Consider the following 72,089-nt stretch of genomic DNA (forward strand, 5'->3'; position numbering starts at 1 on the left):
TTTTTTAAAAAGAACAAAAGATGCAAATCCTTGTTTTTTTGTTCTTCTCTTCCACATGCAGAGAGACAGAAACCAACAAATAGATAAGGATCTAGTCTGTTAAAGGTGTTGAGTATTTTGGACAAATATAAAGGAGTAAGGTGGGTGGGCATACTGCCCTGTGTGCAAGACTGGTGAACCTCATGGAGAAAGTGAGGTCTGAGCAAATGCTGGAAGGAGTGGAGTGAGCAGCAGTGTGGGCATCAGGCGAAGATTATGCATGGCAGAGTCCCATGGGAGCTTGAGGCATGGATAGGGGTAGAGAGCAGGGAGCATGGAGGATGATAACCTACTACTAACACTTGATCTGACGTGGGCCAGAGATCCTGAGGCAGCTTCCCTTGGCATAGCCCTGAGTGCTGCTTCTTGCTCTAGGTCTCCACTTGCCTGAGAGTATTTTATTTCCTGTCATGTCCCAGGTTAAAGATGACACTAAGAGACAACACCCATGTCTGGTGGAGTTAGTTCCCCAAGCTGCCTGAACAGGCACACAATTATAACTTCAAAAAGTTGAGTGCCTCAACTTTTTCATTTTCCAATCTTTCTCACCTAAAAAAAGCCAGAAAGAAATGTTTTACTTGAACTCAGTTATGAAGTTAGCTGAATTCCAGCTAGAACTTTCCATTAATGTGTAGGTGTATTGGATGAGTTTTTGTTGGGAATTTGACTCTAACCCTGTTGTGTTGTGTCTTTTTGCTCTAGGTCAGCATTTTCCAAAAGGTATCCTACAGGTATTGATGGATGTTACAGAACATGGGAATTTTGTGATCCAATGCAGTGCTACTCAGACCAGGAACCAGACCAGTCAAAAGCGATGACTGGTCTGGGACAAAATGAGTTAAGATATTAAGACTAATGGATTAAACATTTTATATCTATTTAAGGGAGAAATTTAATGCCTGTTAAGCTAATAACTTGAAATTGTGGGTATGTATCCTTTATGTATTCATTTTGAAATGTTAGTTACTCTAGAAGTTTTATTGTATTTATTAGAGATGCAGACCGTGATGGAACTGGAAATTTAAAACTAGTCCCTTGTCATGGGTGGTTTGAGAAGTACTGATCTGACCTGTATAAAGGGTGCTGAGTTAAAAGGGTTAAACAAGTGTCATTTTACTTCACACTTTTCACATCTGGGTACTGTCAGTAGCTAGAAATGGTGGATTCAGCCTTTCCTGTGTCTAGGCATACTGAGTCAGAGCACCCTATTTCAGAGAGTCCTCTGAGACTGCCTGTCTGAACAGTAGTCTTTTCTTTTGGGAAAACTCTGATGGGCTGTGTTTTTTGTTTGTTTGTTTGTTTGTTTTTAATCATCTCACAAAGGTGACTTTGCTCTTCACTGGCTCTCTACCCGTTGATCTCTTGAATTTGCCATCTCCCTTTACCAAGCTAAAACTGGTGCTGGGTAGAATAAATGAACACATTTTCAAATTTATGTAAAAAGTTCAGAAAATGATTTTGAAAACTCTGTAACTTTTCTCTTGGCCCCTTTCATCCTTGATGACTTGTAGAACTGGTTTTGTTCAAATAGGTCACTTACCTAGTACATTGTTGTCTGTTCTTTTGGTTTCTGTTTTGCTAAGGATAAGGAGTTATTTTCATTGGAGCCATTTTACCCAGGACACAGAACATAAAACTTAAACAGTGTTTCAGATTCTAGAATTTGGGAATAAACTAGGCATAGACTGTGTCTCTGTTCTAGTAGTTTGTTTGTATTTGTTTTGTTTTGTTTTGGGTTCTGGGGGTTTTATCCAGCACTCTTGCATTGAGCTACTCCCTCAACCCTTTTAATTTTTTGAGACAAATTGTCTTTAAAGTTGGTAGGATCAGTGAAGCTGAGTTACTTCAGGAAGATCACCTTGGTGGAGCAAGTCTTTGACCCTAAGCTGCCCAGTGCCAGAGACTGTTCTCTCATTTACTCTGCTGAGGCCCTTGCCATCTCAGTACATGAATAATAGAAAAACAGAAAACATCTTGTTCAGTGTGATAATAGTGTATCTATTTCCTGTCATTGATGTGGGGGCTCAGTGACAGTATTATGTTGAAGCCTTCGGCACCACCTATGTACAGCAGAGCAAGCACCATCCAGGTTTCTGCTTGCTAGATTTATAGTGTATCTCAGAGGGATTAACAACTTTTTTCATTGAATCCTGAGAATTGACAAACCCTCATTTTAGATGAAGGGGGAATTTAATGTAAATATAATATGGTACTCTTTCAGTGGCTTTCTCCCATGTAAATCATTAGCAGATGACTTACTTTACACCCAAACAGTCATTTGCATATTGTAGAAGAAGATGAAGTTCTAACATCTACTTGGGAATAGCACAGGTCACTAGAGTGTGCAACCAGGTGTCCCCGAGTGGACAACCTGGCTCAAATTCTAGTATCTGGTGTCATGTTCGATTAATACAATATTGTTCCAATTCCAGGCCTTAATTTCTGAATAAATAAGTCATGGTTCAGAAATTCGTATTATAATGGTGTTTAACCCACACACAACATACTTTTGTAGAATACTTTCTTGGGAAGTTAACACATAGATAGATGTCAGTGATTTTCTCCTGGCTATATATTTTTCCTTGAATGCCATTTGTAGGATTGGTACATATGTAGGCATAGGAGAGGGAGGAATGAGGGAAATAGGACAGTGGAGAAGAGCAATGCAGACGGTGAGAGACAGTAGGTAAGGGAAAGTCATCATTGCTGTCTAAAGGAGCAGGTGGTCCTCCCTCTGCTCTCTCTTCTGTATCTTTTTTATTTTATTATTTTTTTGGTCTCTTCCTGGCAGCAATCTTCCCAGTCCTGAATATTGTGAGTCTTTATGTTTAAACTGGGGCCTTTGTTCTTCTTGAGCTAAACTCTCTGTGGGTGTTCTAGTCATGCCATGAGGAGAGTTTCTCAAAGTGCCCCAGTGTTGATTCTTAACACACACCTGCTGTGAGAAGAGGAGGTGTCCATCCCAGCCTGCAGGTGACATGTTCCTCAGTGTATGATGAAGCAGTGTCACTGAAGTCTCTTCATCAACTGAGCTCCTGAGTCAGTTATCTGGCTGCACAGCCAGGAACCCTGAGTCATTCTGGACACCTCCTTTGTCTTAACCTTGAGTCCAGCCCATCATTAATCGCTCTAAGCATAGCTGCAATCGTTTCCCCTCTCCCAACTACCCCCATGTAAGCTGTCACTGACTGTCATCCAGACTACCCAGAGTCTCCTAACTGGTCCTCCCACCCTCTCTCTACATTCTGCATGTGGAATCTCACATTTACATATGCACATATGTGCCCCCACACACAGGTTGCTTAAAGCCCTTCATTGGATTCTCATTACTCTTGAACCCCATATTGTCACAGGAGCTGCAGGGCCTTACCCTCCCTTGTTCCTTGTCTTCCAGACCCCTTGACGTCCTCCAGTAAGTTCACATCTTGCTGCCTTGTCTGTTCTCTTTACCTTCACTGGAAAGTTCTCTGCCTAATGTTCAAACAGCCTTTTCCCTGCGTACACTGTCTTTACTTATGTCATTTTTTTGGTAGGGATTTTCCCACCGCAACTTGTCCCCTCTTAGAGCATCTTACAGAATTTTTATAGCTTTAATTTCAATACATAATCTTTCTTGTCAAAGTTATTTAATATTTGCCTTGAAGATCTTGAAGATTTCTCTGCAAGAGAAGTTACAGTTAAAGAAGAAAATCTGAAGCTAAAACCAGAAAATCAAGTTCTTGAACAATATATAGAAAACCTCATGTATGCTTCTAGTGTTTCTCAAACAAGTGACACAAAAAGAAAAAAAAATAAGAGATTGGTTTCCCTTCTGTTTTATGGAATTTCTGTTGCTCATTTTTTCCCTTTAAAGTTTGGAGAAATTCCTAAAATTATAGTACTTTTGCTTGTGGCTTTATTGAATATTTATGAAGATAATTGCAGATCTAGGCAAAATTAACTGCATAGCAAGAGACTTCCATGAGTTTGTGTATTATGTTAGTCTATTAAAATGTGCAAATGTATCATAGAAACTTTATAATTAGAACTTCATATATTTATGAGACTTGAAAATGAATGTTTTATCAAATTTGCTTTCATATATAGGTTTAGCACTATCTTTTATTATATAGGCTTAGTAAAATATATAAGAAAATAACCACCATGTTGTGAAAAAGTGAACAAAGTCATGTACTGAGTGCACAGCTTTATGTACTCTGTCTCTCACTTGTGCCTAAAATTTCCCCTCCTCTAAGAAAAAAAAAAAAAGATTTCACATTTGGAAAAGTAATTTAAATAGTTAATCACTTTTGAGAGTAACCTGACTCTAGTTGTTGAAACTCAACCAAAATAAAATACTCTCTTAGCTAGGGCTTGTCCTGTGTGATATTTAATAATGAGAGAGGATTGCTGGCTTGTCTTTAGGCAATTGGAAGATGGAATAAAACTATAAAAATGGACTCATACTGGGAAGATTTGTTTAAAACTTTATTTTGCATGAAATAACCCACTTATTACCTGGAAGGATAGGAGTTCTGATCATGTGTGTGTTCAAGATAGAAAATCTTGAGAAAAAATAGAAATGGGGCAGGACTTGCAAGTACTAGTAAGTAACTCCAAATGCTTTCACTCCAGATTTTTGTTTCCTCTGACAGAACAGACTTTTGGTGAATGAAAGATAAATATGAACGTACATTAAGTTTGAATAACTTTATGTAAGCCACATATTAGGGAGATCAATTAGATCAAGTCTTGCAAAATTCCTTAAGAGACTTTATTAATAACAAAATCATGAACACATGTTAGAATATACATGTACAATAATGGTAATTTTAATCTTAGTACTTTAGGACTTTATTTTCCCAGAAATTTTTGTAATTCAACCATGTAGTTTGCAGAGGTTAAGTCATTTAGCAATTTTTTTAGATTTATTTTTTAGATTCCATTTGGCAAGGGAATCCATATTGGAAATAATATTAAGATAAGAGGAAAAGAGATTACTAACATAGCTTAAGTTTATTAGATTTGGGCTACTTTTAATCATGGAATAATCTTGTGTATTAGTGTAAGATTTGATATGTCACTTTAGCTGTATGAATTTATATTTAAACCACAAACATTTTGCATCTTTTTTGTCACCTAATTTACAAATATTTAACATTGTGCTACAGTTCTGCTTTGCTGTTTAATAAAATGCTCTTACATAGGAAAGAAAAGCATTTTGACATTTCCACCTTATGGAATACTTCAGGGAGGTTAAAAAACAAACCAGCTTTATGTGAAAGGATAGTAATCTTAAGGTTGTATTTTCAAGTCAAAAGAGGAAGTTATAGAGAAATAACTTGTATACCCTTGTTTGTGGGAAAGGCAAACCATCAATGGCATACATGTGCACATGCATACACACACACACAGACAGACACAAACACACACACACACACACACACACACATTTTTATTTAGTATGTGTCAACTCCAGGCAGATGGTGATAAACCAATCCTAATTCCCTTTTAAGTTTGGGAGCCAGCTCATCAAAAATTATAAAAAGTACATTTCTATTTTCTGTAAATACTAGATTTTGTATTTGGCCTGGCCATATTTTGAGGTTTTAAACTTGCTTGGAATGCCTGTACTTGCATTGAACTCACCCATGCCTGGATTTTCCTGAGAAGTTAACAACTCTCTCTGAAAATTTAGTGGTGCCTTTTAAATTCTGATGTTGGGATCTGAATTAATTTTCTATCTTGAAATGTTGAGCCATTTAGATCATTAACTTACTATCTGCTTTTGTGTTATGCTTGTCAAAATCCTGTTAGCTGTTAGTTCTCAACACACCCCTTGTTGCACCTTTTTGTGCTATAAAATCTCTTTCCATAAATCTGGGGTACTGATCTCTAGCCCATGTTGGGAGAGACAGCCACTGATCAGTTCTCTTTGTGTACACAAATAGAAGATTTCTTTAATTTGATTTTAAAATGGAGTTTTTAGTCTTTTCTTTGCATCAGGTTTCAACAATGTACAAGAACCAGCAGCAGTCAGTGCCTCTGTAGAAGGAAAAGGCACTAAACAGAAAGACCTGGGGGGAGATTTATGTTTGCAGTTATTCCTTTTTGTGCCATTTCAATATATAGGGTCCTGCACTTTATTCAAAAGTAAAAAAATTGAAAATAAAAAAAAATTGTTTAGCTTTAAAACAACTGACTTATGCTGTGTTTTGAGGTTGGAGTACTATCTCCTTCACAGCCATTAGGTTGGGTTTTCTGGACCCATGGAAGACAACTGTAGCTCATGTTTGCTTTTATTTTGCAGGACTTTGTTGGCACTAGGATGTCATGTGAGTATATTGGATGAATATACTGAAGAAAGGTGAAAAAAAATGAAGCCTCCAAAGAAGTAAGTTGAGTGACAGGCTGTATCCACCCTTCAGGGTGCTGTTAGTGCAGCCTATGCAGATTGAGGGAGACCTGGGTGCCTTGCTTGTACTTGGCCATCCACTGCAGATTCAAAAATTCATATGAGCTGAATTACATATGCTTCTTCATGTCTGTGGTGGACAGTAGACTCTCAGGTTTCTGAGAGGAGAAACTAAGCTCAGGGTGTGTTTGACAGTGTTTTATAAAAAGAGTCATTTCTATTGTTTGTGTGTGAGAGCACTTATATCTGAATTTATGACTTTATGTGACTTTCCATTTCTTATCAATTGTTTATAATTTTATTTGCTTTATTCAGAAAACATGTTTGAGGAATAATAAGAAAGCAAGTTTTGTTATCCCTATTTGAAGATGAGAAAGCCAAGCAGACACATGCTGAGTGGCTCTGCCTGCAGTGCTGTGACCTATACCTGTGGCAATGCTTAGCCTTGTAAACTCTGCATCCTCACTGCTAAAGGTCATTGAAGTAACCTGCTTCATAGGGAAGTGTTAGGTACTAAATGATCAGGTATATGATGAATGGTAGCTACTTTGTGATATTATTATTTCCTCATTTATTCTTACTTAAATATTTAAGCCACTATTTGCAGGCCACACATTATTTTCCCCACACTTTTTATTGGTACATTATAATTGTATATAACAATGGGATTTGTTGTAACATATTTGCACATGCACACAATATAACAATATCATTTGGCCAATAGCACTCCCCAGCACTTTCCTCATACCTCCACACTTCCCTAACCTTGGTCTCTTTCCTTTATAGATATCACTTTGATTTTCATGAGGTCTACTCCCATCTTTCTTTTCTTTTTTTCCTCTCTAGCTTCTGCATATCAGAGAAAACACATGACCTTTGACCTTCTGAGTTTGACGCAAATTTGTGGAATTTTTAAGAACAAAATAATTGGAAACTACCTAACTTGCAAGAGAATTCATTATCCTCTCATTAGAGCCATTTATATTTTTCAGGTTTTTGGAATGTATATGAAAAAGGCATTATTAGTGCTAAAAAGATTTAAAAAATAAAAATCCCAACAAAACAAATAAGTATTCCTGCTTTTCTTTCACCTGGGCAAGAAAATGGAATTATTAATTTCATGTAATTTTGCAAGCATAACAGTTAATTTTTATACTGTTCTCTGTGTGTATAATGTGTGTTATGTGTATGTTTGTGTTTCACTAAAATCTTGGGGTCAATTTACCTTGATCCATTAGTGTATTTTTACCCATGTAACCTAGTTGGTAAAAGTTGGCTTTCACTTTCAAAATAAATAGTCAAAATAATTATCTTTTGTCATAAAAATCTGACTTTCTTTTCTGTTTAATCAAATGCATTAATTTATGTCCATGTAACAATTATTTGAGTTCTGACTTCTAAATTTAAGAGAGTGTTTGCCATATGTCTTCTAGAGAAGCCCAGTCCTCTCCCTGTGGAATTAAATAAGAACTCCTCTCATCTGCAGTCTGTGCTATTTCCTAATTCACCATGAAACACCATTTAATTTTTACTCCTTTTGCCACAGTTAGGGAATAGATAGTAACTGGCATCAACATGGATGCAGGTCAGCATATCTGAAATGTTGGAGAGTTTCAGAACCATTTTAAAGAACTTTGGCATCATCACACCAAGTTGTGTATTCACACACCTTCTCAGCCAGTGGCTCCACCCTTGGAGAGGTGCACTTGAGAAAGGGTGTGCCAAAAGACTTGCACGTATTGCCTTAGTGATATCATTTGCAATAGAAAAAAATAAATAAAGGCAGTATTGGGGTGGGTGGAATATTCTTCAGTAGGAAAATGAATGATTTTCCATATATTCTTAATATAATGAATGAATTATAGTTATGAATGTCAATGTAGGCAAACATAAAATATAGTGTTGAGGATAGAAAAAACATCTCACCAGGTGACATAAAGTCAAGACACCATACAAAGGCAGTCACAATCTACATATGTACACATGTGGAATTTGTTATACACTGAAGGTTCTCTCGCAGGTAAGTAGAAAAATGATGGACTAATCAGTCCATGGAGATCAGATCATTGATTTCAAAATGGGAAAAGTACTAGATTTCTCCCTTGCATCATATACAGACATTTGCAGGAAGAGATCCAATTGCATAAGACAGAAGTTTTTGAAGTCAACAGCGTAGGCTATCTTCATGACCTTGGAAAGGGGAAGACTTTTCTGAAAGCAATGAAGCACTCATTCACACTTCATTTAAAACATTAATTCAATAAAATATTCTTGGAGAGGACTTTTCATCATATCCTGTGTAATGTGTGTCATTCCCTTTGCCTTGCTTTATCTTTCCAATCATACTTGTGATATAGTATCATTATTTGCCTATTTTCCATCCTGGCTTCCTTCTGTGTAAAACCCTATGCTTGTGATTAATTGTTCCATAGATACTATTGAATAAACAGAAAAATCTAATAAATTTGACTATATTGAAAAACTTATGTACATCAAAAGAGATGATAAACTAAGTGAAAAGACTTACAGAACAACACCAAGACTCCTAAACCTAATTAGATGTTCTGATAGAATAATTAGCAGAGGGTACAGATAATTTACATCTAATAAACATGAAAGATACTCAGCATAACTAATATCAAGACAATATATGTTAAAATCACAATGAAAACCTGTTATGGCCCCACCAGTTTGGCAAAAACTAAGTAAATTCGTGGGACTATTAATTAGTACAACTACTGTGAGGACCAATGTAGCCTGATCTCATAAGGCTGGAGAGGACCTTGTTATTTCTTAACCAGACATGAGCCTTATAGAGGCTTTTGCATACAAAACAAACCTGAAAAGACAATTCATTGGAGCATAAATTGTAGTGGCAGGAAATTGGAAAGAACTTAAAGGTCTTCTGACTTGAGAATCTAAAACTAATTTTCAGACGTGTATATTGGAATACTGTAGAGTAGTTAAAACAAATTCACTATATCTAACTGAAGCTGCAGAAGCAATCTTGAATACATTGCCTTGAGAAAAACACAATGCTAGTGGTGGGCACAGTATAATGTTGTTTAAATTTTAGAAACATGACATGTAGCTTAGATCTGTTTCTCAGAACCCAGTATCCCTAAGAAAATTGCATCTACCGTTGAACCCTGACAAAAAGAAAAGACGACCAACTCCAATTTTAAATCAAATTAAAGCAAGCTTGCATTGTATACACACACAAAAAAAGAGCTGATCAGCGGCTGTCTCTCCCAACCCAGGCTAGAGATCAGCATCCCAGCTGTCCAGAAACAAGGATTTATAGCACAAAAAGTTGCAAAGGGGGTTGTCTTGAGAACTCATAGATAACAGGATTTTGACAACCATAATACAAAGGCAGGTAGTAAGTTAAAGATCTACATGGCTTACTATTTAATGGTAGGAAAAATATTTAGATCCAAACATTAGAATTTATGAGGTGCTGCTGATGTTTCAGAGAGGGTTGCTATTTGGTCAGTGGGAGCCACGATATATGAGGTGCCACTAAGGTTTTAGAGAGGGTTGTTATCTGCTCAGGGAAAACAAGGCATGGGTGAATTCAAGGCACAGGCAGGAATTCCACACAAGTTTAGAAATCACAGTAAGTTTTAGTAAAACAGAAATTAACTTTTCATGACTTCATGATGAGATGGCTCCCAATCTTAAGATGGAATTAGACTGAATTCATCACTAGGATTATTCAATTTCAAATTCAGGGCATTGTAGACATGTATGGAAATGTCATGAGGTACTCCATAAACCATTTTTTTATGTGTCAGTTAAAAAATAAATTTAACTGTGAACACGAGCTACCAGCACATTATTCTGCTTCGTAGCCTTGACAATGAAAACCATCCTCAAACCAGTTGTTTTTGGGCTGGGATTGGCACTCAGTGGTAGAGCACATGCCTTGTACACGTGAGGCATTTGGTTCAATCCTCAGCACCACATAAAAATAAACAAAGGTATTTTGTTCATCTACAACTTTAAAAAAAATGATTGGTTTCCCTGTTCTCAGAGGTGAAGTTTCCTACTACTATATCTTTATACCAGTTCCACATGAAATATCCCTCAGTTGGAATTTTCTCACAAACCCAAAGGTGTCATCAGGCAGCCAATTTAGCCAGTCATTCTCGAAAATACTGTGTGATTTTTCCCTATAGGTTAAATTTGTATAAGACCTGATTTGTGTAGTGAATATCTATGTTTTCAGTGCCAGTTAATCTGTTTATTATTATATGGTAGCTACAGTGATGCCAACACAAAGCCACTAGATGAGGGACTGGGAGTGTAGCATAGTGGTAGAGCACTGTCTACCATGTATAGTGACTGCAACTGCTTCTATCTGAGGAGACTGGATGGAAAATTCTGGGTGTTTTCCTATACCTCACAGCTTAATATGGCCATTGTGCTTATTTTTAGTTCTGTTTTATTCTCTGATTAAAAATATTGATAAATCTTTCCTCAAGCAGGATTTCGGTACATGTTTCTTAGTAATATTTTATTGAATTTGTTCAAGTAATTTGTACGATTTTGTCTTTTTATTTACTGAGATACATTAAAATATCCCATTGCTATTGTGGATCAGACCAACTTTATAATTTTGCCAAGTTATTCATTAAATTTTATGCATGTGCTACCTTGTTAAAAAATTAGTGGCCTCAAGAATGCTGAATATGTTCTTATTTATTATCACAGTTTTTATATTCAACATTTTTTTATTAGTTGCTCAAGACAATACAATGATCTTGACATATCATACATTTGATTCCAATAGGGTATAAATTTTTATTTTAAGAGATCTGACAAAATAATTAATGCAAGTGATTGTGTACCTCAAAATCAATGGAATATGTTCATAGATCCAAAATTGAAAACTGTTTACAATGCATTTGTTAGATTTCACTTTTATATATAAAAGTTTGATATCTGTATTTAATTTTTGTCTTCTTATTTTTGCAGATATATTAAGAATTTGTAGGAGCCCAGCGGCTGCTGCTCAATGGCGGAAAAGCCACCGGTGTTCTGACCGCCTGGTCCCCCTTCCAGTTGTGGGGGAGTTTCCTGCCGGCGCGGCTGGAGTCTCTGTTTCTCAGGGTTCGGTGGCTGGAAGATGCTCCAGAGAGACGAGGCTGCGGCGGAGGAGGTGGCGGCGGCGGAGGAGGTGGCGGCGGCCGAATCGGCAGCGGCTGTAGGGTGGAGAGAAGGTGGTGGCGGCGGCGTGAGGGGCCGGGCGGTGTAAACAGCCCCTGAGGCAGCGGAGGCGGTGGCAGAGACCCGAGGGCAAAGCGGCGGCTGAGGCAGGGTCGCGCCTCCGGTGGAAGCCTGGGCTGAGTGCAGCGGGGGCTCTGCGGCGGGCGCCAGAGAGACGCCCTAGACCTCGCCTCCCTCGCCCCAGATTTCATTACTAAACATGGGTGCGTTTTTGGATAAACCCAAAACTGAAAAACATAATGCTCATGGTGCTGGGAATGGTTTACGTTATGGCTTGAGCAGCATGCAAGGATGGAGAGTGGAAATGGAAGATGCACACACAGCTGTCGTAGGTATTCCTCATGGCTTAGAAGACTGGTCATTTTTTGCAGTCTATGATGGTCATGCTGGATCCCGAGTGGCAAATTACTGTTCAACACATTTATTAGAACACCTCACTACTAATGAAGACTTCAGGGCAGCTGGCAAATCAGGATCAGCTGTTGCGCCTTCAGTGGAAAATGTCAAAAATGGTATCAGAACTGGCTTTTTGAAAATAGATGAATATATGCGTAACTTTTCAGACCTCAGAAACGGGATGGACAGGAGCGGTTCAACTGCAGTGGGAGTTATGATCTCACCTACACATGTCTACTTTATCAACTGTGGTGATTCGCGTGCTGTTCTGTATAGGAATGGACAAGTCTGCTTTTCTACCCAGGATCACAAACCTTGTAATCCAAGGGAAAAGGAGCGAATCCAAAATGCAGGAGGCAGCGTGATGATACAGCATGTCAACGGTTCATTAGCAGTGTCTCGTGCTCTGGGGGACTATGATTACAAGTGTGTTGATGGCAAAGGCCCTACAGAACAACTTGTTTCTCCAGAGCCCGAGGTTTATGAAATTTTAAGAGCAGAAGAGGATGAATTTATCATCTTGGCTTGTGATGGGATCTGGGATGTTATGAGTAATGAGGAGCTCTGTGAATTTGTTAAATCTAGGCTTGAGGTGTCTGATGACCTGGAAAATGTGTGCAATTGGGTAGTGGACACTTGTTTACATAAGGGAAGTCGAGATAACATGAGTATTGTATTAGTTTGCTTTTCAAATGCCCCCAAGGTCTCAGAGGAAGCAGTGAAAAAAGATTCAGAGTTGGATAAGCACTTGGAATCACGTGTTGAAGAAATTATGGAAAAGTCTGGTGAGGAAGGGATGCCTGATCTTGCCCATGTCATGCGCATTTTGTCCGCCGAAAATATCCCAAATTTACCTCCTGGAGGAGGTCTTGCTGGCAAGCGCAATATTATTGAAGCTGTTTATAGTAGACTGAATCCACATAGAGAAAGTGATGGGGGTGCTGGAGATCTAGAAGACTCATGGTAGCCTTATAAACCTTCTAAAATGCTTTTGATTCTGAAAATTGGGGGAAAAAACATTTTAATCACAATTTTCTTCAATACAAGGGGAAAATATTCTTGTGGATTCCCAACGTTTTGTGATATGAGCAGAAAATCATAAGCATTTCCCATCATTTGTTCTTATTTGTGTTTTCTGATATTTGCCACTCGTAGCATTGCCTGTACTACAGTATTTTTTGCCAACCTCGGGCATACTGGTCACATCTGTATTGAACTTTTGGCCCTAGAAACCAATGGAATTATTTTACCACAGCAAACAAATGTGCCTGAGGTGCATGAGAATATAGTTAGCTGTACTTAGAAGATACATTATGTTTTATTTTAAACAAAACACACAACATACAAGCATGTAAGAGTAAAGAATTGTATGAGATGTTCCTTTTTTAGTTAACCAAGTTGGAAAGCCTTTTTGGAGTTCTATGGCTTGGAATTTTATTTGAGTAATTTACTATAGGATATGTATTTATTATTAATTGTTATTTAATTTTTTCCAATTTTACCTGTATTACCAAACTGGATTCTCCAATAATGTCCAAATTCTAATGTTGCCTTGCTTCAAGATAAAGTATATTTGGCAATAATATTATAAACCCTTACAAATTTTATGCATGTATCCTACTACATACTTCAGCTCTTTACTAGAAAATCTTTTGAAACCAAATGGATTAATTTATGGCTATTTATAATTTGCTTTGACATCTCACTGCTGCAAATTCTTTTAAATGATGAGATTTGCCTTTATAATGTAAATTGTGATTTTTGTTTTACATGTGGGTTTCTATAGTTTTAATTTTTCAGCTTTTAAGGTTCAAGTTTTGTGTAATTTGGTATAATTTTTAACTGTTTATGTTATTTTAAAAGCTCAGAATATCACATTGAAATTACTATAAATACATTTAAAATTATCTATTTTAGATCTAAGGAAATATTACAGAGATATTTTCATGGGTTCAGTAACCTTTCATTTTATAACATTGGGCACGGTACAGAGTGGCTATCACAAGGTACTTGAAGATTAGTTTAATTCTATTTTTACAATAACCTTGAATTCTTTGAGTTTTGCATGTATTAAATCTAATTAATGCTGAACATGAAGAGTAAAGTATTTATCTAAAAGAAGTTACTGGGGTAGGAGAAGTAATGAATGTATCCATGTGTACATGGTTTACATGTTGTGGATGCTTTGTAAACATTTTTCTATATGTTTAAATTGTGTTTCAGCAGGTTGTAATTGCCCTTGCGTGTAGTTAAAATGAGTCATCATCTGGTCCTGTGTGAAATGGAATTCATGGTATTTTCTGTAACATTTTCCTGAAGCTGTTTTTGGAGAGCCACACACATTTGAATACAGACAGCTTTCCTGATCACTTGATTTATTGTGCACCTGATTTTTGGTCTAAAAGGAATTACTGCCACAATATATTTTATTTATTCTTTAGATATTAGCCTTGTAAGTTAAAGTGCTTTGCATGATGGTGTTAAAAGCTCTTTGTCCCTTTACTGGGTTTGGGGGGTTGTTAAAAGATAGGGAATGAAGAATGCAAAATGGTTTATTGTTCAGTCTACTCTGATCCAACCCTGTACTGATAGTACCTTTCCAGTATGATATTGTGACGTTTCATACAATGCAGTGAACATAATCAACTTGTTACCTAAATAAAGAATTGATTTAAAAAAAAAAGAATTTGTTAGGTTTGGAAAAAATAATATTTTTAAGTTCAACTCAATTTTTTTCATTCTGGATTTTATTTTGTGAACTATCATTGCCATAGCCTCCATGGAATGAAATATTATTTTATTCTGAGCTGGCAGGGTGAACACCTCAAGGGCTAAACCCATCAATACTGTACTTATGGGCAGCATTCAGTAGAGGATTGGCCCCACTTTCCTACAATTGGTTTTCTAGGGAGTCTCCTGAGGACCAGACACACATCAGAGATGAGCTGCTGTCTACCCTAGGTCTTAGTCAGTCTAATCCCTCCCAAGGTGGCACCACTAACAAATCCCATTAGGTCTGATTAGACTTAAGCTTCACTTGCTGGAACTCATCTCACAAAGTGCTGTAGAAGTGGTACCCTGAGCATACGCAAACTGAGTACCCCAAATGTGTACCAGTGTACCAAACTGGGGTGAATATAGAAAATACTACTAACATTACTAAATAATTCCTCCCACCTCATACTGTTGAGAAGGGAAGCTGAGTCTTATATCAAACACTTCAATCTCAAGCCATTCCAACTGGCAACTCAGAGAGCAACACAAAGACAGAATGGTGTTAACACCTCCCACCCCTTGCTCTGTAAGTTCAGTATTTAACTCAAGAAGAAATGGAAAGAAAGACACTAGGGCATAGAAAGTGACCACTGAATCCAATCAACTATTTTGACCCCCTCAGTGAAGATAGTTTCTTCATTCTACTCTAAGATGTTGGGATTTCTAAATTTTCATTTCTTTTTATTTTTCATTTGTTTTTCACACACACACACACACACACACAAAAAAAAAAAAAAAAAAACAGTGGTGGGAACATGTGTGCATTCTCATGTGAATTCTGGCTATGCAGATTGGTTCAAGGACATATATAAATATACTTATTTTTCCTCTCATGTTTAGCATTTTTAAATATACCTATTGCTTCCTAGTGTTACCTTGTAGATGTTTGGTTTTTTGGATTATATATTTTGGTTTAATTTTGTACTAGTGTCCTTTACTTTTTTTTTTCCTCTTGTTTCTCTTTGTCTCTACTTATACTAAGAATCAAATTATGTTGCTCTTTTCCTCTTTCCCAATAACTTGCTTATTCTATTTTTCTCCTCCTTCCATAGAAAGAATATATGTTGTTGATTGACTGTATGTCCTCCTCTGAGAAGTGTCTGTTCAGGTCCTTGGCCCATTTGTTGATTGGGTTGTTTGTTCTCTTATTGTCTAATTTTTTGAGTTCTTTGTATACTCTGGATATTAGGGCTCTATCTGAAGTGTGAGGAGTAAAGATTTGTTCCCAGGATGTAGGCTCCCTATTTACCTCTCTTATTGTTTCTTTTGCTGAGAAAAAACTTTTTAGTTTGAGTAAGTCCCATTTGTTGATTCTAGTTATTAACTTTTGTGCTATGGGTGTCCTATTGAGGAATTTGGAGCCCGACCCCACCGAATGTAGATCGTAGCCAACTTTTTCTTCTATCAGACGCAGTGTCTCTGATTTGATATCAAGCTCCTTGATCCATTTTGAATTCACTTTTGTGCATGGCGAGAGAAAGGGATTCAGTTTCATTTTGTTGCATATGGATTTCCAGTTTTCCCAGCACCATTTGTTGAAGATGCTATCCTTCCTCCATTGCATGCTTTTAGCCCCTTTATCAAATATAAGATAGTTGTACATGAAAAAATGCTCAACATCTCTAGCTGTCAGAGAAATGCAAATCAAAACCACCCTAAGATACCATCTCACTCCAGTAAGATTGGCAGCCATTAGGAAGTCAAACAACAACAAGTGCTGGCGAGGATGTGGGGAAAAGGGTACACTTGTACATTGCTGGTGGGACTGCAGATTGGTGCAGCCAATTTGGAAAGCAGTATGGAGATTTCTTGGAAAGCTGGGAATGGAGCCACCATTTGACCCAGCTATTCCCCTTCTTGGTCTATTCCCTAAAGACCTAAAAAGAGCATGCTACAGGGACACTGCTACATCGATGTTCATAGCAGCACAGTTCACAATAGCAAGACTGTGGAACCAACCTAGATGCCCTTCAATAGACGAATGGATAAAAAAAATGTGGCATTTATACACAATGGAGTATTACTCTGCATTAAAAAATGACAAAATCATAGAATTTACAGGGAAATGGATGGCATTAGAGCAGATTATGCTAAGTGAAGCTAGCCAATCCCTAAAAAACAAATGCCAAATGTCTTCTTTGATATAAGGAAAGTAACTAAGAACAGAGTAGGGATGAAGAACAGGAGAAGAAGATTAACATTTAACAGGGATGAGAGGTGGGAGGGAAAGGGAGAGAGAAGGGAAATTGCACGGTAATGGAAGGAGACCCTCAGGGTTATACAGTGGAGGGGGTAGAGAGAGAGGAGGGGAGGGGAGGGGAGAGGTGGGGAGGGGGGAGGGTGGATGATGGGAAAGGCAGCAGAGCACAACAGACACTAGTATGGCAATTTGTAAATCAATGGATGTGTAACTGATGTGAATCTGCAATTTGTGTATGGGGTGAAGGTGGGAGTTCATAACCCACTTGAATCAAAGTGTGGAATATGATATGTCAAGAAATTTGTAATGTTTTGAACAACCCACAATAAAAAATTTAAAAAAAAGAATATATGTTGTATCTCTCCTGCATTCTCTGTTCACATTTTGAAATTGAAAATTTTCCTAACTTCATAAAATGTTTTCTTTTTACATAATCAACTGTACATTTACCATTTTTCAGAACTAATGGGATTATATCACCACTGACCCCACCATTAATTCTAATACAGTCATTACTGGTATGGATGATATATTTGACACCTATGGTTTGCTTTATAAAAGCCAGGTCTAGTTCATGGTAATTGTTTTTATTGTAGGCAATTTCTGAATCCACCATTCCAGTTTATTGGTGGTAATTAATGTTCCAGAGTTCTCCATTTAGACAGCTGGTAGGAACTCTCAGGAATCTTTGGATGAACAGTGACAGAGAAATGAGTTCAAATTGTTTTGGCAGAGCAGGCAAAGAATGCAGGGAGAATGGTCTAAGAAAGAAAGAAGTTGAGTGGCAGGTGGCCTGAGGCAAAGCTGCATCTGGTTGCTGGTGAGAACAGCAGGAGTAATCTTTCATGACCTGCTTGCTGACTTCTGATTTGGTGTCATTTTTTTGAGGGCTATGCCTTCATAGTGACAAGATGGACACCAACTCCCTCTTCAACCTTCCCTGATTGTTCCACCTTGAGCATAATCACTTAAGTAAAAGCAGTTACTTAAACTAAAAATGAGAGATAAATTAATTTTGAAGGCAGATAAAAAATATTGTCAGGTTTCTTGTTGTGCTTCTGGAGGTTCAGTAGCAGGCTCACTTAAAGGTGGAGCATTTTGTTTCCTTAAATCAACCCTGAAGGGAACTCACTTCTACTTTCAAAATGTGGGGGTGGGAGGTGGGGTAAGAAATCCAGCTTTTGGGGGGATAATGAGGAAAACACCACGGTACCATTGGGAATGGACAGGGTGGTGGGCCCGGTGGAAAATATTCTCTAGATGCTCTCCATACATGTTTCCTGGAGGAGGTGGAGGAAAAAAGGTCCTCTTCTCATGAACTGACTCCTTGGATTCACTGGAAACAATGAACCTCTGATTGGAAGGAAAGGTGAGAAAGCAAAGGCAGAGCCAGTTGCTTGGTTTTCAGCAGGGAGAGATGAATCTGGCACATTGGAATCACCAAGATTGACTTTGGTATCATTTCTGGATTCCATATCATTACTGGATTCCATTTCTGAAGATGTAGGCCCATCCATTTTATCCAAAGGGGGCATAGTGGAACTTCTGAGTTCTGCTGGTCCAGATGGTTTACCAGAATTAAAGTAAAATCCATCTTGCATTGAGGAAGCTGTGGATCAGAATATGGTTGGCCTGGTGGAGGGATAATTGTCCTATGGGCCTGTTCCCATGGAGGTGCCAGGAGCACGGTGTCAGAAGGTGCTCTCTGAGGATCAGTTAACTTATCACAGTTTGATTCTCTTCTTTCATTGCTAGTCGCATGATCCAGAGGATTCTCTGGACCCCTTTAGCCTCTTCCTCCTCCCACTGGCACCAAAGGTAAGAGTATGAGTAGACTCTCCTTTTCTGAATGAGAAGGTCTTGTTTCACATGAAGGTGGACCCAATGCTGAGGGACGTGGGGAATTTGCTCTGCTAAAGGCTGTATTTGAAACATCAAGTGCAGAATGATCTTTTTCTACAAGTTTAAATTTGAACTCCATTTTAGTTAATTTTTGTCTGTGGTGAGCATTTTGTTTCCTTAAATTATTGAGGTATCTTTCAGCATTCTGAGCTGCCAACTCATTACCATGTGCTTTTTTCTCATAGTACATAACATGCCCCTGATAAAAATGAATGGTTCTCTCCAATTCTTCTTCAAGATATTTGGCTCACTTTATATAGGTCTCCAGCGGTTTAGTTGTATGGCTGATCTTTTCTTCCAATTTGGAAAGTTTCTCCTCTTGATCCTGGTAATTTTCCTCTCCTATTAATTTCCTTTGGAGTTCCATTACATTTTCTTGATATAGTTTCATCATGACTTTAAGTTTCTGCTGAAGATTCTTTTTTTTTTAATTTTCTAGTGTTTTATTTTATTTTATTTTTTTTATTGGTTGTTCAAAACATTATAAAGCTCTTGACATATCATATTTCATACATTAGATTCAAGTTGGTTATGAACTCCCAATTTTACCCCAAATACAGATTGCAGAATCACATCGGTTACACATCCACATTTTTACATAATGCCCTATTAGTAACTGTTGTATTCTGCTACCTTTCCTATCCTCTACCATCCCCCCTCCCTCCCCTCCCATCTTCTCTCTCTACCCCATCCACTGTAATTCATATCTCTCCTTGTTTATTTTCCCATTCCCCTCACAACCTCTTATATGTAATTTTGTATAACAATGAGGGTCTCCCTCCATTACCATGCAATTTCCCTTTTCTCTCCCTTTCCATCCCACCTCATGTATCTGTTTAATGTTAATATTTTCTTCCTGCTCTTCCTCCCTGCTCTGTTCTTAATTGCTCTCATTATATCAAAGAAGACATTTGGTATTTGTTTTTTAGGGATTGGCTAGCTTCACTAAGCATAATCTGCTCTAGTGCCATCCATTTCCCTGCAAATTCTATGATTTTGTCATAATCTTTCATGATAAACAAAAGCTAAAAGAATTTGCAGCCAGAAAACCAGCATTGCAAAGCATCTTGAGCAAAACACTACATGAGGAAGAAATGAAAAACAATAACCAAAACCATCAGTGGGAAGTGCCTCTATAAAGACAGAGGGCGGGGGGAAAGCTAACCATGGAGAAACAAACTAAATTAAAAAAAAAAAAAGAAGAAGCTAAATAATCAAACATGGCTGGAAGTACAAACCATATATCAATAGTAACTCTAAACATTAATGGCTTAAACTCTCCAATAAAGCGACATAGGCTGGTAACATGGATTAAAAAAACAAATCCAACAATATGCTGCCTCCAGGAGACACATCTGATTGGAAAAGACATACACAGGCTGAAGGTGAAAGGTTGGGAAAAAATATACCATGCACACGGTCCTCGTAAGCAAGCAGGGGTGGCCATCCTCATATCAAATAAAATTGACTTCAAGACTAAATTAATCAAAAGGGATAAGGAAGGACATTATATGCTGTTAAAAGGAATCATTCACCAACAAGACATAACAATTATCAATATTTATGCACCAAATAATGGTGCTGCGACGTTCATAAAACAAATTCTCCTCAAGTTCAAGAATCAAATAGACCACAACACAATAATTATGGGTGACTTCAACACACCTCTCTCACAATTGGACAGATCCTCCAAACAAAAGCTGAATAAAGAAACTATAGAACTCAATATCACAATCAACAACCTAGACTTAACTGACATATATAGAATATATCAACCATCATCAAGTGGATATACTTTTTCTCAGCAGCACATGGATCCTCCTCAAAAATAGACCATATATTATGCCATAGGGCAACCCTCAGTAAATATACAGGGGTGGAGATAATACCATGCATTTTATCTGATCATAATGGAATGAAACGGGAAATCAATGATAAAAGACGGAAGGAAAAATCCTACATCACATGGAAAATTAACAATATGTTACTGAATGATCAATGTGTTACAGAAGACATAAAGGAGAAAATCAAAAAATTCTTAGAGATAAATGAAAATACAGACACAACATATCGGAATCTATGGGACACAATGAAAGCAGTTTTAAGAGGGAAATTCATCGCTTGGAGGTCATTCCTCAAAAAAAGGAAAAACCAACAAATAAATGAGCTCACACTTCATCTCAAAGCCCTAGAAAAGGAAGAGCAAAACAACAGCAAATGTAGCAGAAGGCAAGAAATAATTAAAATCAGAGCGGAAATCAATGAAATTGAAACAAAAGAAACTATTGAAAAAATTAACAAAACTAAAAGTTGGTTCTTTGAAAAAATAAATAAGATCGACAGACCCTTAGCCATGCTAACGAAGAGAAGAAGAGAGAGAACTCAAATCACTAACATATGGGATGAAAAAGGCAATATCACAACAGACACTACAGAAATACAGAAGACAATTAGAAATTATTTTGAAAACCTATATTCCAATAAAATAGAAGATAGTGAAGACATTGATAAATTCCTTAAGTCATACGATTTGCCCAGACTGAGTCAGGAGGATACTCACAACTTAAACAGACCAATAACAATAGATGAAATAGAAGAAGCAATCAAAAGACTTCCAACCAAGAAAAGCCCAGGACCGGATGGGTATACAGCGGAGTTTTACAAAACCTTTAAGGAAGAATTAATACCAATACTTTTCAAGTTATTTCAGGAAATAGAAAAAGAAGGAGCTCTGCCAAATTCATTCTATGAGGCCAACATCACCCTGATTCCGAAACCCGACAAAGACACCTCAAAGAAAGAAAACTACAGACCAATATCTCTGATGAACACAGATGCAAAAATCCTCAATAAAATTCAGGCGAATCGGATACAAAGGCACATCAAAAAAATTGTGCACCATGATCAAGTAGGATTCATCCCTGGGATGCAAGGATGGTTCAATATACGGAAATCAATAAATGTTATTTACCACATCAATAGACTTAAAAATAAGAACCATATGATCATCTCAATAGATGCAGAAAAAGCATTCGACAAAGTACAGCATCCCTTTATGTTCAAAACATTAGAAAAACTAGGGATAACAGGAACTTACCTCGACATTTTAAAAGCTATCTATGCTAAGCCTCAGGCTAGCATCATTCTCAATGGAGAAAAATTGAAGGCATTCCCCCTAAAATCTGGAACAAGACAGGGATGCCCTCTATCACCACTTCTATTCAATATAGTTCTCGAAACACTGGCCAGAGCAATTAGACAGATGAAAGAAATTAAAGGCATAAAAATAGGAAAGGAAGAACTTAAATTATCACTATTTGCAGATGACATGATTCTATACCTAGAAGACCCAAAAGGGTCTACAAAAAAACTACTAGAACTAATAAATGAATTCAGCAAAGTGGCAGGATATAAAATCAACACGCATAAATCAAAGGCATTTCTGTATATCAGCGACAAAACTTCTGAAACAGAAATGAGGAAAAACACTCCATTCACAATATCCTCAAAAAAAAAAATACTTGGGAATCAACCTAACAAAAGAGGTGAAAGATTTATATAATGAAAACTACAAAACCCTAAAAAGAGAAGTAGAAGAAGATCTTAGAAGATGGAAAAATATACCCTGTTCATGGATAGGCAGAACTAACATCTGCTGAAGATTCTTATTCTCACTTACAAACTGTGTATTTTCTGCTTGCAAAGATGCTTGTTCTGTCTTAAGATTTTTAATGTGTTCTGTAAGTTCTTCCTTTGGTTTATCTACTTCAGATAATAAAGTAAAAAATTGAGTACTTTTTCTTTCTATGGTTTTAAAAGAGTCCTTTAACTTAGCAACATAAACCAGTTTCTTCAAAGTCCCTTTTGGCTGATCTTCTAAGTGAGCACCAATTTATGATTCACTCTTCATTTCCAATTCCAAGTTACCTTCATCTATTAGGACTTTTCCAAGCACAGGAGCCCATTTTTTTTTATCTGCAGCAAGTGTTCAGTCAAAAACTTTATGTGATTTTCTTTATCTCTTAGAACTTGTTGTGCTTGTACTTTAGAGTGTACCAATGTCATTTTCTGTTTATTGAGGCTATTCACTTTTTCTTTCCATACTTCAATGTCTTCTAAGAGCTGTTTCTGACTTTCCTGAAGTTGAAAATTTTCATTGAAAGCCTCTTTTATTGCTACTGTAACCCCTTCTTTATTCATTTGAAATAGTCCCAAGGTTGTTTTAGCTTTAGGTATTTGTGATCTGAGGGATTTTAATTCATCTTCTAGGGACTTAAACTTTTTTGATATATCCACCATCAATTCATTCTGTTGAGAATGTTTACTTTTCTCTTCTTCTAGCTCCTTTTCTAGAAAGAGTATTTCATCCTTAAGTTTAGATACAGACTGTTGAGAGCCACAGCCAAGGGGACCCCAGCAAACTTCCAGCTGATTGGCTCACAGGGGCCCCAGCAAACCTCCAGCTGCCAGCTGATTGGCTCCTCTGCAGTGATGCTCATTGGGCTGTTTCCCCGCCCTTTCAGACCACAGAGTTGCTCATTGGAGGACTCTTTTGGCTCCACCCACGCGACCCAGCCAATTGGCCTCAAGAGCAGGAGGAGTGGGGGGTTGAGAGGCTTGTGGGAAACCAGTGTTGGCAGTTGGGCTCTGAGGGAACTCCTGAAGAGCTCATGTGGTGCGGTGTGTGTGTTCTAAAAATAAAGTTCATTTCTGCTTGATAAGTGGCTCGTGAATTGTGCCCAGCCAGACTGCGGCATTTGGTAGCCCATACGGGGAACGACTGAGGGTAAGTGATAAGGTAAACTGCTCGCCCCTGAGGGCAGGGCAAGAGGATGGGTAGCCATTTTAAGATTCTTCTTTCATTTTGTTTTACTTTTGTTTTAAGTTGCCTGTCCCTGGATATGGGTGAGATGGAAGAAAAACCGCTCACATCTGAGGAAAAACTATTTGTGTCTGAGGAACAGATAGGGAGAAAGGACGGATGTACATTTCAGGAGGATAGAAAGGCTGATATACTGATTTTTTATTGTTCCATTTTTGTTTCATTCTGTTTTGGTTTTGTTTGGCATCATCTTGTTCGGTTGTATTATAGTAGAAATATGGGATCAGAAATTAGTAAAAAACAAACCAAAAGAGTGTTAAGTAAATTGTTAGAGGAAGGAGGCATCCCAGTAAAATCAAGAGCAGTCAGGGCATACATTGATACAATACAAAAATGTAGCCCATGGCTTTTTAAGGAGCAGTTGTTAAATATATCACAATGGAACCATCATGGTGAAGATTTAAAAAGAATAGAAAAGAAAAGCCCAGGAACTCTGCCAGTTGGCACATTGCCATTGTGGACATTCGTATCTTGTTTGCTTAGTCCAAAGCCTTCAGTTCAGACAATGGTAGAGGAAGGAGAAGACATATTGATTCAAGTAAAAGAGAAGGTCTCTCAAGTTAGTCAGACAGAGGAAAAGATTCAGGTAAAAGAGAAGGTCTCTCAAGTTAGTCAGACAGAGGAAAAAATTCAAGTAAAAGAGAAGGTCTCTCGAGCTAGTCAGACAGAGGAAGAAAGTTTAGAGCAGAAAAAGCCATCAGGGGAAAAGTTATAACTGGAGACTGCTACTAACACCTTTCTATCACCAGAGGGCGTAAGTTTCCAACCAACAGCACCACCTCCATATGCTGGGAGGCCCCCAACCCCTGTAGTTGATAGATGGGATCCTGAGACAGGACCTCAAATATTAGCATGCCTTGTATTTGAGCAGGCAGGAGGGCAGCGAATTCACCATGCTTTAGATTTCAAAACAGTGAAGCAGCTAAAAGAGCCTGTAACAACCTATGGTCCTCAATAACCCTTCACTGTAAGCATGGTCAAATCCATTACCAACTTGAACATGAAGCCAGCAGATTGGACTAGTATGTGTAAAGCTGTGCTAAATGGAAGACAATACCTGTTATGGAAGGTTGCCAATGAGGAATTTTGCAAGTAGATGGCTAGGTGAAATGCAGCAGCCAGTTATCCTCAGAGAAATCTAGATATGTTGTTAGGAAAGGGACCTTATGGTGTTCAGCAGCAACAAATTGGATATGATCCTGCCATATACTTACAAATTGCTGTAGATGCGGTTAGGGCATGGAAGACTTTACAAGGACATGGAGGTTTACAAGGTCAATTATCTAAGGTAATACAAGGAGTTAATGAACCTTACACTGAATTTGTAGAGAGGCTTATTCAAACAGCTACCAGAGTTTTTGGGAATACAGAACAAGCAATGCCATTAATAAAACAACTGGCTTATGAGCAAGCAAATTGTTGGTTCAGAGAGGTCGTTAGACCATGGAAACATGAAGATTTAAACACATATATTAAATTATGTAGAGACATTAATGAACAAGGGCAAGTCTTGGCAGCTGCAGTACAACAGGTTTAAGATGTCAGGCCAAAAACATGCTACAATTGTGAACAAACAGGACATTTTAAAAGGAATTGCCCCATAGGAGGAGGGTTTAACAAAACTAGGTATCAAAGGAGTAGAATACCGGGTTATTGCCCACGATGCCATAGAGGGAGACATTGGGCTAATGAATGCCGTTCTCAAACAACCATAGAGGGTACTCCATTATCAAAAAATGAACAAGGACCAGGTGTCTATCCATGATATCGTGGAAAAAGGCATCAGGTTCCATTGACAAAAAACGGACAGGGGGCCCAATGCTCCAGGACCCAAGACCACAAATATACGGGGCACTGGAGGAACCCAGCAACCCCATCAGGGTATTGCCCAGGACACATTATCCATTAAGTCCCTCACTAGACAAACAAGAGGAAGCACCGGATTGGACATCTGCACTTCTGCCAGAACAGTACTAACACCAGAGATGGGAGTTCAATTTATTCCCACAGAGGTAAAAGGACCTCTTCCCAAATGTACAATAGGCTTATTATTGGGATGCAGTTATTCTACTCTAAAAGGACTTAAATAATTCCTGGGGTAATTGATCCCGAGTATGAAGGTGAAATAAAAATTATAGCCAGTTCTCCAAAGGGTACATCAGTAATTTCACCAGGAGATAGAATAGCACAGTTATTAATAATACCCAGCTTGCATGATCAATTTTCCAGTCGTACTGTAGAAAGAGGCTCCAGGGGATTAGGCTCCACAGGTGTAGATTGGGCTATGCTTTCTTTAAATTTAGATTCTTGCCCCATGCTAAAACTAAATATTCAAGGACATGAATTTAATGGGCTACTGGATCCAGGTGCAGACCTTAGCATCATCTCTCATCAAGAATGGCCAAAACATTGGCCTTTACAACAAGCCACTCAAATGCTTCAAGGCCTAGGAGTGGCGACTAATCCCCATAGAAGTGCAATGGTATTAGATTGGAAGGATCCTGAAGGATATGAAGGAACTATATGGCCATATGTATTGGATCATCTTCCCATAAATTTATGGGGACGAGATGTCCTACATCAATTCAAATGCGTCCACTATTACGGCTAGACAAGGTTTTAGGAAAGGAAAAAGATTAGGAGAACAAGAACAAGGTATAGCAGCACCAATACAAATAGATCAAGGAACAGACAGACATGGGTTGGATTTTCAGGAGGGGTCACTGTGACAATAAAAATTACTTGGAAATCAGAAAGACGAGTATGGGTTCCTCAGTGGCCCCTGACTAAAGAAAAGATACAAGCAGCCCATGACCTGGTCAAACAACAATTAGTGGAGGGACATATACAATCTTCTATATTTCCCCATAATACTCCCATTTTTGTCATCAAAAAAGAAATCTGGTAAATGGAGATTGTTGCAAGATTTAAGAGCCATTAATAATGAGATGGTTATTATGGGACCTGCTCAATTGGGGATTCCCCAATTGTCTGCTTTGACAAAAACCTGATATGTTTTAGTTATAGATATTAAAGATTTTTTTTTTCAATTCCAATTCATCCTGAGGATAGTCCAAGTTTTGCATTTACTATCCCTGTGCTGAATCATGAAGGTCCTGATCAGAGATAGGAATGGAAAGTACTCCCTCAAGGATGGCTAACAGCCCAACTATGTGTCAAATTTATGTTAACAAACTAATCCAGCCACTTTGAAATCAAAATCCTGAACCAGAAATATTTCACTATATGGATGATGTATTATTAGCACACAAAGATAAAAACACATTGCTAGAATGTTATGCCACACTTACAAATTTATTAAAAAATTATAATCTAGAGATAGCAATAGATAAAGTACAATTAAATTTTCCAATTAATTATTTAGGAGTTCTATTATCCTCGACCATGGTCTGTCCACCAAAAATTCAAATACGAGTAGATCAACTTAAATCACTTAATGACTTTCAAAAGTTATTAGGAGACATAAATTGGATAAGGTCTTATCTAGGTATACCAAGAGGAGAGTTGGGACCTTTATTTGATATCCTAAAAGGTCCATCAGATCCAAATTCACCCGAATGTTAATGCCTGAACCAAGAAAGGAATTAAAAATCATTGAAACATATATGGAAAATATGCATTTGGATAGAAATGATATAAGTTTGCCTTTATTATTTATTGTACTACCAACAAAAAAATATTCCTACAGGACTATTCTGGCAAGAAGGTCCATTATTATCGATACATTTATCTTATTCTCCTAACACTATTCTTACTAGGTATCCTGAGGCTGTAGGACAGTTAATACTCAAAGGAATAAAAGCAGCAAAGGGAGTGTTTGGAATTTCTCCCAATAAAATTATTACTCCATATACTACGGATCAAATTAATGAGTTAGCTAATGAGTTAAATACTTGGGCAATAATCATGTGCAAATCTACTGTTTCATTTGATAACCACTTACCATCTAATCCTTTATTGTCTTTTTGGTCATCGCATCCTGTATTTTTTCCAAAAATGACAAGAAAAACACCTATCATGAATGCTCCAAATATATTCACTGATGGGTCAAATAATGGTACAGCAGCAATAGTTACACCTGATCAAACTTTTATATTTTTAGTACCCAAACAATCAGCTCAAAAGGTAAAGCTTAATACGGTATTACAAGCTTTTGTGATGTTTAAAGATTCTGTATTTAATTTATTTTCTGATAGTTAGTATATAGTCAATGCTATAGTATCCCTTGAAGATGCTAGTAGGATTTCCCCTTCCTCTACTGCTTTCTCTTTGTTTTCCACTATACAAAATCTAGTCTGGGACAGAAAAATCCATTCTTTATAGGACATATCAGGGCACATACAGGATTGCCTGGAGCCCTTAGTTTGGACAATGATTTAGCAGATAAAACTACACATGACATACATATTTTCTGTACACTAGAAGAAGCTACAAATTTTCATAAAAAGTTCCATGTCAATGCTAATACTTTACAAAAGCATTTTAAAATAACTAAGGAACAAGCTAGACAAATAATAAAACAATGTCAAAATTCTGTGACCTTTTTACCACAAGTTAATCCACTGTGTCCATTCCAAAACAGTTAAAAACAGATAATGGCCCTGGCTATACTTCTACCTCTTTTAAACAATTTTGTTCATCATTTGGCATTACTCATATAACAGGAATCCTATACAATCCACAGGGACAAGGCATAGTTGAAAGAGCTCATCAAACTATTAGAATGTACTTATTAAAGCAAAAAGAGGGAATTGGGAAGGCATATATATTCCCCAAAGATAAACTTAAAATAACCCTTTTTACTCTAAAATTTTTAAATTTGGATTCATCAGGGCTTAGTGCTGCAGAACATCATATGTGCCTAAAAAATGTACATAAGCCCAAAGTACCTTGGAAGGATATTCTAACAGGACAATGGAAAGGTTCTGACCCAGTAATTGTCTGGAGTCAGGGGTCTGTTTGTGTGTTTCCACAGGGAGAACAGCAGCTGATTTGTTTCCAGAGAGATTAACTAAAGTGATTTCTAACAGACCAAAAAGAAGATGATTTGGCTCAAATCCATAACAGCTGATATCCATAACTCCAGTTTGGCTATCCTTACATCTGCAACAGTGGTTCTCCCACAACTGGAGCCTAATGAAACCAGGATGCTTTTTTCAATGTCATTTTATTATTGCCCTTTCCCACAGCATGAAGTTCTATTTCGTTTTTTGAGCTGGCACAGACCTAGGTTAATGTTTTGCTGATCAGTTCTATTTTTTGACTATAGAGTTTTGAAACATTGCAATAGAGATTTCACTTGTAAAAAGTTATAAGGCCTTTACTATTATGTTATGTTTTGTATGTATTATGTGTGCACACTTGTGTTTTGTGTTGTATGTTTGTATGTACGTATTTCCATATATCATATATGATGAGCTCTCATGAAAAAAATTGATCCAAATTTTTTTTCTTATTCACGTGATTTAAATGGTTTAATATAAATTGGGTAAACAGCTGTAGAGGATTGTTTTAATATGTGAACAAAAAAGGAGGTTAACAGATCTGTTTGTTTACTTTCACCTTTCCTTTTCATTATATTTAATAATTCTATTCAAGATAATGCCAATTGTTCAGAAAATTGTTTTCTTTTAGTGCCTGCTGGAATGTTACATAATTTTTTCTTTAGCCGTTTTTGCCAGAATTCCTATCTTCATCCTAGTGCCAGTGAAGACAAAGATAAAAGCAATCTACAGCTTCTGCAATAGCTATCACTGAACTGCTTGCAGAACTTGCCTGGACTATGTATCACTTGTATGCATTGTGAACTATCTGTTGGTGCACCGACTTGTGGTAGTGTTGGGGTATTTTTTCTGAAGGTGTCATCAGTGGTACAATTTTTCCAAAAGGAGCCATCAATTGGCTTGGTGTATCCTCCTCCCTTCTGCTTGTGATGGTCATTCAGCTAAAATTTGGGGGCCAATAGAGGTGAGGCAAAGAACCTCCTCCCCCCGGCTGGTACAAAGGTGTATTCACAGGTGTGGCTGTATGCTGGACCGGTAGTCAATGACGGGTAAGATCCAATTGCAATGGTACCAACCTAAGACAGGAGGCTGACGTCTTGAGGTCAGCTCATCTGATGACGGGTAAGGACCATATGTAATATTGGTCAACCTAAGGCAGGCACAGTCCCTAAGGCACATGCTTGTTGTTTAGACAGAGAGGGGGAGATGTTGAGAGCCATAGCCGAAGGGGCCCCAGCAATCTTCCAGCTGATTGGCTCACTGTGACCCCAGCAAACTTCCAGCTGCCAGCTGATTGGCTCCTCTGCAGTGATGCTCATTGGGCTGTTTCCCCACCCTTTCAGACCATGGAGCTGCTCATTGGAGGACTCTATTGGCTCCCCCCATGTGACCCAGCCAATCAGCCTCAAAAGCAGGAAGAGTGGGGGGTTGAGAGGCTTGTGGGAAGCCAGTGGTGGCAGTTGGGCTCTGAGGGAATTCCTGAAGAGCTCGTGTGGTGCGGCGTGTGTGTTCTGAAAATAAACTTTGTTTCTGCTTGATAAGTGGCTCATGAATTGTGCCCAGCCAGATTGTGGCAATAGACCTATTCAGGTTTTCATATATTGCCTCCAAATTTTCTGCTTCTATCGACTCCTTCTCCAAAATGACATCCTTTAAAGATGACTCTAAGCCTTCATACTCTTTTTGAATAAGTCTAACTTTTTCAAGTAGTTCACATTTTTCTTCAATTAGTCCGGAAACTTTTAGAGCAAGCTCTTTTTCTCTTCTCATGTAATACCTGCTTCTCACAGACTGATAACTTCTCCACAAAAACAAGAGAACAACAAAAAATCCAATAGCTGTACATATCACCAACTCCCACAGACAGCCATGAGGACTAGGGTGTGTTTCCATGTCTTCAGACAAGGCAGACTACAACCCTGCTTACTTCTTCTAGGACCACCCCCAAGTAGGGCTGAGAGGTAGCTCTTTCCCCCTCATCATGCTAAGGCTTCTTTGGCTATTCCCTCTACAGCCACACCATGCCCAGCCACGCCAAAACAGGCTGTGGACACTCAGGCCTTTGGTCAGGAACAAACCTGCACCAGGCAACAGAGCAGACCATTATGAACTAGCAGGTGTGGGGGGGTGTGGGCATGGGCATAGGGAGCCCTGGTAATGGGCTCTCAGGGCCTAGCACACTCATGCTGCCTGTCAGGAAAGTCATGGCCCCTTCACTATGCTGTGCATCCTGAAGCAGCACAGGTTCAAGCCTGTCCCAATCAAACCAGAGAGGAGTCTTCTCCAGGTCAACCACCTGTTGGTTTGGTTTAGGCCAAGCCAAGGCAGAAATTCTATACAGTCATAATATCACCCAGCTTGATGTCACTAAAATTCTAAAGCTCTAAAAAATTTAAAGAGCTAGTACATCATATATTTATATTTGTGCCACTGGCTTTTTTGTTTTAATGACTCATTTCTTTTCTGCCCCTCTTGTCCCCTCTTTTTCCTTCCTTCCTTCTTTCTCCCAATCCTTTTCTTGCAGTGTTGGGGGTTAAACTCAAACGGGTTAAACTCCTTGTACATGCTACAAGCTCTGTACCTCTGTTCTACCTTCAGATTTTTTCCATAGAGGAAAACTCTGTTTTTTAAAAATAATTTTAGAAGAGTTGCAAACATGGGCACAAATATTCGATAAGTTATTTTTAAATAGTACAGCATATCTAATGTTTCTAAAAAGAAGGATCTTAAAACTTGAGTTGGTTTTCATGTCACTTTTTGTAGTCTACTATTTATTTAAGAGTCTTCAAAATCTGTTTTCAGATGTTCTTTTCACTTCTCATAGGATGTAAACACTTTTAAGGAAGTGGTCATTATAAATATATAGCAAACAGAAGGATAAGATCAGTGAGATCCTGCCTCAAACAAAACAGAATACAATGTTGCATGGGATTCTCACCCAGAGAAGGGGACACCAGGGTATTCAATAGGGAGCAGTGTTTATTTGTGTGCTTTCAGCCTCAGTGGATTCTTATCCAAAGGCTGAGCATTTAGTGTAGGGAGTGATCCCTTATATATTCTGGTTGGTTTCCTTTTACATACTAGCCTTTGTCTTCATATGACGTAATACACATTCCTATTTGGGCATTGTATTTCTATATTACAAAGTATCAAGAAGGTTCAAAACTGATTTCCCAAAGTCTCACAATGATACATATGACATCATATTCTCTTTCCTTTGTTCTGATAAATCTGTACCACAAAATGTAGCTCAGTGGTAAAGCACCCCTGGCTTCTATTCCCAGTACCAAACCAAATAAATGGCAGATACACTTAATTTAGGGCAGAGAATTTAGCATTATAATGAGTTTTAGTGAGCAAAGTTTACCCTAGGTCATTTAGAAGAGGAGCTATGAAGGTTTGGCTGGTTTAAGTTGGTTGTTCCAGGCCTTTCCTAAAGAGCTGTTTCTGAAATAATGAAACAACTTCAAGGGCTGTTAGCTGAGCAGCTCTCTGCCTGCAATCACAGGTGTTCCTAAGTTCCTGCTTGGCAGCTCATCACTTTTTCCTGGTGGGGAGAAAAGTCTGAAGGCAGCAGAGCTTGACTTCTTGGGGGATCTCCTTCCTTTTAGGCTATTCTAAAAAACTTCCTCCAGCACCTCCAGTATCTGAGATGCAGAGAGTTTGAATGGCCTCCAAATATAGATATTTGAGACCTGATCCTGGTCCTCACCTCACTCCACATTCCTTGGTTGTTTCCTGGGGCACCTCAAGGCCCTGATTTTGGAGGGCTCCACTTTCATCTCACCTCTATACCCCCCAGTGCACCCAGGGCTTCAGTTGCAGTACCTAACTGAGAACAAGGTTCTCCAGGCAGGAGTTGCAGCCTTCCTGGCATCTGTCTTGACCTTGACCCTCAAAGAGGGCAGTGCCTATGGGGCTACTTAGTGGACCACCTTTGTGTTACTTATGGGGTTGAGTCTTAGCATTTGTTGCCAGAGAGTTGTATCTCCATTGGATCTCCCTCCCTGAGATATTTAGTCTTTGATTGAGGCTGAAGGCTATCTAGGTGGCAGCCAGTTGCTTTTCTCACTTTCTTTACCCACTGGTACCAGAATCTACTTTCTCTCTTACAGCCCATTGCCCAAGGCACAGGTGACCCAGGAGGCTTTGAAGGTCTGTGTTGTGGGAATAGGTGGAGCCACTGGGCATTCAGCAATGTGGGACACTTGTTTTGAGAGGCTGAGTGATGAGAGTCATCTGCAGATTTTCTTCTACATCTCCTAGACAATGAGGTTGTGATGGATGCAGTCAGTAATTCCTTTATATTAGCTGTCATTTATGGCTAGAGACTGACCTAGAAGCCTGTAGTCCTGGGACCAGAGAGGAGGAAGCAGATTTGGGCATATTGTTGAATAAAGTAATTGATGATTAGGGGTACAAAGGGTGTGGGGAAGGTTGAAAATACCTCTAAAAACCTTCCTGGGATACTTGGTAAGAGATGCCAAGAGGACAGGCAGGGCTCCTGACCCACCAGCTCATGAGCCATCACTGCTCAATAGCCACAGAGTCAAAGCCACAACCTCATGCAGTGCTGGCCTCTGAAGGGGTGACTGGAGCTTAGAAGGCAGAGCTGTCCAGGTACTAGTGGGATGGTTTCAGGGTCCAGCAGTGATTTCAGGCTTGGTGGCCACTCACTGGTATGTTTCCTGTTTTGCTGTGCTTATGAAGTAAACTGCTATAGACATTTGTGTGCAGTTGTGTTTTTTTTCCTTGATTTTTATTACAAGATTTTTCTCAATTAAAAAATGTGTTTATATGCTTGAGAAATGTTAAAACTTTATTAAGATAAAATTATATACTTTAAAACTCTTTAAACAAGTGTAAAGAAATGGAGATGTTTCTTCATTTGGGACATTTTCCTGAGTAATGAAACCAAGCATTGACAGGATGGTGTGAGAATTTGCACAGGAAGAGAAGAAAAAAAGAAGAGTAAGAACCCAAGAACTTCTTGGCACATAGATCAATCTTATATCTGTTTCTTGGGGCTGCTGTGACTTTGTCCTAAGCTGGACAACTTAAAGCAATAGGACTTTTTGACTCGCAAGTCAGGAGACTGGAAGTTGGAAATTAAGAGGCTGGCAGAGTGGGCTCCTTCTGGAAGCTCTGAAAGAGAAATTGACTCATGTTTCTCTCTTAGCCCCCGATGGCTGCCAGCAAGCCTTGGCTTTCCTTGTCCTGCAACTGTGTGACTCTGATCTTGGTCTCCATTGCAACTTGACTGTATCCCTGTGTGTGTGTGTGTCTGTGTGTGTATGTGTGTGCATTTATCCTTTTCTTGTAAGGTCACCAACCATATTCCATATTGGATTAGAGTCATTATTTATTTTTTCTACAAAGGTTACATGCAGACTTAAAATGAAATTTGGACTTTACCTTATCTTTTTGGAGAACACAGTTCAAACCACAAGTCATTTTTCTTTGGGAGAAAGAATTAAAATTTACTCCAGAGTATTACTATAGTTATAGTTGTATAGTTTGTTGGTTACTCAGTTAATTAAAAACATTTCAACTTTCCTTGATAGAATATGTCCACCTCTCAATTTTGTTGCCTTTGAAATAACTCAGAGCTTCAATAGCCTCATGATATGCAAGGAATCCATCCAAAAACTAAAAATATATCATCAAGAGAAAATAAGGTAAAATTAAACAAATCAAGGTGTATACCATACCCATGGGATATAAGGCACAACATTATAAATGTACAATTTCTCCCATTAGGAATTTCTGGATTTAATGTATTCCCACTAAAAATCCCAAAAACTTTTTCTTTAAAAATTGACACAATGTTCCTAAAATTCTTATGGAAGTCCAAAAGCTAAGAAGTGTAAAGATGCTCTTAAAGACTAGATGTCAAGACCTATTATAAAAGTAATGCCAATGTAAGAATGAAATAAACTCAATAATGGATAAACTGAACAAGGTAGTAGAAAACCCAAAACCTCAAACATCCATCCAGATGGGTTCATAATCATGGCTCTGGAGTAGTCAAACGTTTCTTAAACATTACACAAAATTATGAAATTTAAACAAAAAAATTAATTAGTTAGACTATGTTAAAATTAAAAAGTTCTGTTCATCAAAATTCCTCAAGCTAGAGAGTTAAAAAGACAATTCACAGAATGGAACAAGTTATTTTTACAAATATATCCAATGAGTGACACACCACAAGTATATTAAGAATTCCTTCTAATCAGCAATAAAATGACAAATAACCCAATAAAATACTGGAAAATGTGAAAACAATTCTCCCAAATAGGATTTCCAATGGCAGCAATAATATTGAAAGTGATTATCACTGATTGTCAGGGAAATGAAACATTAAAAACTACATACAAAGTTGTGCTGGAGTTGTGGCTCAGTGGTGGAGTGATTGCCTAGCACATGTGAGGCTCTGGGTTCAATCCTCAGCACCACATAAAAGTGAAATAGAGATATTGCATCCACCTACAACTGAAAAAAAAATTTAAAAAGCTACAATGAAACATGACTACACACCCACTAGAATGCCTAAAGCAAAATGGGTAGACAATTATCAAATGTTGGTGAGAATCTGGAGCAAGCCAAACATTACATGCTGCTTAAGAGAATGAGAATTGGTACAAGAACTCTGGAAAACATTTCCATAGTATCTACCACAGCTGGACAAATGCAAATGCTTCTGGGATGTTAGTAATGTTTTGTATCTTGATCTAGGTATTCACTTCCTGACAATTCTTGAGCTATGTTCTTTTCAGTGAGTATTCTTCCGTATGAATATTACTTCCAAAGCATTTGATTTATTATTTTTAGTAACAGTCCCTTTGGATATTGTTAAGCAAAAATACTTTACCTTGGAGGAGGACCTACTTGAATGGTTATGAGAACTTTGGAGCCTATAGTGTTAGTTTGGGTGTCTCAAGAAACAGGACTTCAAATAGGGAGATTTAGGAAGTGAAGCAAGAAAATATGGACATGAAACTAGAAATATGAGGTGGTAAAAGTAAAGAAGCCAAAAAAGGATTAATGAACCAGGCCATTACAATTGAGGGCAGCTGATGCTGACAGTCATTGGGGAGACAATTAAGGTCTAAAAAGGTAGTTTTCTCACAACTACCCATCTATCATGAGTTCAGATTGACTTGCCAGGGCCATAAAACCTCACAACAATTTTAGCTTGCCCAGAAAGCAGATTGTGTTCCTCAAACCAGAGAAAAGTCTTCAGGTTAACAATAAAAAGTCCCTGGTATGTAGAGGAATGCCAAAGAGTCAGGTGTGGAACCAACTCAATTCCATTCTCCTACTTGTTGAGATTACTGTGTCCTTCAAAGTAATGACCACTTATGATAAAAACAATTTGAAAATATGCTTAAAATGGAAGTGTTAGTGGGAATATTAACTAGAAGATCCTCTAGTAACTAGAAGATTCTCACTTCCAAATAGTATTTTTACAATTTCAGTGGTATAGTTGGTTTCAAAGCCAATTGATATTCATTTTCTTCCTCCACCACTCATTCTAGATTTCTTTCATCCATGGTTATTAGCATTTCAGTTGCTCCTGATAGGGAATTCAGATCTTCTTTAAGGGATCTGAGCCTTGGGAATAATGCCTTTGTCAAGCTGTGGTTTTTATCATTTCATTTTCTGTAATCAATGGTATGGAATCACCAAGAGGTTTCAGATGAATATCTTCTAGGCTCCAGACATATCCCTCTGCTGTGGTTTGCACAATTGTGTCTCCTGTGAATTCCTGTTGAAACTTAATCTTCCTTGTGGTGGCATTAAGAGGTGAAGTCTTTTTATTAAGGTCATGAGTGCTGATTAATGGATTGGCGCTTTTATAAAAAGGGCTTATAAAAACTCAGCTCTAAGTGTATCAAAATCCTAGGTTTTAGACCTGAAACTCTGCACATGCTAGAAGAAAAGGTACATCCAACACTCCATTATATTGACTCAGGCATTGACTTCCTTAATAAGATCCTTAAAGCACAAGTAGTAAAAATCAAGAATAAACAAATGGGTTAACATCAAAATGAAATGTTTCCTCACAGCAAAGGAAAGAAAATTGTGAAGAGAACGTCTACCAAATGGGATAAAATCTTTGCCACCTGCATCTCAGATAGAGCATTAATTTCCAGACTATATAAAGAATTCAAAAAACTTAACACCAAAATACAAAACAAAGCAAAAACCAAATAACACCCAGTCGATAAATAGGTAAAGGAACTGAAAAGACACTTCACAGAAGAAATATTAATAGTCAACAAATCTATGAAAATATGTTCAACAACTTTAGCTATTAGAGAAATGAAAATTAAAACCACACTGAGATTCCATTTCACTGAAGTCAGAACGGTGATTTTCAAGAATACAAGTAACAATAAATATTGGTGAAGATTTGGGGTATAAGGTACACTCATCATTGCTGGTGGGAATGGAGGGAGAGAAGAAGAGAAAAAGGAAAGTGGAATGAATCTGACATAGTTTTCCTATGTACTTATATAAAAACAACATAGTGACTCCCATCATTATGTACATCCATAAGAATGGGATTCTAAATAATAAATAAAATGAAAAGTATTCCATGTTGTACAATTATAGCTAAATGGATTCTTCTATCATGTGTAACTAAAAATAACAAGTAAAAAAAAGAAAAGAAACAAAACAAAACAAAACAAAAAACCCCACAAACCTCACTCCTGGTTTTGTAGCACTGAAATAATATTTAATTAATGAAATGAAAGCATTTATGGGTTTGCTCTCTTCCACTTTTCTGCCAAATGAGGACACAGCTTCTGGGACAAAAATATTTCCCACTCTGACCTCCAGAACTGTGGGAAACAATTTTCCATTCTTTATTATTCACCCAATCTTAGGTATTTAGTTATGGTACCAAGAAAGGATTAGGACATCTTCCCTACCCCATTATGTCTCTATAACTTTAAGTTTATGTGATGATCAGGGTCAATTATCAACACTAGCAGAGTAAAACCTCTGCCTGCTGGAGGAGCCCATAATTACTAGGAGGCAGCCATAGCTTTAAATTGAGGTGTATCATTTTCAGATAACCCATGATTGATAGAAGAGCTTCACCCCGAAAAGAATATGAAAGTTGACAGAACAGCAAGGAAAAAATACCAATTCTACATTTATCCCTGTTTGCCAGGCCCATTTACTTTATTTTTCATGGACACAGCATCATAAAATAGCCATTGATTCAAAATACATACTGCATCTTGAAGGAGAGTAGCCCTAACACTCAGCTGTCATCTCAAAGCCAGTACCTTGCTGCCCCTTTAAGGGACCATTCCAACATTCAAGTTGGCAATTTCTAGCAGATTCAGCATTGTGGGAAACATAGGTCCTGATTTATCTCCCTAGTGAAAAATTTGGTCTATTAATTTGAGGTGATGATCCAGATCCCATGAAAATAAGCAGACACTGACTAAGTCCTTGCAAATATGTACTGTCTGAGCAATGTGGGGGAAAAAAGGTCGGACCCATATCCAGAATATATATCTATGATGATACAGAAGAGTAGTGACTATATTCATAAAAAAATCAATGTCACAGGGGCTGGGGTTTTGGCTCAGCAATAGAATGCTCACCTAGCATGTGCGAGGCCCTGGGTACAATCCTCAGAACCACACAGAAATAAATAAATAAATAAAAGAAAGGTATTATGTTAAACTACAACTAAAAAATAAATATTAAAAAAGAATCAATGTCATAAAAGACAAAGGATCCAGGTGGAAGGAGACTAAAGAGGTGTGACAATAAATGCAGTATCTGATCCTGGACTGGGTACTCTACTGGAGGGAGAGAATAAGCTATAAAAAGTATGTGGAGATTGGGCCTGGGGTTGTGGCTCAGTGGCAGAGAGCTTGCCTTGCACATGTGTGCAATTTGGTTTGATCCTCAGCGTCACATAAAAATGAATAAACAAAATAAAGATATTGTATCTATGTATAAATTTAAAAAATGTAAAAAAATATTTTGGGATAATTGAGACAGTGGGAATATACGTAGTAGGGTAAATAAAGTTCTGTGTTGGTGTTAAAATAATGGGGGTTAACGACACAGGTTTGTAGAGAATATCTTTAGTCTTAGCAATCACACAGAAGTACTTAAGGATAAATAGCAATTATATGTAACCTACTCTTAAGTGATTCAGGAAGAAATAATAATACTATGAATATAGAAAGAGGGGCAAAAACAACAAATTTGGAAACTGATGTTAACAAAACAATAGTGAACTTGGATAAAGTATGAATAAGTGTCCTTTGTACATATCCTTCCATCTATTCTGTAAACTTAAAATTATTTCCAAAAGAAAGTTTGTTTGTTTTTTTCTAAATCCCGCTAGAGTTCAGTAAACAGATGCTCATATAAAATTTACTGTGTGCCAATCCTTGAGGACACATAAATGACAATGATTTGGTCTCTCACAAACCCTGGTCTAAAGTAGAGGACCCTACAGCCTCTGAGTTGGAACAATTTGGCTCAATTAATCTTGCATGCATTTTCTGGTTCGACACAATCTCTTTTTAGCCCATTGGAGTGGATATTTTGCCTCTCTCATTTTTCAAAACATCTGATCACTGACCTAACCTGCCTTTGAAAAATCCCTACAGCGACATATTCTTTGTATGCAACATAATCTCACATGGTCAGAATCCCATCAACAACAAATGGAGAGGACCCTGCAGAGAGTGGCCCAGCTTAGAGATCTGGTTTGAGATCCACAGTTGCCATTGTCCATCTTCCTTCCAGGATATCTGAAAACTAGAGTTGCAAGCAAGGTGGGGACTTACTTGCCTGAGAATAGAGAGGACTCCCGAGGCTGAACAGTCCACGGGAGGGCTGACCACTTCATTTGGATCCCTGGGCTGGTGTGTGGGCGGAGCTTCCTTTACCTTTCCTACTCCAACTGCAAGAGAAAGAAATGCTCTGTGTGCTCACTCAGCTTGTCTGCATCCACCAAGGGGAGCCACCTTCCAAGCCAGACTAACTGGATTTGTCGTTATTGTACTTCATATCAATAGTTTATTAGAAATTGAATAAATCAACATTTCCCAATTTGTTGCTTCAGCCTCCAGCTTAGAGCAAGTGTTTTAAAAACCAGCTTCCTGAAATTATGTGCAATGAATCAAAGAAAATTTTCTTTCTACAATGCAATTTCTGTGGCCTAGGGCAGTGAGCGATGGAACTGGATTTTAAATCTGAAGCAGCTTTCCACAAGCATTGTTTTAAAATGGATGGGGTTCACCACAATCATGCTATTGGCATTGAGTTTCCCTCTTGGATTTATGTTGTCATCTGCTTTTCAGGCAGCATGCTTATTCTAAGGGACAGTCAGCCCTGTGTGAGGAGAGCAATGGGTGACCTCTTCTGTAGGGTGGGTCCAAAACCACCTAGATATCACAGGGTCTCATTAGTGCCAGTTGAGCCTGAACTCTGCCAGATGTCAGCGTGACCAGTTCCATTTTCCTGAAGAAGCCCAATTGCTGTCCCACTCCCATTTGGTGTAACACATCATGACTCTTCACTTCTGCCAAAATATTTCAGATTCAGTTTGCCCACCTCCCACTCACATCTTGCCTCTTGGGTGTCAAGGTATATGGGTGAAGGAAATGTAAACACATCTATTGTGTGAGTACATGAAAGAGGTCCCTCTTTCTAATCTGAGACCTAATGAAATTCCAACTGGTCAGGGAAAATCTTGTCATTCTCCTCCCATGACCCACCAAGACACAAGTGAAATAAGAACCTACACAGTTTCTAATAAAAGCCCACAGACTCCCCTTCTTCAGTGATGGCTGGGTTCTCTCCTGGTCTTCCTCTGCGTCCCATCCATGCTAGGTCAGGTCACCAGCATTGTGGTATGAAACCAGTCCCCTCCCAATCACCATCCCATTGCTTCTGCTTCCATCACCACAGCGGCCATTTGCAGATTTGTCAATTCTCAGAAAAGGGAGAGCACTCCACAAACACTCCAGTTAACAATTACAGCATAAGATCAATTTATCAAACATTTTCACCTGAGTAGAAAATCTCAGAATTTTTACTAACAAGAACTAAAACTGACAATTTTTTTAAAGAGTTATTTGCTAACTCTCTAACATGAAACTCCATTCACTGCTTCTGCTGGCAGGTGGGGGTCTCCATAAGCTGCAGTTCTGTGCAGGGGAGAAGTGCTAAAGCTCCAAAGTCTAAGAAAGGACTCTCCTGGGCTCTGCTGTAACAGGATTTATTGAGGAACAAGAATAGAACTCTCCTGATGCAATATGGTTGGCCATAGCAGATTTTCTTTATCAGGGTGCTCAGCTGAAGTCTATATAGCATTTGGTTCACTGCTATCTGTCCAAACTTAAGCTAATTAGGATCTGGAAATGTATTAACACTATTGGTCCAAACTTAAAGCTAATTTGGTTTTGGAATTGTACTAACATTATTGGTCACTTCCTTTTCTTTTTTTGAATATTTGTAGATTTATTCATAGCAGCCCCAAACAGAAAATAACCCTCCTCCCAAAGAAGAAGAAGAGAGCTTCCAACAAAAAGAAACTGATTGGTTAGTCCTGGGCTCCCCCCTCTCTCATCCCCACTTGTGTAGCTCTTATGAGAATCTGGTTTCTCCAGGGAATTCCAAATGAAGTTTTCCATAAGGAGCTGATCATACTGTCTTGGCCTCATGCTAGGAAAACAGTGAAAAAAGATGAAGATGAGGAGGCTTTGGTTTACGATGCTAAACATGGTAAAAGACAATCTCCATCCAGCTGGTTTATTATAGTCATTGCCAATGCTAATGATTTTAAGGTAAGGCTATCTAATCTGAATCCATTGTCTGTGATATCAATGCACACTAATTGTCTCACCCTTGTCCCTTGGCACAGTAGACCCGCATTGCCTCCCTGTGTGTCTGCAGTTGTTCGGCCCTCTTGATAGCACAGGCCTACAGGCAGGGTCCTCCAGCAGAGCCACAGGACGGTGTGCTCTCCTCAATGACAGCAGACATCCTTCCTTCAAGAACACTCCTGCTTGGCTTCTTTGACCCAGCATGGTTTCCTTCTTCTCTGTGCATGTCACTGTCCACTTTCTAGACCACCAAGGTTTTTCTTGCTACTCAGAACACAACCCATAGGGTTTCATTGGAAATTCTCCATTTGAAAAAATTGTAATGTGAGATAACTCAGACTACTGAAGAGTGTGTACAACATCTATCAACATCGTAAAAGTTAATAAAAGATAATAAAAGAAACCATGACCCAGGTTGAGAGGACATTACAGTGACTTGGAAGTCTCTTGCATCCCTCTCCCTGAAGCACCTTCCTTCCTAACCCCAGAGCAGTGACTGCATCCTGAGACCAGTAGGAACCACTCTCTCCCCTTTGTTAGGGTCACAGGAAATGTCTTTAACAGGCTTTCCTGTTCCAAAGTCATGGAAATATGAATTTTTAGATGCTTTATATTTTTGCTTTCATATTTAGGTCCTTTAATCCACCTGGAATTGATTTCTGTATATAATACAAAGTAGGATTCTTGTTTTACTTTTCCTATCTGTTTAAGAATTATTTTAGCATCATTTGTTAAAATGATAGTTCTCCCCCCATTAATCAGCAATATTGCCTATCTTCTTTATTAGATGGCAATATTTGTGTATTTGGACCCTGGCCTGTACCATTGTTTTAATTTTTAAATTCCTGGGTCCATGCCACACAATCTTAATTATAATTTTGTTTTTTCCCTTGAAGATTTTTTCCTTTTTAGATATACATGGCAGTGGAGATCATGTTGATATACATACATAGCTAACTATAATTTTATTTCATATCTTGATATCTGGTGAAACTAACCTTCCTAGGCATCTCCTTGGCTGAAGTTGGCCATTTATCCTTGCATATAAATTTAGACTCTGCTTATCAAGTTACACACAAACACACACACACAGACACACACACACAGACACACACACACACAGACACACAGACACATGTGCCCTATTGGGATTCCTTTGAATAAGTAAGTCAATTTGGAGATGTTTCCTATCTCATGAGCATAGTATATTTCTCCATTTACTTAGGAATTGTTTTATATTTTTCAATAAAGGTAGAAAAAACCCAGAACTTTTAGAATGCTTGTTTCATGCTCTCTTTGACTTTTCATTATACTTTATTGCCTGGAAAATTTTCCAAATGAAATTAATAAAAATATTTTGAAATGCAGTGAGAGCAGAATGCAGAATCTTAGAATTTATACGAACTTTTCCTTATGTCTTAATAAGGAAACTTCATTTAGCCTCATTACCCATTCAATATTTTATTTATTTGAATTGTATACATTCAAGGTGTACAAAATGACAGTTTGATATACACATGCATAGAAAAATAATTACAAACAAATTAACATACCTATCACCTTCTCTAGTTACACTGTGAGTATAATTAGAACACCTAAATTCTACTCTCTTAGCAAATATTTGGTACATAACACACTATTATTAATTCCAGTCTTCATTCTGTACATTAGGTGTCTGTATTTGATTCTGCCTACCTGTAAATCTGTATACCTTGACATACTTCTCCCATTTCCTCCTCCTCACCACCTCTGGAAACCATCACTAAACCATTTATTCAACACTGCTAATGCTTTTAAACAAATTTTATGCTATTTTAAATGGCATCTTTTAAAAACTATAAACTTTAGTTTTAGAGCAGTTTTAGCTTCACAACTAAAAGGCATCTCAATTTCATTATCTAAATCTTCATAGCAGTATATAAAAAAGACAAAAAGCTTTTATATGTTGATATTACATATATAATCTTGATAAGCTTTTTATTCAATCTAATAAGTTTTCTACAGATTCTTTTGTATTTCTCCTATATACATTCTTGGCATCTGCAAATAATAGCAATCTTGTTTCTTCCTTTTCCCAGCATGGGGGCTGGGGCTGTAGCTCAGTGGCCAAGCACTTGCCTAGCATGGCTGAGGCACTGAGTTCAATCCTTAGCACCACATATAAGTGAACAAATACAATAAAGGCATTTAAAAAATTCCCAGCATGTAAATATGATAATGTTTGAAGAGATGTAAGTGCTTATTACACTAATTTGTTTATTTTACTTTATATACACATGCAAAATTATCATAATGTGCCCCAAAAAGATGTATAAATATTATATCAAATAAAAATAAAATTAACCTATATATTGGTTAATAATATATAATTTAAATTAATAATATATAATTTTAAAATTCTTATATTTTTATTTATTTTTCCTGCCTTACTCTACTAAAACCTTTAGTTCAATGATGAATAAAAATTGTGATAGCCCTTACATTGTTATTCATTGCAAAATAAACATTTTCACTTTTTTACCACTGAGAATGTCTATGGCAGGATTTGTATTTTGTTTACTCTATCATGTTAAAAAATTATAGCTTTAGAAGAATTTTTAAAATCATAAATGATATTCAATTTCATTATTTTCTATATTCATTAAAATGATCACAAATTTCCTCTTAATCAGATAAGTGAGACAATTACATTAGTTAATGTTTAAAATTTACATTCATTAATGCTCAAGCCAGGTTTGCATTCCTGGAAGAAATAAACTTGGTTCTGATGTACTATCCCTCAGCTGTGCTGCTGGATTTGGCCTGTCCATATATTGTACAGAATTTTTGTGTCTATAACTATAGAATTATTGGCCAAAATTTTTCTGTCTCCTACTGTCTTTTTTAATTTTTTTTTATTCTTGCCCTTTTGAAGTAGGCATGGACTATGACTTACTTTACCCACTGATGGGGATCACTTCCAGTGGTTGACTCCCCAGCCCTCTCTACACCTGTTGCCTCATAATGTTGTCAGAGTGTTTACAGAGGGCAACCCCCAGGAAATGTCCTGGGCCTTTGGTGGACTTAGCAGAGAACATAAAAATTTGTTATGTTAATCCACTTGGATTTTGTACTTGTTACTGTAGCACAACCTGGCATGTCCTCACTGGTAGATAAACTTTTGAAATCACATTTGCATTCATTTATTCGTCATATCTTTTCTGCACATCTACTAAATGACTAGCGATTTTCCAGGACTGGGGATATGGCTGTGAGCAAAGACAAACCTCCCCAACCTCATGAAACTGGCATTGTGTGTTTTTCTCACCTAACTCGACACCACAGTAAATCATCTTTCATATTTTCCTTCTAGTTCTATCTCATACTTGATGATGGATCTCATGTTCTGGCTGAATGATTGCTGAACAGTTGCACAAATTGCTTTCTGTTGTTTCCGTGTCAAATGAAGGAAAACTCAGGCAGCTACTCTATTCCAGTTTTTAATCTTACCATTTTGTTTTTGCTAAAAATAATTTTCTTGAACCCCTTGATTTTTATCACTAGTGATTTTTCTAACTCAGTTCAGAAGAAGCACATGTGAGGATAGGTGGACACACAGCTGTTGCAAAATATTTTATGAATTTAAGGCAGAGGCCCCCTGTACACGTTCACTCTGAAGCATGCTTCAGTTCTGATGTCTTAAGACACTAACACAGTGGTGGCATGGATGGCAACAGTAGAATGCAGAGACGAGCTTGATAATAGTCAAAATGGGTTCAGGTCCTGGTTCTTCCATATGTTCAATATGTGAGCTCTGAAAAGTTCACCTTTTAATTCAATGAATACTCATTGAGTGCCTACTATGTGTGAAACCCTAAATTGAGAATCATGCAACAAACATGACAGACAATAGGCTCAACTTTACAGCATATATGTGACACATTAATTATGAAATGACTTATTTACCTAATGTTGGAAAGAAGAAATGAAACTATCACAAGAGTAATTTGACTCAGTTTTCAGTTAGGAAACCTTCCATAAAGAAGATAGGAGCAAGGTTGAAGTTGTGGCTCAGTGGCAGAGCACTTGGCTCAAACAGGTAGACAATGGATTCGATCCTCAGCATCACATTAAAAAAATACATAAAAAAGATATTGTGTCCATGTATAACAACAAAAACAACAACAACAAGAGAACCTAAGAGCCCAATCTGAGTTAACTAAATGTAGAAAAAAATAGGAGCTTTTCAGGAAAGGTGGTTTGTAGGTGTAAAGTCCCTAGGGTACAAAGGAGTCGAGTGCATCTGGAAAAATGAGAGCTAAGGCCAGAGGTTTGAGAGAAATTGGAGATGGAGGCAGGGGCACAAGAGTACAGAACCTAGAATTTGTGGTTTTACTCTCAATTCAATAGGAAATTTTCAAACAAGGAAGAGACACAGTCAGATCCTTTGCCAAAGATCACATTGAATTCTTTTAGAGCATAGAGCTGAAGGAGGCAAAAATGAGCAGATGGCCATGAGGAGGCTTATGCTAAGATGTTAGTGAGATCAAAGAGAGGACAGAGAAATTCAGTAAATATTTAAAGGTAAAGTGATTGGCTGACGGGGGGATGCTTTCCAACTTATAGATTGGTACAGAGTGAAACCATCTATGAAGAATGGACAGCAAACAAGGGTGAGATTCTGGCTCAGAATATATGTTTTTAGATCATTTGAATAAAAATTCAAAATATGATCTATACTAGAGTGCTTTCCACTAATGTATAAGTTTAAAAATAAAATAAATATTATTGTACCTTCCTAGCACCACAACTCATGGACCCATGACATAGCTTTTCATTGTGGAAACCATTGAAGCTCCTGAAGCCACCACTACACCAGCTACTACTTAGATGAATGACAGGCACTTCTGTAGCCTTTTAGCTCTGAGGTTTTTTTTTTTTAATTTTTTGGTAAAGGTGTTCATATGTTGCTATGTGTTTGCTCTTTAATTGCAAGAAAGTCTGTCTTTGATCTTTGAGAAAAGGATGTACTGGGGGAAAACAGTCAAGTTGAATTCAACTTCTCCATTACAAGGACATCATTCCAGGGTTTACCATTATTTATGTATAAGATAATTTAAGTTAAAGATGCACATCTTCCATCAGTAATTAACTGTCAATATGCTGAAAGACTGCTACTGTGTTTATATCTCAATGACAATGTTTAGCTAGAGTTGATATCTCCTACATGTGTATTTTTATAGTCTTAGATGTTTATGATAACAGTCTATACATATCACTTGTTGAATCTGTAGAGTCTCTGAATAAATGGTGGTTTCTAGAAGTATTTTAGCCTTTGGATACCTGGATCTTATAGAGGCTCTTTTCACTGGTAGTTTTGTGTGTAGTTGTACAGTCTTTTAAAATTGTTTTTCCTCTGCCTCCTTCTGTTCCTTCACCCATTCCATTAATCCCCAACCTGGGGCTAGGATTTATGAAATCTTTTGACAAATCATACAATTCCTGCTCTTTACAGATAGGGGAATCCCAATTTAGATGTATTATAAGACAAAATATAATCAGTTGGTAGATTGCTGTGTGAGGTTGTAAACACTAGGCTTGCTTGTGCTGTGTTCTAGCCCACTTTTTCAAAATGCACTTCCAGTTGAAGATGTTGCTGATCCTCCCTGACATATCAAGTTGTGAACTGATCTTTTCACTTGCTGACTTTCCCACTTGCCTGAAAGCAGAGGATTTCTGAATTCTATAGATTTACAGTGTTATGGTTTAGATGTTTGGTGTCTCCAAAAAGCTCACTGTGAGAGAATGCAAGAAAGTTTAGAGATAAAATCATTGGGTGATAAGAGCTTTAATCTATTCAGTACACTAATTCCCTGATAGGGATGAACTTGGGTGGTCACTATAGGGAGGGATGGTGTGGCTGGAGGAGGTGGGTCCTTGGGGGCATGCCTTTGATGTTTATGTTTTGACCTAGTGAATGAAGCTCCAGCTGGCTGGTTTTCCTGCTTCAGCTGGTGGGCTTGCTCTGGCTCTCCCTCTCCCCCAATCCCTCTTCTCACTCTCACTCCCCCAATTCCTGGTGTGATGTCTTGAGCCACTTACCTCTACCATACTCTCCTGCCATGATATTCAGCCTCACCTCTAGCCTCAAGGAATGGAGTCAGGCTCCTACGAAAAATTGTGAGCACCCAAATAAACTTTTCATCCTCTAATTGTTCTTGTCAGGTCTTTTGGTCACAGTGATGAAAAAAGCTGACTAAAAAAGGAATACATCTGAACTACAAAATCTTGCCTCAAGAAATAATGAAAATTCTTTTACAGTTTGCATGTTGTGATTCTTTCTGTTCAAATTTGCCTCTTTTGGTGGAGACATATTTTAGGGTGGCAGGTGGATAGGGAACACTTTAGTACTTCTTGAACATGGTGTTACTTATTAGCAAGTTAATTAAGAAAAAAATATATTTTTCATAAATATGTAGTTCCTGAGAAATGAAAAAAGATGGAAGTAATTTAGAAGAATTTTAGGGAGAAAATTATTGATGCTTTTCTAAATTATATAATAAAGTAAATGTTTCTATGTAGAACATACACATTCCCATTGAGATTAAAAATTAAGTACCCAGTATGGTGATGTACTCCTGTAATTTCAGCCACTTTGGAGGCTCAAGCAGGAGAATTGTCAAGTTCAAGGCCAACCTCAGCAACTTAGCAATACCCTTTCTCAAACCAAAAAACAAACAAACAAACAAACAAAAAGGCTGGCAATGGGTCTCAGTGGTGATGAATTACATATGGAGTCAATTCCTGGAACCAAAACAAACAAAGAAACAACACTTTACAGTTAAATATTATCTAATGGTTGGTTTGATATATAGAAAGTGAAAATTATCTGGGTAATGTATTCCCCCACCCCATGTCACTTTGGGAAAAAAAAATGACTAGTTTTCTTGACATTTTTCAAAGAATTTTTGTATTAGACATTCTATCATCTTTCCTAAAGAGACAAATGGCCTATTATAAACCCTTATTATCCAGAGAGAAAAGTGGAAAGTGAGAATGATGTAATGATCACATGTGAGATCACAGTTAGAATATAAGCCTCTAACATCAATATTCTATTGGGCATATTAGAATGCTTTTGTTTGATGGAGAAAAATATTATAGTAATTGACTATTGGCTCCTGGGTATAGGCACTTTAAGTCTCTTCCTCTGGGAATCAGTTCTAAATGGAAGTACAAAATTGACTCCCGTAATTAGAGAATTCAGAAGACATATAGAAATGTCTGTACCTTTTGAGCCACACATGTCTTTGCTTGGATTTTCCTACTTTGGGATATTATTTTTCTTTCAGAAATTTAACAACTTAATTTATAGTTTTGTTTTTGTAGATATCTACAATCTTCTAGAACAGAATGTGGTAATGATTCCTTTCTAGAAATTAAGCTTTGCAAATTAATTAGATGACTCCGATTATAGCTTTTAGCTAAATAGTGCTTACTTGGAATATTTTTTCTTTTCACTTTTTTTTTAAGTTTGGTAGTTCTCTTTTTAAAAAAAATGCTAAGATAAAGCCTTGAATTTTGTCTGGTGTTTAAGTACTAGAATTCTGCTTTTATGATCATAAGAGTATTTCAAGGGAGTAGGAGTCCAGTAGTGTGGTGAATGTCCACTCTGTTTTCTACCTCCCTCCAAAAAAACCTCGACATGTCCCCAAATGATTCAAGGAAGCAGATGTGGGGTTGTATCTGCTTCTTTCTTCCCTTGCTCACCACTGGCCCTTTGCCTCTTTACTGATGCTGATTGTATTGACCAGTTACTCTTGCAATGGTTGTGCACGTGTTCTTATGGGAAAAAAGAAAAATAGGAGATCTTAAAGACTAAGAGAAAGGCTGAACTTGTAATGCTTGTCTTCTCCTCCAATTTTATCATGGCCAAGGAAGTCAAAAGAGCATCTGTCTCATGAGCAAGGCAGAATTCTCTAGTTCTTTTGCTTTTTGTTACCTGGTAGGAAGCACCAAGAAAAACTGGGGCAGGAAAACATCCCTTGCTTTCTAGTCTTTTCAGAGTGCTGTTGATCTTTGTTGGGTTAAGAAATACAGTGTACATTTTTCCATCTTCTAAGATCTTCTTCTATCTCTCTCTTTAGGGTTCTGTCGATTTCATTATATAAATCTTTCACCTCTTTTGTTAGATTGATTCCCAAGTATCTTATTTTCTTTGAGGATATTGTGAATGGAGTGGTTTTCCTCATTTCCATTTCATAAGTTTTGTTGCTGATATACAGGAATGACTTTGATTTATGCGTGTTGATTTTATATCCTGCCACTTTGCTGAATTCATTTATTAACTCTAGCAGTTTCTTTGTAGACCCTTTTGGGTCTGTTAAATATACTATCATGTCATCCACAAATAGCAATAATTTAAGTTCTTCTTTTCCTATTTTTATGCCTTTAATTTATTTTGTCTGTCTAATTGCTCTGGCTAGTATTTCAAGAACTAAATTGAATAGAAGTGGTGATAGAGGGCATCCCTGTCTTGTTCCAGATTTTAGAGGGAATGCCTTCAGTTTTTCTCCATTTAGGATGATGCTAGCCTGAGGTTTAGCATATATAGCTTTTAGAATGTTGAGGTAAGTTCCTGTTATCCCTAGTTTTTCTAGTGTTTTGAACATAAAGGTATGCTGTACTTTGTCGAATGCTTTTTCTGCATCTATCGAGATGATCATATGGTTCTTGTCTTTTAAGTCTATTGATGTGGTGAATAGCATTTATTGATTTCCGTATATTGAACCAGCCTTGCATCCCAGGGATGAATCCTACTTGATCATGGTGCACAATTTTTTTGATATGCTTTTGTATTCATTTCACCAGGATTTTATTGAGAATTTTTGCATCCAAGTTCATTAGAGATATTGGTCTGTAGTTTTCTTTCTTTGAAGTGTCTTTGTCTGGTTTCAGGATCAGGGTGATGTTGGCCTCATAGAATGAATTTGGAAGAGCTCCTTCTTTTTCTATTTCTTGAAATAGCTTGAAAAGTATTGGTATTAATTCTTCTTTGAAGGTTTCGTAGAACTCTGCTGTATACCCATCCAGTCCAGGGCTTTTTTTGGTTGGTAGTCTTTTGATGGCTTCTTCTATTTCTTCCTTTGTTATTGGTCTGTTTAAATTATGTGCGTCTTCCTGACTCAATCTGGGCAGATCGTATGACTTAAGAAATTTATTGATATCTTCACTATCTTCTATTTTATTGGAATATAGGGTTTCAAAATACTTTCCAGAACCAACATCATCAAAATGGTGATATTACCCAAAGTTCTCTACAGGTTTAATGTGATGCCAATCAAAATCCCAATGGCATTTCTTGGAGAAATATATAAAGCAATCATGAAATTCATATGGAAAAACAAAAGACCCAGAATAGCAAAAGCAATTCTAAGCAGGAAGTGTGAATCTGGAGGTATAGCGATATCAGAGTTCAAACTGTACTACAAAGCAATAGTAACAAAAACAGCATGGTACTGGTACCAAAACAGGCAGGTGGACCAATGGTACAGAATAGAGGACACAGAAACCAATCCACAAAATTACAACTTTCTTATATTTGATAAAGGGGCTAAAAACATGCAGTGGAGGAAGGATAGCATCTTCAACAAATGGTGCTGGGAAAATTGGAAATCCATATGCAACAAAATGAAACTGAATCCCTTTCTCTCACCATGCACAAAAGTTAACTCAAAATGGATCAAGGAGCTAGATATCAAATCAGAGACACTGCGTCTAATCGAAGAAAAAGTTGGCAACGATCTACATACTGTGGGGTCGGGCTCCAAATTCCTTAATAGGACGCCCATAGCCCAAGAGTTAATAACAAGAATAAACAAATGGGACTTACTTAAACTAAAAAGTTTTTTCTCAGCAAGAGAAACAATAAGAGAGGTAAATAGAGAGTCTACATCCTGGGAACAAATTTTTACCCCTCACACTTCAGATAGAGCCCTAATATCCAGAATATACAAAGAACTCAAAAAATTAAACAAAAAGATAACAAATAACCCAATCAACAAATGGGCCAAGGACCTGAACAGACACTTCTCAGAGGAGGACATACAATCAATCAACAAGTACATGAAAAAATGCTCACCATCTCTAGCAGTCAGAGAAATGCAAATCAAAATCACCCTAAGATACCATCTCACTCCAGTAAGATTGGCAGCCATTATGAAGTCAAACAACAATAAGTGTTGGCAAGGATGTGGGGAAAAGGGTACTTGTACACTGCTGGTGGGACTGCAAATTGGTGCGGCAAATTTGGAAAGCAGTATGGAGATTCCTGGGAATGCTGGGAATGGATCCACCATTTGACCCAGCTATTGCCATCCTCGGACTATTCCCTGAGGATCTTAAAAGAGCACACTATAGGGATACTGCCACATCAATGATCATAGCAGCACAATTCACAATAGCTAGACTGTGGAACCAACCTAGATGCCCTTCAATAGATGAATGGATAAAAAAAATGTGGCATCTATACACCATGGAGTATTACACAGCACTAAAAAATGACAAAATCATAGAATTTGCAGGGAAATGGATGGCATTAGAGCAGATTATGCTAAGCGAAGCTAGCCAATCCTTAAAAAACAAATGCCAAATGTCTTCTTTGATATAAAGAGAGTAACTAAGAACAGAACAGGGAGGAAGAGCATGAGGAAAATATTAACATTAAACAAAGAAGAGTGGGGGGAGAGAAAGGGAAAGAGAAAGGAAAGCATATGGAAATGGTAGGAGACCCTCAATGTTACACAAAATTACATATAAGAGGTTGTGAGGGGAAAGGGGGGGAAACAAGGGAGAGAATTGAACAACAACAGATGAGGTAGAGAGGGAAGATGGGAGGGGAGGGCAGGGGGGATAGTAGGAGATAGGAAAAGTAGCAGAATACAACAGTCACTAATATTCCATTATGTAAAAATGTGAGTGTGTAACCAATGTGATTCTGCAATTTGTATTTGGGGAAAAAATGGGAGTTTGTAACCCAATTGAGTCAAATGTATGAAAGATGATATATCATGGGCTTTGTAATGTTTTGAACAACCAATAAAAAAAAAAAGAAAAAAAAAGAAATACAGTGTATTATTCCTTAATTGCCCTCCTCAATAGAACCTTCCCATTGTTTGACTAGCATTTAGGAAAGTAATTAATAATAGTGTTCAGTGATAAATAATATGGCCAGGAGAAAAATCTGACATGGCACTTCAGCTGATGGTGGGATGATGTTGATACCTTTGTGGTGTGGATAGGGAGGAAGAGACAGTGCTAGGACTGATGAATAAATATTCATGAGAATTGCCTTCCTTTTCAACTAGACAAATACATGCTTTTGTTATTTACCTTACTTCATAGAAGCGAGACTTTCACATATGTCAACACTTCACAACATGTTTTTACCGAACATTTGTACACCTAGTTGGTGTTTTACAGATAATGTTGAGGAGCAAGACAAAACACTTGAAATAGCATTCAATTTGTAGTTTATAATAAAAAACATGTATGGCTTATAAACCAGATGAAAGTAGAAAAGAAGGTATTCAGAACACTAAATAAAATGGTTGTGCTTTGTGAAATTGGCAGAATTCACCGATACTTGTAACAATGATTTATCACTGCATTTGGTCCTAACACGTATCCGTGTAGATCAACAGAGGCACAATAAGAAACATAGCTAGTATAAAACACCAAGGAGAAGGGGTTAATTGGCCTTACTGGGTTCAGTTTTCCTCCCTGGTGGCACTTTCTGTTGTCTGTGTAAACAGAGTTGCAAAGTACTTTCCCTCTAAGCCTGCCACTCTGTTATTTATACACTTGAACCACCAGGGGGTGATGGATCAGTTTACCAGCTGTGAGGCCTTTTCTTCCTTCTTTTCTGCCCACTTCATGCTTTTTTATCCAGCTGTTCCTACACACCACCCTAATCCTTATCTCTCCTTAGTCCTTGTGATTCTTTTTAAAAGTTTCCTCTTTTCTCTTATTCCTGGATTTATGTGTATGGATATTATAACTGGTCTATAAAATATATATTTCCAGACCATTTTCATATTTTATATCTATATATATATATATCTATATCTATCTATATATATCTATATCTATATCTATATATATATAGATATAGATATACAAACAAACATAATATGGGATTCTGAAAGTATTGTTCTGCTTTTGTAGCTCTACATTGTATTTTTCAGAAGTATGCCTATTACATAGAGATGTATCCATGTTACCTAGATCGAGTTTAAACTGGTAACTGCATTGTAATTCACATTACAGTTTTTTTTTCTACCTACTGATGGACAGTGATAATCAGACTCCCCCTCCCCTATTAAGCAATATCACAATGAAGAGATGTATTGCTGTTATGACCATATGGCTAATTTTTCAAGTCAGTGTTTTCCAAACACCGTTAAAAAAATCTATATAGTAGTTGGGAATGTACATTTTTAAAACAGAAGAGAATGCAATAAAAATTGTCAGAGTAAATAGTATTTATTTTTTCATGAAAAAAATATAAAATTGGGTTCTGAGCTATGAATATTAATAATATCTGCTACTGTAGGACTCAGTAAAAAAGTTTTACGGTGTATAATAAAAAATATATTTTATACTGTACATCTTAGTCTGCTCTGGGTTATGTGCCCAGAAGTGGATGATTCTGGGTCATAGGCTACATCATATTTTGTTAGACACAGCCAACTTTTACAACTAAATTATACTCCCCACATGCTAATCATTATTTACTATTCTAGTCATAATTTTATATTTTGTATATTCTGGAGGGTGAAAAGTTCTATCCTATTTTAATTTTAACTAGTGAGGTTAAATATAAATTCTTAATCATAGAGAAGTATTAAAACCTATCCCATTGAAAGATTACTATTCTTGAAAATCATATGAAAGCTAGACAATCTTTCAGCTCCACAATCTTTTCTCACATTTTTCTTTTTTTAAAGTAATAAGCACAAAAACCATGTGGTCTTGGTAATTACTAAAAACAATTATACTAATAGTTTCACATTCTATTAATTTATGAAAAGTAAACACAATCTTTTTACCCAATATCAATACTCTTAGGTCCACAGCATATTTGAGGAATATTGATATCCCTCAATATATGAATCCACTTTGTTTCAGTAAAATTCTATTCTTCCCATGTCCTCTATTGTAGAAGAGTAGATGCTAGCAACGTGCTAGAATATATTTCAGGACTTTGTTAAGACCACTGTAGAATGAAAGAATACCCATAATGAATAGAACATACAGAAATAATTTAGGTCTAATTGTTGTTGGTTATCCATGTTTGTTTTGGTTTTATTGATAATGGAGATATGCTCATTTCCTTTTTTGGTTATTGTTATTTAAACATACTCATATACCTATTTGTTTCACTCATTGGTGCTATATGTGTCCTCATAAGTCATGAAGGAAAGAGTATTCTTTAATTATGACAGCTCAAATGTTAGAAGAAAGATTGTTCTTTGTGGAAATTTTGATTTTTACACTAAAAGGCAGCTGTGTATTATTTAAGTAATGTACATAAGTACATACTGTACATATTAATTTCATTTTTGGCCTTGATATTTCCTTAAGGTTTATTCTATAATTTGCCAACTTTTAATATTGTTTTATTTTTTTAACTGTCATTTACAGAGTTGAAAACAGAGTTGGAAGATGATTCAATAAGTGGTATCTTATTTAGAAGGTCCTTTCACCTTTTTCTTTTGAAAAAAAACTTTTTAGAGGACTGTAGCATGGTATTTAGGTATTTCAGTTAGTTTTCAACCTCAAACTAGCTTATTTCCAGTTTACTGGTATAAAACATGAACTCCATCGGCAACTATTCTACAAGAGTAGTTAGGGAAGAAGTAGTTCTGGATGACAATCAGTGGATGAATGGGCAATCAGTCCATTTGATACAGACTGCAGACTTCTGTCCACTCATTTAGAGCAAGTAATGTTTTATGCTGGCAAGTAAGGATAATTTATAGGACTGATTTGACAACCAGTGTGACTCTTGAGGAAAAAAACATACTGATTAGATTTATTGAGTGTGTAGTCTTTCTTTTTCAAGGCCCAACTTTTTTCTCATTTCAATTAATTGTGGGCTCAAGTATCATGCAGATTCTTCACTAACCTTCAAATGTGATAAGCTACTTCTTATTATTAAGATGGAGCTTATACTGCTGCATTTATTTTAGACTTAAGTGTATACTTTACACATACACACACACTTTTAGAGCATATTTAATACTTGAATAAAGCTTTGGGTATTTTTAATAAATGTTCTTTCTTGGTCTCTCCTAGAGAAACATTATTCAAAGTGTGGTTTCAGGATTGGTGCAGGTCAGCAAATTGTCACTTGTTTGCAATGATAGAGAAATTGAGAGTTGTGTTTGAAAAATTTTATAGTAGTTTGGCAGAGTCATATTATGAGTATAAAATGTAACAATAACAAAATTAGGAATTATGTCTTTGTTTCTTCATTTCAGTGCCCTAATAATTCATGTGTATTTTACAAAAGTCTCCCTGAAGACAAAACAAAGACTAGGTCACTCCCCATATCAGTGAACCACAGCAGAATGCAATTCTGAATTTTATGAAATGGGCATAAAAGAAAGAAGACAGGGGCTGGGGTTGTGGCTCAGTGGTAGAGCGCTCACTTAACACATCCAAGACCACATGAAAATGAATAACTTAATTAAATCAAGGTATAAAAAAGAAGATGGGATACTGGTATAGCAAGAATTGCTTTACCCAATTGGGTCTTCTGTGGGAACTTAAAAGGGGAAACTATTCCTGCCCCCAGGTCATAAACTAACAGTGTTGACACCCACTGCCATATCCTTTGTGGCCAGAAGCCTTCAAACTCTTCATCTCCATGGGAAAAAGGGGCTGAGAGGTATTGCAGGGGCCAGGTTCTCTTTCACCATATTTCTACAGCCCACGCAGCTTTTCTGGGACACCCTCCCCCTTAGTTTAGGGTTAGTGCCCTTGGCCCCCAGTAAAGATGATCTACTGCTGCCAGGGGCCAGGGTGAGAAAAAGTGCTGGGAGTGCCAACTTAAAATTCTTGACTTTTCCTACCTCTTGTAATGCAACTACATAAATGCCTGTGCATACAGAATCTCTTTTATATACTTTGCCCCTGACAGGCCAACTTTAACTTCAAGGTTATGTAATAATCCTGAAAAAAAACATTCAAAGTTCAGATTGTGTCACAGTAAACTGTCTTTGTTTTATTTATTTATTTATTTTGGCAAGAGATCCAATAAGTGCTCTCTTTTATACATTGTATTTGACATAGAAGGGCCACCTTGTCATTTGAAGACCTGTCTTATATTTGTTTGCTTTGATTAATTGAATTTCTGACCATCAACACTATTTCCTAAATGTATAAGAGATTTAAGGCTGTCCTTTGAGTTTTTTGCTAACCCATGCAGACTTGTGATTATTTTTACCATACACTATTGATTCTAAATTGTACTTTAAAGGTTAAACTTAGTTAAATATAAAGCTTTGGAGAGCACTTTGCCAAGTTAGTGTTCTCAAAATTAAAATTGTCTGTAGCAATAGTCCCCTTCAGATTTATATAGAAATAACAAAATTGGTATTTATTTATGCCACTTAGTGTTTTATAAGTTATATATAAAATTAGTGTTGCTCTTTACAATGAAATGGAAATAATTTAAATGCATTTTTTGAAGTATTAAAAAAATAAAAAAGAAGATGAAGAAGAAGATGACAACAAAAGGGAAAACAGGAAGAGAGTGATCTTAAATTGTAGTTTCCAATTCCAAAAAAATTCTGAGAACCTCAATTTTCTTTGTATTTGAATCTCCTATTTCCATGACACATTTAATTGGGTTTTCTGGTTTAACTCTTAATATGCTCTAGTTATTCTTTTATGGAAAATCTAGCTGATATGCCAAATGAGACTTTAAATCAATTAAAATCTTTCATTAAGCATAAAGTCAGTTTCACTTTTGCTACAATGATAGTAAATACACTTCTTTGTATGAAGAGACAGACTTTGTTGGGAGTTTAAAATATCCCCAATGGCAAGATTACATACCTGAAACTCCCATTGCTGTTTATGTAATAGTGGATTAATCAAATTAACTGCTGTACTCTCTAGAATAAAATAGAATGGAAATAATTTACTCATAAGATTCATATTTAAACAATCTTTATTTACAAAATACTATCCTCTAAGAATTATAATTCCATTTAGCTTCAATTGGAGCAAAAGTATAATCACTGAAGTAAAAGTAGTTACTTAAAAACTGAAAATGAAAGATGAGTCAAATTACTTTTGAAGAGAGATCAAAAACATCAGGTTTCTTGTTGTGGTTTTGGATGTTAAGTAGTAGGCTCATTTGAAGGTGGAATCAACCCTGAAGGGAACTCACTTCTACTTTCAGAATGCATGGGGAAGATGGGGGTGGGGGGAATCCAGCTCTTGGGTGAAGATAATGAGGAAAACACCTCTGTGAATAGACATTTCACACTGGAAATGGAGGGGTTAATTGTCCCCATGGAAAATAATTTAAAGGTGCTCCATACCTGTTTCCTGGAGGAGGTGGAGGAAAAAAAGGTCCTCTTCTCATTAACTGACTCCTTGGGTCCCCTGGAAATAATGCACCTTTAACTGGAGGGAAAGGTGCAAAGACAGAGCCAGAGCCAGTTGCTTGGTTTTCAGTAGGGAGAGGTGAATCAGGCACATTGGAATCACCAAGATTGATCTTGGTATCCTTTCTACTGGATTGCATTTCCAAGATATAGGCCCATCCACTATATCCAAAGTAGGCATATTAGAACTTCTGAGTTCTGCTGGTCCAGATGGTCTACCACAATTAGAATAACATTCATTTTGCCATTGTAGAGGAAGATGTGAATCAGAATATGGTTGGCCTGGCAGAGGGATCATCATCCTGCTCCTGAGTGCCTGTTCCCATGGAGGTGACAGGGGTCTGGTGTAAGAAGGTGTTCTCTGAGGACCAGTTAACCTCTTGTAGCTTGATTCTCTTCCTTCATTTGGTGGTCCAGAGGATTCTCTGGGCTTCTTGAGCCTCTTCCTCCTTCCACTGGAACCGAAAGTGAGAGTGTGAGTGGACCCTTCTTTTCCAAATGAGGAGGTCTCACTTCAGATAAAGGCCAACCCAATGGGGAGAAACCATTTGGGGAATGCTTTTTCCATAAGCTGCATCTGAAACATCAAGTGCATATGGATTTTTTTCTGCAAGTTTAATTTTAAGCTAATTTTCCACGTTCATTTTTGTCCATTGCAAGCATTTTGATTCATGAAATAATTGAGGTTTCTTTGAGCAATCTGAGCTGCCAACTCACTATCATGTGCTTTGTTCTCAGAGGAAATAATCTGCCCCTGACAGGAATGAATGGTTCTCTCCAATTCTTCTTCAAGATATTTGGCTAGCTTTCTGTAGGTCTCCAGCTCTTCAGTTGTATGGCTGATCTTTTCTTCTACTTTGGAAAGTTTCTCCTCTTGCTCCACCCAGTAGTTTTCCTCTACTCTCAATTTCCCATGGAGTTTCATTATATTTTCTTGATGTCATTCCATCATGACTTTAAATTTCTGCTGAAGGTACTCATTCTCACTTTCAAGCTGTGTATTTTCTGACTGCAAAGATGCCTGTTCAGTCTTAAGACTTTTAATATGTTCTGTAAGGTCTTCCTTTGTTTTCTCCACTTCAGATAATAAAGTACAATTTTGATTTCTGTCTCCTTCTAAGGTTGCTAAGGAGGCCTTTGGCTTAGCACCATAAACCAGTTTCTTCAAAGTTCCTTTTGGCTGATCATCCAAGTGAGCACCAATTTCTGATTTACTCTTCATTCCCAACTCCAAGTTACCATCATCTGTTTGGGTTCCCGTGCTTGGAGAAGACCTATCTTTCATCTTCAGCAAGCATTCAGCCAGAGACTCCACGTGATTTTCTTTATCACTCAGAACTTGTTATGCATGTACTCTAGAGTCTTCAAATGTTGGTTTCTCTTTATCATGGAAACATACTTGTTCCCTCCATGCTTCAGTTTCCCATTGTAAGATCGCTTTCTGAATTTGCTGAAGTTGGGAATTTTCATTCAAAGCCTCTTTTATTGCCAGCTTAAGTCCTTCCTCATTCATTTGAAATAGTCTCAAGTTTGTTTTAGCTTCAGCTATTTGTGACTTGAGGGATTCTGATTCACATTCTAGGGACTTTATCCTTCTTGATATATCCATCATCATTTCATCCTGTTTAGAATATTTAGTCTTCTGTTCTTTTAGCTCTTTTTCTAGAAAGACTATTTGATTCCCACAGCTAGGTTTGGACCTATGCCACTTTTTGTATGTTGCCTCCAATTTTTTTGCTTCTGTTGAACCCTTCTCTAAACTGCCATCCTTTAAAGATGACTCTAAGCCTTCATGCTTTTTCTGAACAAGGCTAACTTTTTCAAGTAGTTCACATTTTTATTCAATTAGTCCAGAAAGTTTTAGAGCCAGCTTTTTTCTCTTTCCACATAAAGCCTGCTTCTAACAGACTGAAAACTTCTCCACAAAAACAAGAGAACAGCAAAAAGTCCAATAGCTGTACACATCACCAACTCCCAAGGAACCCCATAAGAATTAGGGCCTGGCTTCATGTCTTAAGACAATGCTGCCACAACCCTGCATACTTCTTCCAGGACCACCCCCTAGTATGACTGAGGGACAGCCCTTGGCCCCTCCATCAAGCCAAGACTGCTTTGGCTATTGCCACCACAACCACAGTCTGCCCAGGCAGGCTGAAACAGGCTGTGGACACTGAAGTATTTGGTCAGGAACACAAACCTGCACCAGGCAACAGAGCAGACTACTGTGAACCCCTGGGGGGTGGTGGGGGTGGTGGGGAGCTGGGTCAAGGGCTCCCAGGAGCCTTGTAGTACTCAACTGCCCATCTGGGGAGTCTTGGCCCCTTCCCTACCCAGTGAATCCTGAAGGGCCACAGGTTCTGGTGCCTTCCACTCCAGCCAGAGAGGAGTCCTCTCCATGCTACCCACCCCTCAGTTTGGTTTAGGCCAGGCCAGGGTGAAGCTTATTATGAAGATTTTATACAGTCATAATATCACTGTTTGATGTCACTCAAATTCTAAAGCTCTCTAAACTGTTTAAACAGCTTTTATGCCATACATTTATATTTGTACCACTTGCCCTTTTGTCTTAATGACTCATTTCTTTCCCTGACCTTGTCCTCTCCCTTTTCCTTCCTTCCTTCCTTCCTTCCTCCCTACCTCCCTTCTTTTTTCCCCTTCCTTCCCTTTCCTTTTATTACAGTGTTGGAGGTTAAACTCCAAGGCCTTCTGCCTGCTGGGCCAGCTTACTACTACTGAGCTACATCCTCAGACCTACTGACAATTTCTACACAAGTAATCTGAATTATTTCTAAAGAAAAACCCTCATGATAGACTACTTTAAAAGTTATTTTAGAAGAGCTGCTAACATGGGCACAAATCAGTTATGACAAGTCATTTCTAAAAAGCATAGCATATCTAATTGTTATAGTTAAAGCTTCATCTCGGGGTTTCACAAACTGAATTCCAGACCACTCACGTATAATTGGATCAAGCCTTTATTGAAGCACATCGGTGATGGCTGACCAGAACATAAAGCTGTTCCCCTAATCAGCCATGAACAATTGCAAGGGCACTCCTTATAAGCCTGAAAACCACAAAAGGGATGTTCAGGGGGTCTAGCCAATGTAAGCAAGCCAGGTTACAGAAGCGGGACAGTGCAGTCAAGCGGAGGGAAGCCTAACCAATCACAGTTAGCCCAGTTACCCCAGTCACCCCAGTTACAGAAACAGAGCCCTGTTACCCTAGTTACAGAAACAATGCCCCATTAGGTAGTCCCGTGTTCTTAAAGATTTCTATAACAAAAGGAAAAGAACATCTTGCTCCAGTCATGACTCTTCTACTTGGCATGGTTGTTTTACAGGATGAAGTCATAAAACAAAATGGAGTCACATTTTCTCCTACTATCACATTCCCCACTGGTTTTAGTAGGTTTGATGTCAATCTTGCACATCATTAGGCCTCAGTTTTTGTTCCATCCTTCTGTGACTAAGGGACTATACTGGGCTCACAAGACCATAAGTCTGACCTCATCTACATTCTTTTGTGTATGTGGTTTAGGAGGGTTTTTAAGAGGCAGGCTCCTACCATAATACCAATCAGGAGAATGGACTAGGGGCCCAACAATGGCTGAACTGATGGTAGTCAACCAAGGGGACCATGATAATAGGTTTTGGAACCAATTGCCTGAAGTTTCTAGTGCTTCATCTCTTTCCTTTAACCTGTTTCTCACAAGCACCAAACTGTCCTTCATTATCCCAGAATGGTTTGCATAGAAACAAGTTTCTCCTGGAGCCATACAAAGTCCTCCTTGTTTCAGAAAGAGACCATCTAGACCTCATCTGTTTTGTAAGACTATTTCTGTCAGACAGTCTAGTGAAACTTCTAGTTTGGAGATTGACTTTTCTAGTTTTCCTAAATCTATATTTATTTGATGGCTGAGGGCCATTTTTAGAAACTGAGTGGGTCAAGGAGTCCATGGTTCACCTGGGGTGGGCACTTCTATGAGAGAAACAAAAAGACATGAGTGCTGAATTAAGATTAATACAAAATAGCAGTTGTAGCATCTGGAACCTATCCATGAATATCATGAAAATGACAGAAATTAATAATTGTTTACCAGGAGGTGAAAGAAGTACCTGAGAAATTGTCCCCATAACAAGGCCTAACAAAGCCTAATAAGGCACTTTTTTAGGGAACATAAATCTTTAACATTGACAGAATTATCAGGAATGTAGACACAACATTTAGTTAAATTAGTTAATGTCATCTGGTTTTTGTAAAAACACATTTTTGGCATGACCTCTGTGTTCAGTAAAGATGCTTTTGTTACTTATGGCTAGATAATTATATTAATAAACATTGATTACATCTACCTATGTAGGAAGTTAGGAAGATCTGTAGGCCTTAAACTGACTAAAAACTTCTGACAGTTTTTTATTGATAGTTATCAGGCATTTTTGCCTAAGAATTCTTTTTAAATGCCCAGGAATGGCTGTGCTTAGGTTTTTAACTGTTTTTGCTAGGTGTTTAAGACCAAGCAGGTCAAACTGACCTTGTTCCTACCTATTGGTAAGAGTCAGCTGAGTTTCCTTGAAGGACATTTTTGGGGAACTTGTAAGCAGCATTTTAGCTCTGTTAATGTCATCTGCATTAGGATGGGTCAAGGTCTTGCTGACCATATGTCTTCCCTTGGAAGCATCAGGCATGTCTCCTTTTTCAATGACCCTCCTGTTTTGCAGCTTGGACACTCATTGGCTTTCTGTTCTCCAGGGGTCTCATTAATCTCTCTTTTCTGGAGGTTATGTGGCCCAGAGTTGCAAAGCTTTCCCCCTGTTCTGGGTTCAGCCTTACTCAGAGGGCAAGAGCCAAATATTGGTTTCTTTGGCTCCTATATTTTAACCTTAATATTTAAATTTGGTCTTAAACATCCAGCAAGTCAGTTTTACCACTTTTGAAGTAATAATGTTGGGCTTTAACTTTAATGCTTATAACTTTACAGTTAATTTTTACAAAACACAATATCCTTATTTATTAATTTATGTAATGCTGGAGATCTGCCTGAAGGCAGAAGATGACACCTTATCATCTACTGTGATCCAATCACTGTACACCAACAAGGCAGCTTGCAGACCCAGAGACCACATTAGATTTTGGCTATAAAAATTTTCTCTTGCCAAGTCCTCCTCTCTTGCTCTCTCCTTTTTCTCTCACTTTCCCTGTCTCTCATTTTCCCTTTCACATTTTTCTTTTTCCTTCTCTCTCTCTCTCTCTCTCTTTCTCTCTCTCTCTCTCTTTCTCTCTTGCACTTTCCTCTCTCTCTCTCTCTCTTTTGCACTTTCCTTTTTTTTTATTTTATTCTCTCTTTGTGTGTTAATCAGACACTGTCACAGTAAAGGTCTCTTGGTTGCTCTGAGTGTAGTTGTCACATTTTTTTTAGTCATAATGAAAATACAAAGTGAAATTAACAATATTAAAAACATATTTAGCTTGTATGTAATTTGGAACCTTGGCTGAGTTATACATTATATTTTCTATTTGAGATCACAGTAATCTTTGTAATAAAATTAATCTTTGAATATAACTTTAAATTAACTGAAATCTGGCCTACTTTGAAGTTATTCTGACATGTTGTAAGGTGGGAGGCAGAGCCTTATCTCAGGTAAGGCAGGGCTCTTCACAATCTTAGGTAAAGTGTTTTAGTTCTAAAGCTGATCTTTGTCTCTCTTTTAAGATATCATTTTATAAAGTTTACATATATTGTTTTCTGACTCTGTATGAATATTAGCTAGCACAATATGGCATATATTTGAAACATTAATTAAGGAAAGGCTGAGAGCCCTTAACACTTTGTTCCATGTGGAAAAGTGGCAAAATGTTTTATAATATTAATTTTTAAACAGAGCAGGCTTTCATTATCTTTTAAAATACCTGTACATTTTTATATCTTAGTGTAAAAGTTAACATAAGATTTGGTTATAAAACATCAAATAATGTAAATAAATTCCCAATAAAATCTATTATCTTTATAAGTTTAAATTACCATTACAGACAATTTAGTTTGGAGAATACCAGTTTGATAAAATGTTCCTTTAAACCTTTTACCTTAAAGAATTGTTTACCTGAAAGATATGAACACATTTAATCCGTAAATAAGAATAATGTGCCACACTTTCATTGATGTTTTCATATTAACCAAGGTTAGCTTTTAAAGGAAAATCTAGACTTTGTAATGTAGGACAGTTGCTGTTTAGCCACAAAAAAAACAGTTGCTGTTTAGCCACAGATGTAAAAACCTTAGTTTCTCCAAGATTACTTGTTCTAGGTGATAAAACTTAACAGACATAATGTAATTAATATTTTTAGAAGTTTTTGTCATTTTAACATATAAATATATTAATACATTGATATTTGTAATATTTGTCCTTAGAAAACAACCTTGAATAGTTTTAACTATTTGTGTTACATATATAACCAACTTAGTTACATATAAACCTTTTAATATTTGTCTTTCACTTATAGACCTTTATATTACTTTATTAGACCCTTTTGTTGTTTACTTAAATGTATTATAAATATATTTTATCACATAACAACTTTTTTACCTGGAAATGTTTTTATTAAATATATTTTTATATTTAGAACTTTTTAATAATTTTTAACCCATTGATCCTTTTTTTGTTTGTACCTTGAAATAATAACCCTTATAAATTTTTGACTTTAGATAAATTAATGCATATTAATAAGAAGAAATATTTGTTATTTATAGTACTTTAATTGAAATACATTTGAAACCTCTTGACTCCTTATATGTAGAATTATACCTGTTGGGACTTTGTAATTTAGAGTAACCTTGTTTTTATAATAACACAAAATAATTACAAATTTCCTTTTTAGTTTACCAATTTATAAAAACACCAACATTTTTAAGTATTCTATCTTATGGAATTTAAGGAGTTAAGAGTACTTAATATTATATTTAACAGTCAGCATTTTAACTTTGTACCAATTAGATGTCTCTTACAAACATGTCTATGATTAATTTTATATACATTTAGATGTAATTTACATATCTTTAAAAAAAAACAAGGTATCAGACAGTGCATTGAATAGTATTAGTAATCTTTTTTTCCTGTTGAAGAAAAATCCTAAAGACAATGAATGTTAGACACTTTATAGACATTAACACTTTTAACAGCTGTTTAGTCATCTAGAAACAAAACTGTGCATTAGTAAATTTAAAGACATTTGTACTTTTATCTATTTTCCCAATTTAAATTGAACCTTTTAGATCATATTAACCAAAAGTATTTGGATCCATTTTTAAAAATTTTAATTTATGAGCTCATATGTCAACTTTTTAGTACCAAATATATGTAGAAATGGCAATACATGTAGACAGACAGTACACCAGTGCACCCACACAAAACAGACAAACAAAAGCCTTGTATCTTATTTTTTTAAAAACCTATTAGATTGAGAGTTAATCCTTGTAAATTGGCCTTAGAATAAAGCAGAGAATAATCAGAAAAAGATATTAACTTAGGCATATTGGATCAAAATTATGAATTTAACAAATATAGAATTTTAAAAGTTTTCTGACCTTTTTCCTTGGGTGATCCTGTTCATGAAAGCTAAAAAGAGTTGAAGGAACATAGACAAATGAAGGGGGCTTATTTTTCACTGGAGGAACTTCCCAAAGATGCAGCTCCATGGGTCTCCTTGAGAGAGTCCCCCAGGTTGGGGTCCCATTTTAAACTGATTTTTCTGGTTTCTTGGATAGCAGCCACCAACTTTTAGCCTGACATTGAAAAATCTTTAGACCATTTTTTAATAGTTGGGAGTTATTCATGCTTGTAAATACTGAGATACAAAAGCCAAATTTTCTAGACAAAATTATGCTTTTTGTTATATAATTTAAGGATGATAATTTTATAAAACATTTTAGTTTTAATCTGTTCTCTATAGGAACTGACATGATTTACCTAGTTGGCCACCTGGCCCAGTTCCTAAATGAAGACAATCTCTAGAATGCCTTTTTCTTTTTACCTTTAGCTAGTCCTGTTGGCAGCACTTTACATTTTAATGCAAGCTGTAGTGAGCACAGTTAAAACTGTTTTAACCATTTTTTTTTCCTTTAGAAACAAACTGAGGTAGAAATTAACACAGAACACAATGGGAACAAACAAAAACAAACCAAGAGACAAAGTCCTGAAAATTGTTAAGAAAACAAGTTAAAGGGGTCCAGGTAGAGATCTCTGTAGCTCTTCCTTGTCTCTGATGTAGGGGGAGCAAAGGAGTCCTGATGAAAGAGGAGCAGTTATGAGAACAAGAAAAGGGCCCACGCACAACATTCAGACAGAAAAATGCAAGACAAATGGCTGGCGAACAGACACGGGACAAATGACAAACAGCAAGAAGATGCTGGAGAAACTACAAACAGCAGAACAGACACAAGACAAGCAACAATCACTGAGATCACACAGGGAGACCCAGATGGATGAGGCCTCCCAGGGAGGCCTCCAGTGGGCCCAGATACAGACAGATGAGGTCTCACAGGGAGACCTCCAGGGAGACAGTGACAATGTCTCGTCCTGTCCCAGGGAAGGTGTAAGCGACTGCGTCCAATCTGACCTTTTCCCCCAGAGGAGTCGACTCACCAGAACTGACAGCATGGCAGGAGGCTTTTCAGAGCATCCTAGAATGGATTGGAGTCGTCCTTGGAGTGAGGCTGAGGAATGTCTCTCAGAAGCTCCCCACTCCGGGGCCGAGGTCCAAAGGCCTGTCTTTGGAGGCAAATTTGGCATGAGGGAGGGAAGAAATGGATCCTGGATGAGCCCCCAAAAGTTATAGTGAAAGCTTCATTCCGGAGTTTCATAAACTGACTTCCAGACCACTCACGTATAAGCTGGACAGTGCAGTCAAGCGGAGGGAAGCCTAACCAATCACAGTTTACCCAGTCACCCCAGTCACCCCAGTTACAGAAACAGAGCCCCGTTACCCCAGTTATAGAAACAATGCCCCATTAGGTAGTTCCGTGTTCTTAAAGGTTTCTATAGCAAAAGGAAAAGAACATATTGCTCCAGTCAGGACTCTTCTACTTGGCATGGTTGTTTTACAAGATGAAGTTATAAAACAAAATGGAGTCACATTTGCTCCTACTATCACATAATGTTCCTAAAAATAAGGAGTTTAGAACTTTAGTTGTTTTTTATGTTAGTTTTTCTAGACTACTATTTATTGAAAAGTCTTCAAAATCTTTTTTCAGATATTCTTTTGTTTTAACTTCTCACGGGCTTAAAAACATCTAAGCAAGCTGGTCATTATAAATATATAGCAAAGAGAAGTAGAGATGTGACTCTTTGAAATAGATCTAGCTCCTGAAGGTGAATTATATTGTTAAGATAAGGAGTCCATTGCTTGATGTTTATAAAAGACATCCAAACATATTTTTTCCTTCCTAATTACACTTGAATTTTTGATGAGTCCAATCTAATGTTTGAAGGAAAAGATTCACAAGTAGTCATTGTTTTTCTAAATATCTCTAAATACATGACAAGTTCAAAGGCATTATGCCACCATGCAGAATTAGACTGATTGTTATTGATACTTACATAGCTAGAGCTGTATCAGTGTAAACTAAACTCTTATCCTATTCCACAGGATATGAAGTTTTAGAAACTTCTTAACAAATGTAATTATGTGAAGTAATGAATATGTTAATTAGTATGTGGGGAATATTTCACAATGTACACACTGTTATCAGAATCAAAATTGTCAGTAGGAAAGCCTTCACCAAATGCCAGTGCCATGTTCTTGGACTTCCAGAGCCATCAGCAAGTTAAACCTCTTTTCACTATAATTTACCCAGCCTGATATTCAATTAGGGCACCAGAAAACGTACTAAGTTTCAGAGAGATTACTGGTCAAGGCACACAACTACAAAGCAACACCTCTGGGACTCAAACCAACTCTCTTCAGTTCCAAACCTGGTAGAAGCAGTTAGCCATCAAGCAAAACACAGAAAAAACAGGCTGCAGATTCCTCTTTACTTGCCACAGCTGTTTCTCTCTGGATGTAAAAGTTGCTAAATGATAGTAGCTTGTTTTCCTCTACAGCACCTGTATCAAAATACTTGCTTTCCAATCAACTTTCTGAGCCTTTTCCTCATCTCAACATGCAAGTCAATAACACTTTAGTTATAGTAATAATAATACTCACTGTAATAGAGATGTTCTGACCGTTAAGTGGACAATAAGGTGACCCTGGTGTGCAAAGAAAATGACTCACTGAAGACGTCTCACTTGGACATCCCATGCAGTGGGGAAACTTAGCAGGACTGAACCTACCCATCATGCTGGGCATGTGGCATGGCATAGTGCCAATGGCTGTTCCAGAAACAAAAAAGTCTGATTCTATTTTATTTTATTTTAAAGAGAGAGAGAGAGAGAGAGAGAGAGAGAGAGAGAGAGAGAGAGAGAGAGAGAATTTTAATATTTATTTTTTAGTTTTCAGCAGACACAACATCTTTGTATGTATGTGGTCCTGAGGATCGAACCCGGGCTGCACGCATGCCAGGTGAGCATGCTACCGCTTGAGCCACATCCCCAGCCCAAAAGTCTGATTCTAAACTGACCCTTCCACCAACCAGAACCTCAGGAAACTCCTGGGAGACCCTGGTGACAAGTATGACTGAGCGCCACCAGCGGTTCATAGGGCTACACCATCTTAAATACAGAAATTACTCAGAGGAAGCCAGTTGAAAGGATTCCGATTTTTCCAGAAGCATCTCTCCATGGACAAATTGACACATAAATGTATTGAGTTGTGGTTTATGACCTTCAATAAATTAACAAGACAAAACAGAACAGAACAGAAAAACGTTGTGCATATGCATTCCTTACACTATTTGTAACTGTCCCATGTGAGCTAACTCAGTATTAAATTTATTCTTCTAAATGCATTGCACCAATACACCAGAATCATTCCACAGTAGTTTACACCCTGATTGGAGCTGTCAGAATAAAGGTTGGTGGTAAAGATCCACTGTCACTTAAAAAACAACATGGAATGACTTGGGCTTCAATTAAAGATTTCCTAGGAAAATTTCTGTATCCTATTCAGTCCAGTACAAACTTGTTTCTATCTCCCTCACAGTCCCTGTATCTGCTTGAGAGTCATAATTCACGCACCTAGCCAGGCGTGGTAGTGCACACCTGCAATCTCAGCAGCTTGGGAGACTGAGGGTATTCAAAATGCTTTGGGTAGTGGAATTAAGAGTGACTTTATTTTCTCCTTTTGCTTACCTGTATTTTGTAAATTTTCTAGAATTAATATCTGTTACTGGTACAAGAAAAACATATTTCACACTTCAAAATAAACATAAAGAAAGTAAAGTTCTAGTGCATGCTTGTAATTCCAGCAACTTGGGCTGATGAGGTAAGAAGATCAGGAGTTCAAAGTCAGCTTCAGAAGTTTAACAAGGCCCTAAGCAATTTAGCCAGACTCTGCGTCACAGTAAAAACTAAAAAGAGTTAAGGATGCAGCTCAATGGTTAAGATCCTCATGGAGAAAGAAAGACAGAAAGAAAGAAAGAAAGAAAGAAAGAAAGAAAGAAAGAAAGAAAGAAAGAAAGAAAGAAAGAAATTTACATTCCAAATGCTGAAGCAGCCTCCTTCCTTACCCTAATCCAAATACCTTCTCTGGAATGTTCATTGATCCAGAGACACGATTAGATATTTGCTTCTATTCTACAATCACAGTCCAATAATTGTAAGTAATAAACTCAAAGACAGGAAAAAGCCACATGTTAGACACTTTTCTCTCTAACTGGGCTTGATGTAATAGCTACTCAGTGGCCTCAGGGTCTTGATTCCAGATGAGGTCTTCATAGAGCTGGAGAACTTTCTTGTGGATATCATCATATACTGGGAGGTTTCCCGCAGTCACTGTCCCCATGTCCATATCAAACTAAAGGCAATAAAAAGAAATGTGAGGCTTTCCAGTGATGCCCTAAATCAGGGGCCAGAGGGATTACACTTTAGACCACAGTCTTGGTCACAGTGACTTGCCTTTACTGTTGAAGCCCAAAAGCAATGTTATCTAAGATACACATGAATGGTGGGTGCACTGAGGGGGTACCTGAATCAAACCCCCTTTACAGAAACTGATCACAGGCCAGTTAGCCTAAAGGCCACATTAGGGCAAACCCTGCCCTAAATAAGATGTGGTTTCAGGGGCAAGCAGGCTTTGAACCTACCTTGATTGCACGGTAAAGGAAAAACCCATGCATTGTTTCATGGATAGTGTCCATTCCTCAGAAGAGAAGGACAAGTTGGAAAGACCTCCACTTATTCTGATTCCAGGTAAAGTTCCCTGGCAAAAATTTTAAAATGTCAAGTGTGTTCTATTTTGCTCAGAGCAGCAATCACATCTCTTTAGCTTTTTCTTTTTCTTTTTCACCCTGCTGGTAAAAACATGCTAGTGGAATATATTTGTGTTCTACCCTTGCTGCCCAAAATATAGCATCCAATAAATTTCAGCAGTAGGTCAAACACAAGAAAGAAGAGAGAAAAATTACCATAATGATTGAAACACTGTTATTAGAATCCTTCAGAGCTGACAAGACAGTGCCATCATTACCATTCACAGACCAGATAGAGCAGGTGAAACCAGCACACTTAAGGAAACCAGGGCCAACAAGAGCTCACCTCATCAGGATGTCAGGACTCTGAGGTCATGCCACTACAAAGCAGATAAACAACTGGCTCCAACTCTGGATTCTGAATTCAATGGACCACCAGATTCTTTGAACCTTTTATTCTCAAAAGGTGCAAAGAAAAGTGGCAAAACTTTAGTCAGAGTTTTTTACTTTTTGTTTTGTTTCTGGTGGTACTGAGGATAGAACCATAGGGATGCTCTACCACTGAACTATATCCCAAAGCTTTTATTATTTATTTTGAGATAGGGCCTAGTAAAATTGGCCAGGCTGGCCTCAAACTTAATACTCCTGATGCAGTTGGACTTACTGAATAATAAACATGTGCCATGGCAACAAGCTCATTTTTCATTTTTTTTAATACTAGGGAATAAATCCAGATGTACTTTACTGCTGAGCTCCATCCCCATCTCTTTTTAAGAGGGCCTTTCTAAGTTGCTAAGCCTAGCTTCCAGAGTTTCTGGTATTATAGTTTTGCACCACTGTGCCCAGCATAGTACTGAGCTCCTTAGTAGGAGTTTGAATACACAAATTAAAAATTATAATTCAATGCTTACCACAAGACTTATAATCTAAGCATTTAATGAAATCAAAAATAAGAAAAAGAAAAACCAACAATCCAACCATATATATATATATATATATATATATATATATATATATATATATATAATTTTTGGTATTGGGAATTAAACCCAAGGATGCTTCACCAATGAGCCACACCCATGGTCTTTTTATTTTCTATTTTGAGACAAGATCTCACTGAATTGCTGAGGCCAACCTTGAATTTGAGATCCTCCTGACTCAGCCTCCTGAGTTATTGGGATTATAGGCATGTCCATGTCCAGCACAGAATATGAAACTCTTAAAGCATCAGGAAGTGAGTAGGAGTTTAGCTCTATGGTTGACATGTGGGTTCAATTCTTAGAACCAAAAATCAAAAGAAGGGGCTAGGGTTGGGGTTCTAGCTCAGTGTTGAGTTATTGCCTTGCATGCATGAGGCACTGGTTTCGAA

General features: G+C 37.4%; 2 protein-coding genes, 1 long non-coding RNA gene and 2 pseudogenes across 3 annotated transcripts in view; 2 read left to right on the forward strand and 3 right to left on the reverse strand.

The window, feature by feature from the left end:
* Positions 1-741: 741 nt before the first annotated feature.
* Positions 742-3,823, forward strand: LOC124103200 (short coiled-coil protein B-like; the record flags this gene model as incomplete). The annotated part of the gene is made up of 2 exons (XM_046459703.1): positions 742-759; positions 3,662-3,823. Coding segments are annotated over 2 exons (180 nt in total), but the record flags the coding sequence as incomplete, so codon positions are not given.
* Positions 3,824-11,672: 7,849 nt separating this feature from the next.
* LOC124103201 (protein phosphatase 1B-like) lies at positions 11,673-14,435 on the forward strand. The gene has a single exon (XM_046459704.2). The coding sequence runs from the start codon at positions 11,865-11,867 to the stop codon at positions 13,026-13,028; it is 1,164 nt and encodes a 387-aa protein (XP_046315660.1). The 5' UTR covers positions 11,673-11,864; the 3' UTR covers positions 13,029-14,435.
* A 3,491-nt stretch (positions 14,436-17,926) lies between these two features.
* LOC124103193 (melanoma inhibitory activity protein 2-like) lies at positions 17,927-33,372 on the reverse strand (annotated as a pseudogene).
* A 24,515-nt stretch (positions 33,373-57,887) lies between these two features.
* LOC124103198 (melanoma inhibitory activity protein 2-like) lies at positions 57,888-60,390 on the reverse strand (annotated as a pseudogene).
* Positions 60,391-70,202: 9,812 nt separating this feature from the next.
* LOC131424750 (uncharacterized) overlaps positions 70,203-72,089 on the reverse strand; it is a 9,994-nt gene continuing 8,107 nt past the window's right edge. The window contains exon 4 of the long non-coding RNA XR_009228244.1: positions 70,203-70,326. This is a non-coding gene — a long non-coding RNA (uncharacterized LOC131424750). The remainder of the gene's footprint in view (positions 70,327-72,089) is intronic.

Source organism: Marmota monax, unplaced genomic scaffold, assembly GCF_021218885.2.
Source record: "Marmota monax isolate L192 unplaced genomic scaffold, Marmota_monax_Labrador192_F-V1.1 WCK01_AAM20220418_F8-fsc00678, whole genome shotgun sequence".
Classification (NCBI taxonomy): Eukaryota; Metazoa; Chordata; class Mammalia; order Rodentia; family Sciuridae; genus Marmota; species Marmota monax.

Excerpts from the sequence above, each read along its gene's own strand:
- LOC124103201 (XM_046459704.2), top strand. The coding sequence starts at position 11,865 with ATGGGTGCGTTTTTGGATAAACCCAAAACTGAAAAACATAATGCTCAT.